The sequence below is a fragment of the Pangasianodon hypophthalmus genome, chromosome 17, assembly GCF_027358585.1.
Source record: "Pangasianodon hypophthalmus isolate fPanHyp1 chromosome 17, fPanHyp1.pri, whole genome shotgun sequence".
Classification (NCBI taxonomy): domain Eukaryota; kingdom Metazoa; phylum Chordata; class Actinopteri; order Siluriformes; family Pangasiidae; genus Pangasianodon; species Pangasianodon hypophthalmus.
In genome coordinates, this window is record NC_069726.1 from 23,325,734 (window position 1) to 23,397,822 (window position 72,089).

Genomic DNA, 72,089 nt, shown 5'->3' on the forward strand with positions numbered 1-72,089 from the left:
AGATGCAGAAATGACTTCTTCCTGACAGAGAATACTCTATAATCACGCTCCTGTGTGCTTTCTGAGTAGCTCCCTGTACTTGAGAGTCATTTTGAGATTTAGCGTGTACTGACTGCTCGCTGTTCGCTGCTCTCTCCGTGCAGGAAGTGGCCTCACGCTGGAAGGAGCCGTGCCGTCGGAGCAGGACAGTCAGCCCAAACCGGCTAAACGCGCTCGCACCTCCTTCACCGCTGAGCAGCTGCAGGTACGAAGCCCTGACGCTGATAACATGAGAATCTTTTATTAATCTTAATGAGTAATTAGTGTTTGAAAGGAGTGCTTTGAGTTTGTAATTGTTGTGCGACGCTTCCTGTGCAGGTGATGCAGGCTCAGTTTGCGCAGGATAACAACCCTGACGCTCAGACGCTGCAGAAGCTCGCAGACATGACGGGGCTGAGCAGACGAGTCATACAGGTGAGAGATGCTAAAATGTGATCTCTCTTTCACTTACGATCTCTTCATTTCTCTCATTTATTCTATTTTGCTCTGAATGAGTCTTCTCATTCTTGAATGAATAAAACATTGTAATCCTTAGCAAATTGCTGTGGTTTAAGAGGAATAAAACACTCCGTGTCATGCTGTTATGGGAAAATGATCAACTTTGGTGTGCTAACAGTTACTCTGCTTCATCACACCATGCTGTTGTTGATTATTTTCCTTTAGCATGTCATGGAGTGTTTTTATTTCCTGCACGAGAGCCTGTTTGCTTCTGTAAAGACAGTATGGTGGAGTAGGAGGTGAGGTAGCTGTAACTCCTGTCCTGTTTTTGTTTGCAGGTTTGGTTTCAGAACTGTCGAGCGAGACACAAAAAGCACACGCCACAGCACGGCGGCCCTCCGCAGGCCCACCCGCAGGCGCGCATGCCCCCCTCGTTGCCTGACGAGCTGCATTACTCGCCCTTCGGCAGCCCGGAGAGAGCGCGCATGGTGGCTCTGCGTGGCTACATTGACAGTGAGTGACGCAATCCTGTGTCCTGTGAAAGCTAACATGAATAAAATCACAAGCATTGAATTTGTGTAAGTGTGTGTCTGTGTGTGTGTATTAATCCGCCATTTTTTTGCATTTGCAGGTCATCCGTTCTCGGTGCTGACCACACAGAGTCTCCCCCACCAGGCCATGTCCCTGCCACAGCTGCCCCTCAGCCGCTAACGACCCCACCACATTGACCCCTGACCCCTCAACCCTGACCTCCCGCTCCTGACTTCCGTCTGCTCTTCAGAGGTCGCCTCTGGCTGAAGGACAGGGTCACCGTCCCCGCATGCTCTTGACCTCCGACCTCACGAGGAGAGGGGGCGTTTCCTCCTGCCTTTCAGTGGACAGGATTTTCCTCACCTGCAGGCGAGTCTCACACACCTGTGAGCCGTTAGCGTCGGCCCGGAACCTCGTTATCAAGAACCGAGACCAGGATTTGGACCTCTAATGCGCACACTGAAGAGTGGTTTGAGTTTGACTGCTCAAAACATTCGGAGAACATTCATGGTCCTTACTGCAGGATTAAAACACAGTAAAGACGTGAGACCTGTGGAGTGAGACGAGGAACGTAGCAAGAAGTTTCATCTCTCGCTCTGAGAAAAAATTGTAAAAAAAAAAAAAAACAATAATAAAAAAAAAAAACAATCAGTGATTATTTGTCAAGTATCGCGCTGGATCTGTGCGTTTGTTCCCAAGTGTTTACATGGATCTATAGCACAGACTGCATGTGCCATCTCTCTCTCTCTCTCTCTCTCTCTCTCTCTCTCTGCTTCGGATGGATTTATCATCGAAAAGCCACTTTCATCGCCTGCTAACATCTGCGTCTTCGCTCCATCAGGCGTTTAAAAACCCACAGAGGCTGATTACTGCCCGGAGGCGGCGGCTGAGCTGAACAACTTCACAAAATACACATTTGATGATATTACAATACTGACCAAGGATGGGCGATACGATATGGAGAAAACAAATATCTCGATACTTGAAGATGCTTTTCAGAGTAAACAATATGTATCATCATATTTAGAGGTCGAAGTGAACTGCAGTGCCATAAGATGAAAAACTAGAAGTCTAATTATTTTTTAAAAATGGTATTAAATTGGTATAGAATAGCAATCTACTTGTTACTGTAAGTAATAATGGAGTTAGTCAGTGTTATTAAAAAGTCACGATACTCACGATATCTCAGAAAAAAAACATACTGCCCTCATTTCAACATGCATTGGCCGGGTCTGGATAAGAGATTAAAAGGCTAAAACCTTTTTTAAAAAGTGATAAAATGATGTGATTGAACAGTATAAATCTGCAAAAGTGAGAATCTGCAAAAACAGGATGTTTATCTGAAATGGCTTTTTTTTAATCAAATTGTGAATGTTGTACCCAGAGAGTAGGAAGAGATGAACAGAAACCTGAGTACATGTAAAGAAAATTAAAAATGTACACATATTTTTTATTTAAGTCGTGTCCTGTCGTGAAATGGGAGCAGAATATGTGTGTGTGTTTCTCTGTTTTTTCGCTGATTTTGTGTCTGCCATGTTAGCTTGTGCCTCAGTTCCTGCGGTGTAAAAGCGAGCGTGTGGCTCGGCCCGGACTCTGACGTACCACAGAACTGATTTGGGCAAAAAATAAAAGCTGTAGCTGTCACTAAACTGTATATTTGTATTGCGGAGTACGCTTGTGTGTTCTGAGCTCGGTCATGGGGGGGTAAGGATGAGGATGAGGATGAAGATGAGGCCTCGACGTTCTTGTATTTATTGAAACCGATATTAGCCTGTAAAGCACTTTTTCCCCTTGTCCCGTTGTCTGTTTTGTAAAATTGAAATAAATAAAATGAATAAATGACATTAAACATGGTCTTCAAGTGTTGCTTGAGTGTAAATTGTATCGATACGGAGTGCACACTAAAAGACGAATGATCAAACAGAGAGAGATGGACGATCCGGAGCTCATCAAGCTCTCAGACACTGATTTACTACGAGCTAAATTAAAACCAGCTTCGCTCGCTCAGTGGAGAAAAAAAATAAATAAATCGCTGAATATATATGTTTATCAGTCGATATGTTTATGTGAGAATGTACTGTCAAATACTAAAGGGAGAAAATGGAGTGTATCTTTCCATACTGTATCATTTAGTTCTGTGTGTGTGTGTGTGTGTGTGTGTGTGTGTGTACGGCGTAAAGCAGGAAGCAATCACAGGCCGATGGCGGAGCTGCCAGGCCCTTCACGGGTCAGCGTGTGCAGTAATGACTCACTCACTGATTCCAGCACCATCACACACAGGAAGTCACTGTCAGGCTGCATCACGGGGCTGATCTCCTGTCCCGGGTACTGTTTCAAAGGATACACACACATACACACACACACACACACACACACACACTTAAATCTAAAGGAGAGTTTAGGTCTATTTTCCCAAAAGGATCATTTGTTGGATGGAAAATTTGGAGAAGTATCTGCAATAGGTGGGCATGAATTACACACACACACACACACACACACACACTTATTCCTCAGTAGCTGCTCTCTATGTGTGTGTGTGTGCGTGATTATCTTTCTATCCATCACTCAAAGCACTGCGCTTTAAAATATAAAACTCCACAATGTTTCATTGTTGATATGGTTGTGTACCATTTATGGAAGGAGTCTCCAGTGTCAGCGCTTTGTAACAGTCAGAGGTAAAGCTGTAACTTTAAGTTTTCTTAAGGATTAGAGGAGTTTACACTTTGAGGTTTTTTTGTCTTATTAACTTCAAGAGAGAGAGAAAAGAGAGGCTGGTGAGGGAACGGCTGTTTATAGCTGCTATAATGCAAGTGACAACAGAAACTAACTTGTTCACAAACATTAAATGTAACTATAAATGGATAAAAAGTATGACATGTTCATTAATAAATGAAAAATTGCTGTAGTATAATAGGAGTAAACCATGACGAGGTGTCACCTCTGCTTTGGGTCAGGCCGTATTACACCATCTTGGATTATTTTCCTATAACAGCACACCGAGCTGTGTTTTATTCCTTACATAAATATATATTCTTGTTGCCTCATTTACAGAAAGTCTAAAAGTTTGCACACCCTCGTAAAAAAAGAAGAAGATGCGGAAATGCAATTTATAGCAAAGAGACATTTAGTTGTATTTGTTTATATAGATGTTCCTTCATTATCACATGTAGCAAAATAGCACAAATTGTGTAAGTTAAGACATTTATAATGACAAAAATTCTAAAGTTTGCCATCGCTTTGCCTTGTATAATTCCCTCCAAGCTTTAATAAAGACAGAAAAGCTTTGAAATATCTGTTGTGACTCTTCAAATTTGATTCTTCAAATCAGGCCAGAAGACAGAAAGACTCAGGATAAAATTAATTACTGAACTATTTTACTTTCGAGTCACATTTCATTTTAGCCTTGCTTCATTTCTCTTTGTTCCACTTAAAACACGTGAGGGAGTGCAAACTTTTGCACTCAACTCCAAATTCAGCCTGAACAAAGCAGATCTGTGTGTTCAGTGTGGCAAAGATGGAGTCAGCTTTGTGCTGGACTTTTCCAGGAAGAAGCGAATCCTCATGAAACTGAGCGCTCACCGCTGAGACGTTCACGAAATGTAAAAAAGTAGTTTAAACTAAAACTTTCCTCCAGACCCGAGAAGTGGCTCAGCGTTATACTGCTGTAAAAACATAAATCATCTCCGCTTCTTTTTTTTTCTTCTTTACACACAATTTCTTTATCTTTTATATTGCAGTTCTGCATTTAAGAAATATTGAGTTAAAATTAGAGATGGCACAATACCAATACTGCTACTGATATCAGACTGCATCGATTCCCATCCAGTATTTTTTCTTTAAAAAGCTTTTAGATCTTTTTTTTTTTAACTGAAGCACTTTAAAAAGTTCACAACTTCCTGCAGCTTTCACACAAAAATCTATTGCACTGCAAATATGATAAAGTCTAAATATAATAAAAATCAATCCTAACAATTTACAAAACAATCCTCTCCAAACCCAAATCCAATCTTTTCCCTTTCTTACAGGATCAGATCAATTTAATTCTTTTTTTTTTTTTTACTCCGATATCCACCATTTCTTTGCTCGTATCAGTCCAATAACTGACAGACTGACGTGAAGTGACTTTGGATTTTGTTCTTTTATTGCATTTTTCTAAAAGTAAATATAAATTGTATTATTTGAACCCATTTGTCAGCCTATATTTCCCAACATATGACTAAATATTAATAGAACAAATCTGTATTGTAGAGAAGCATGAGACTGAAACAACTACACAAAGTGTGCACTCTGAACAAAGCTGTATTTTTGAAGACGTAAAGTTGTTTTTTTTCTTTTATTTCTTTCTGGTTTCAGTTTCATATTTTCAATCAGGAATTATTATTATTAATAATATCATTATTAATAAATTATTTCTACAGATTCCATTCTACTACGATTTCATTCATTACCAAACGGATCTGCAATTTTCTCCTTGAAGTACAGCTCAGCCTGGAGCACACACACACACACACACACATTTGTTTTATTCTCCTTGTGAGGACGTTCTGTTTACATTTGGGCTTTTTTTAAAAAAAAATCTGCAGTGTATGTAAAATTAAATGTCTCCACAAGGTATTGTCAGATATGCCTACCCTTGTGGGATATTTGGTTCTTACAAACATATTAAAACATGCCCGCACATACACACACACACACACACACACACACACATGTTTTAACCCACTAATTTAACCCATGGTTTCTCAAACTTGTTGCATCTTATAGTTTAAAAAATAAATAAAATTATCCATCACCAACCTCTGAATAATCACACCACAGATTTATTTTATGATCGGAATCCAATCATTTAGGTTTTAAGCAGATTTTAAGCAGATTTTGCAGATCGCGCATCTTATTTATTAATCTGAGCTATTAGAGATTTTTTAAATGTATTTCTTTACTTTCCACCTACTGTGCTAAAATGCAGAGCTAAAATATTCTGTATCATAAACTGCACTATTGAGTTTTATTAAAAGTTGTATTTAAAAAAACAAAAAAAGTCACCAGTCAAATTTGATTGTGGTTTATTTTGATCTCCACCATCGTAAAGCCATTAAAATGTAAATAAATAAAAATTAGATCCAAAACGTGGATCAGGCTTCCCCAGGACTCCGCTTGGAAACCTGTAGATTTAGAATAGATAAAAAAATATATATATATATAAAATAATAAATGCAGCAGTTTAGTCACTAACTCCTTGTATATTGCGATGGTTCTTAAATTCTAGAGAATCAATTATCTAGCCTATTTATTCAAACGTACGTTAACGTTGACTCACTTTATTCAAATTCACATTGTGCCGTTCCCGGGAATACATCCCACAAACTCATCCCAGGCTTTCCGGCACGTCCGTGTGATCCACTGGTGCTCGTGATCATCTGCGAAAGCAAATCAGATACAGATCTCACATTTACAATCGCATATAACATTCTAACGTTAAAGCAGCCCGAGCATGTCATTATAAACCACTCAGACTGATCTCTACACAACAAACTGCTTGTTTTTTAACCCAAGAACTATTTAAAGCAGCACAGGAACCTCTCTAGACTTTTACGCCAAACAGAAATGCCATAAACACACACGTCCTCACACACGTCCTCACACACGTCCTCACACACGTCCTCACACCATCACAGATAATCTCCAATCACATCCTCAGTTCATCACTGATTTACTAAACACCAGCTAAAACACGTCCAAATTAATAAAACACACCTCTGAATGCTGGAATCTGTTCGATCAGAAGGTGTTGGTTAATTTTCTACAACAGCACGGCTATGATGGTACGGTAACACGTCATCGTTTCTATAGTAACAGCTCGATGACGGCGGATGCGCCACATAAACGGATTACGAACCTGTGTGATTGTTGATACGGTGAAGATTTCTGTAAGGAGAATAAATGTTATTAAACCTTTGTGGAAGGAGTCTCCAGCGTCAGAGCTTTGTAACAGTCGGAGGTAAAGCTGTTACTTTCATTTTTCCGACATCTTCAGGACTTTACGCTTACGTGATTTCTCAGTAACACGACACGCTGCGATTTTCTTGTCTTCGAGAGAGAGAATAAAGAGAGTCTGGTGAGGGAACAAGCTGCTATAACGTAAGCGAGAACGTGAACTCACTTGTCTCATGGATGTTCCAAACATGTAATGTAACTATAAACGGATAAAAGTACGGCATGTTATTTGTTAATCAATAAAAAATGGTACAAGAGGAATCAAACACTTTGTGGCATTCTGCTATAGGAAAATAATAACACCATGGCCCTTTGTGTTTTATTCTTTACATAATTTACATATCCTACGTGATTGGTTGATAGCGTGTATAGTGACATCACATACTGACCTCCAGACACACCCCAGCTCTGAAATCAGTTTTACACATGATAAGAAAGAAAGTCTCTGTAATCTTTACAGTCAGAAATATTGGACAATCCAGGAAATGTTAATAATTTACATATTGGAAAGTTTGTTCAAAGCTACAACACAGGCTTATTCGTGGAAAGTATAAAGCACCAAACATCTAAATAAAGATCCTCACTTTGCGACTTTTAGCTAGAGATATTGTTAGTGATGCAGGTCTCGGTCAGAAATTAAAGCTCCCCCCTAACAAAAAAAAAAAAAAAAAAAAAACAAGAGGCCATGTGTCAATCTCATCATTCACGCGCAGTTAAGGCAATTTCCATTTTTTAAGCGAAGGATTAAGAGCACCATTATGAAAATACGCTCTTCACGAGCCACTCGAGGCAACAATCAATCGCTGCTTTTCTCGCAGAGATGATTCCGCGGGGAGAAAACAGTGGCGCTGCTGCGGGGTTTTTCTCTCCTTCTCCTCCTCCTCCTCCTCTTTTCCTTTAAATAGAGGAGGAGAAAAAAAAAAGAAAAGTGAAAGGAGTTGCTAATTGCGGCGCGAGAGGTGGCCGCCGTTGCCGGAGCTGAATCGCGCTCGCGCAGCTGCACGCACTTGAGCGCCACACCCCCACCCCAACACCCCCATCCCTCCATCCCTCTCTCAGCACCCCGCAAAAAACACGGAGCGCACCGGGCCCCATTGTGGAGAGCGCGGGGTCTCGAGCCCTCCTCTGATTGTCCGTAATTGCGCGCGACGGCCCCTAAAAACTGCCTCTCCAACGCGCCCCGCGCGCCACTTCTACCTGCCTATAGGCCTACGTGATGCTTATGCCGGTGCTGCCGAGCAGCGCGCGTGCAAACGGCGCGTCATTTCATTACTATTTTAACGCAATTAATAGGCTCCCGCGCGGCTGAATGTGCGCCGGGGGTCGCGCCGCAATTACACCCCGGCGCTCGAGCGCGCCTGTACGTTAATGGGTCCAGAAATTTGCGCATTTTCATATTTGCGGCCAAATTGCCCTCTTGAGGCTGATCGTTTCCCAGGCGTTTACCGACGCGCTATAATTCACAGGCTAATCTGGCTCTGTTTCCGAGCACAGGTGGCCTCGCGCTTCTCACGTTGAAGCCGAAAAGGAGCCCCGGATGGACTTCATGGTTGTTGGGCTGTTGTTTTTTTTTTTTTTTTATCCGCCGCATTTAACGGCCCGCAAATAGTCACCTTGTGACATGCAATTTCAATATCAATAGTGCTTTGTGAATGCGGAGGAGTTAACAAGCGCAGTGTTTCTACAGCAGGTTAAAGAAAGAAAGAAAGAAAGAAGGAAAGAAAGAAAGAAAGCGGAAAGAATGCAAAGCAACACATTCAGTGCATGTTGCTGCAGAAGCGTCAGTGCACTGCATAAACAATAATAAAATATAATAATGTATAAATTAAGAAATATAGAGTGTTTATAGGATTTTTAAACACGTCACATTTCTCACATGCAGTGGACGTGTTTTTATTTTCTCACATTAATGTTTACACAAGCGGAGCACGTGGTTTTGTAATCACACGCCGTTCACGTGAAATCAAACGTGAAGTTTTTGTAAACACACACTGTCCACGTGACGCTCACTTCACGAATTCGCACGTGCAGTTGTCTTGTGACACGTGAACATGGTGCATTTCACCATTTCCACGTGTCATAAGAAACTCCTTAAACATTATAAAGTGAATGCACGTGATGACACAGAGGAGAGGGTCAAGCTTTATCCGTGTTCACTTCATCAATATTTACAGTAATAAGTGAATTTGCATCTTTCCTGGTTTCTGGTTAAAAATGCAAATAAAAACATGCCTCCATTTTATAATTTAACGAATAATCCCATGCTTATTTACTGCTGCAGCTGAGTCTAAATATTACAATAAACTGAGTCTCTTTACTGAGCTCAAAAGTTTGCATCCCTTTTTACATGCTCTAGTTAATTTATCTGAATGCTGCTTTAAACCCGTCCCACACACTCTCAGAACAAAAAGATACTACACTGGACTTCTCCTTTAGCTTGTATCCTTAACCTGGAAAGGTGTGTATATTCTGTGTGTACATTTTTTTTAAATTATGTACCTTAAATCTTTTTTTTAATGTCACTATATCCAGGTATTTCCAGATGAAAGAAACATATTAAAGGTTAGGGTACAGTCTTCTAACATATGAAAACTCTCACATAATCAAAAAAATAAACTCCCACATGCCCTTCGACAGAACATATCGATCTTTCCTGGAGCTGGAGAAGATGAAATGAGCGTTTAGGGAGGAAGTTAAAGTAAAAACAGTACAAACTCATTCAGAAATGGAAGAAACACAGAAACACACAGACATGAGCAAAGAATCGCCGAGCAGTACAAGTGGAAAAAAACACAACCTGCCAGGTCTTTTCTCTTCCAGAGTCCGTAAAGGCAAACAGAACAACAGGACACATTCAGATCCCATTCAGAAAAATCATTTCGGTTGTTTCACTCTTAATATCTTGACCATCGTTGTGTCTGTGAAACCAAACTCACATTAAATGTCTTGTAGGTTTCATTATTTTGAAGTAAGAGAATGCAAACCTTTGCACTCCAGCCTTAACAGGCCCACTGAAACATTTCCTTTTTCAAGTATCAAACACACACATTTCTGGTTCAAGTCCGTTAAAATCCATAAAATCTCAGAAAGTCTTCCTAAAACACTGAAACAGAAGCGTGGTGTGCTGCACTGATCCAGTACTGAGAATCGTTATCCGAATATCGGTTTGAAATTCTGGCTTCATGTTGGCTTTTCCTCTCTGATCCACTGATGCCTTTTTATACACAACATCACGTAAAAAATACTGTGTGTTCTCACAGCAACACTCTTTAAAACAACTTTTATAAAGATATTAGAATCGCTACAAGGATGGGTATCGGATATTGCCTGGTACTCTGAGCTCTGATACCCATATTGGATCAAAGATTTTAGGGACATTTGTGCTTTCTAAACTATACACAGGGATTTGATGACCATGTACGACTGCAATGAATGATTCCTTAAGGGTTGTTTGAATGGCTAATACTTTCTGGGATGCTATTTTCTGCTTCCTATAAACCTTTAACCTTTAACTTGTGTTAACTTTATTTCTAAACCTGCAGAGAAACAAGACCCGCAATTTGACAGCCCCTGAAAACGTGCCTGCGCTGTTATTTTATTTTCAGCCCATGTTTCAGTGATTAGACGAAGCAGGGCTCGCTGTCCTCCAGCGTCTCTCCTTTCTCTGCTTAATGCTGGTAATAATTCGTCACTCAGTCTCTGCGCTGAAGCCCTCCAGCGAGACGGGAAGCTCTAATGGCACCTTGTTAAAAGGTGTTTATCTTAATCCCTAAAATACACTCAGAAGGAAAAGTGTTTCCTTCCAAACAGAGCTGCACTTGCATTAATGGCCTGGAGATCACAGCGAGCTCGTAGTGGAAGAAGCGAGAGATCCTCACGCTAGCAAGCCACAAAGCGGTCCTTCATTTTCTACGTGTGTTAGTGACAAGGAGCTGCAATTTCAGAGACAAAGCAACAACGCAAAATCGAGATTTTCTCAATTCTATGCAAATCAGCTTTGATTGCAGTAAAGCGACAAATCCAAACGATCGGGCCAGTCCTGTGGTGTGTGTGTGTGTGTGTGTGTGTGTGTGTTCCGACGTTTCTCTGGTTCCCCCCTCGCACAACTTTAGTTCCTACCTGCAATTAGTTCTCATTTACTCTTTCACTCACAACAATGGCAGAAAAACCTATAACCTCATTATGGTTTCATCTTCTCCTGTCATATACGAGCGTGTATAACTGTCATATAAATTTGTATAGAGACATTAGGAAGATATAGGAAGAAAAAAAAGTTTGGAAGGAAGTCGCAGAGATCGCTGATGCCTCTGGTGAGTGTACCTAGCTAATATATCTCGCTTTGCTAAGCTAATCTGATAACGAAGCTAGTACGAAGCCTAACATGTAAATCTAATTAGTACAATATTTAGCTTGTGCCAAACTAAAAAAAAAAAAAAAAAGGTGCTTCACAAGCCACGCCCACAAGAGACAAACTGGAGACAAGCATCACAAGCGACTTTCTAGTGTGAACGCAGGGGAAGAAAGCCTGTTTCTATTCTGCAGGTTGTTGAGAAGGAGCTCGGGCTTGTCCTGTTTTCACTGGCAGCGAGGGCGAGCGGGAACCTTTCGCTTGTTTCACAGGAAAAATTACTTTACAAGCAGGAAACCTGGACAAAAAGTTCAGCAACAGAGCATTGGGAAGAGAGCCAGAGACTCTAAACATGGTTTCATAATACATCAATCAATCCCATTATTACTACAAAGTCCATGAAAATATTACCTTCTTACACTAACATTAACTAGCCTAGCAACACCACACACACACACACACACACACACACACACACACACACACCAATCTTCTAACGTGCTTTTTACAGACGACTTTCACCATCCTGTTTTTTTAACTGAAAGTAGTAAACTAAAACTTTTCCGAATAAAATATAGGACGATCTGTTTACAGGGATCTGTTTTTCTCTTTTATATGCTGATGAATCCACTCGTACTGCCACAGATGTCACAACAATCTGAGAATGAACAGAATAGATTTATAAAAAAAATTTTTTTTTTTTTAAAAAAAACATCTTCACACAATTTTCATTCAACCCAAAGACGTGCTTGGTGTCTAAAGTTTGCGTCTTTGGACCTATGAGAGTAAAGTAGCTCAAAAATATTTAAAGTTTGTAACTTTTTTTTATCATCCATCATTTAATAAATCCCAGTTGATGAAGGCCAGATTTTCTAATCGTGATCATTCCAAACGGGACAATTCAGTTCTTCGATGCACCTCAGAACGTTTTTGCCTGGAAAGAACTGATATATGTGTACTCGAAACCTGATCAGCGAGTCACAGGTTAGCTAATGCGTATGGTACGCACACCTGGAAAGGCCATTAAAAGTTTTCTTTTCTCTCTTGCACGCAATTTAGTGGCTATGGAATAATAAATCAGAATCAGGACTCATGATCGATTTACAGACTGATCACTTCAGATCACTTTTGCCCTTTTAACACACTGAAAGCACAAACTGAATTAATCTGAGGACTCGCAATAGCAAGTGCAAGAACCTCCAGTTATAAGATAATCAGATAATCTTGTTCATGTTAAATAAGCTGCTCTTGAGCAGGTTTGTGCTTATGGACTTGTGGTCTTGGTAACAAATCCGAGAACAGCTTCAGCAAATGGATAAATCCGTGTTAGGATCATGTCGAATCAACAACAATCCAGCTAACTCAGTAATCCACGTACGGAACAACGGACCACAGCTTTCTGCACAGGTTTCAAACTTTGGGGGCGGGGCCTAGGGGATATAATAATACCACACTAAAAACATTCAGTCTCTTAAGATTATTACTCATCGTGCTACACTGGATAATCTCAATAAAATCGTGGCCGAATACATGACCAAAGAATTCTTTTAGGATGTACGGCAAAGGCAAGCTCAAAATAATAAAAGGTAAACCTGGCTTAAGATGGCCGCCCCTATAGATAACATTCCAGAGCTCAGCTACACAGTTTTAGTTTATATTTATAGGTTTAGTTCAAATTTATAGGTTCCACTGCATCTTAAACCACATCAGCACATCTGTATGACTGAATCATGTGGTTTGAGGAAGAAATTTAAAACTAAAAATTATGGGTGTCCTAGGCTGCTATTACTTACTTAATTAGATTTAAAACTAAAGAAACAAATGTTAGACATCGAACATGTTTCATGTAAAGGGCTTTATTTGGTGTAGAAGGAAAATTCTGCACATTGTATTTTTCAGAAGAACCAGCGACGTGAACCTCCTACACACTTTGGTTTGCTTTATCACACCCTCGCGCTCTAATGACGGGATCTTGGCAACGATCTTCACGTTACAGAGCGTCTCTGCTCAGGGAGGAACCGCAGTAATCATCTGTCCTTCCTCTAAACGCCTCCCTGGCATGCGGAAAACACCTCTCATTTCAGAGGAACATCCAAAAACCTGAAGAGCAGTGCCAGGGCGTGCGTGTGTGTGTGTGTGTGTGTGTGTGTGTGAGTGAGTGCGTGGGGCTGTGCACCATAACAAGGCCTTGTTTGTTGACGGACCGTTCACACACACTATGATGCTGTTATTCAGAATCGCGTGTTTCGAAGTTCTCAAGCACAAACAGGTAATTGGCTTGCTGTGGTGCGAGCAGGTTATATTTAACACTGCAGTGATCATGAAGACACAGACATCAGACTGAAATCACTGTCGTTAATGTGCGCTGCAGTGGATAAAACTAGTGATTCTACATTCATTTATTAAGTAGTCGTTCTATTTAAAGTGAAGAAGAAGCCTGTGTAAATTGAATCCAATCTCATTTTTTAGTTTTGATGGTAAACAGTATATCTTCTAAAGCTAACTAGTTGAACATAAATTAAATAGCGAATAAACAATCGAATCAATCTCTAAACGATCTCTGCTACTTCCTTCCGAGATTTATTTTTCTTTATGACGTCTCTATACACATTCAATGAGAAGTTGTATATGACAGGAAAAGAGGAAACCACGGTTAGAAGTTTTTATTTTATTTTTGCGTGTCAAATGGGAACTGATTGCAGGTAGGAACTAAAGTAGTGAGTGGGGAACTGAAGAAAGGTCGGACCACACGCCCCATGGGTTTGGTCCAAGGAATTTGTCGAGCCAGTTGTTTGGATCTGACTCTTTACTCCTGCTATTCCTGATTTGTGTAGAATTGAAAAGAATCTCAATTCAAATGATGCACGTCACGCTGTCGCTGTTGCTGAAATCGCAGCTCTGTGTCGCACACGTGTGTACAAAATGAATGGTGTCAATGTGAACGTAGGGATGCTGAGCTGAAAAAAACTACATAACATAAATAACTTATTAAACAATAGCTTTAGCTGAGAAAGTTTCTGTGAAAGCGTTTCTAAAGGATGGCTCTCAGCTGGCAGTCCTGGGGTTTGACCTCACAACCTTCTGGTCATGCTGTTGAAGTATCGCTAATGGACGAGGAGATCTGGCAGCGTGACAGGGAATCTGTACGTGTGGCAGCAGCAGGTATGCGGGTGACTCATATTCCCATACAAAAAAAACACATTCTTCTCCGTCCATCCAATGCTCGGCTCTGTGTGGAGATCCCTCAGGGTTTCCTCCGTCCTGCTCCTGCGTTTGGCCCCGAGCCGGGGCATTTCCTCGAGGCTTCCTGCCCCGGTTCGGGCCGCTGCTCCCTGTGCCGGCTGCCTCCTGTCATCCCTGAGTTTGTCCGTCTTTCCTGTCCTTCCCTGATGGTTTCCCCCGCTGGGAGAGGGGTTCCTCTTCAGCGGTGGCTCGGTGTGTGTGTGTGTGTGTGTTGACCAGCCCTCATCCTGGAGGGAAGCCACTGGCAATAAATTCCGTCTTCACACCCATTTTGACAAATAGACCTTCACCTCTGAGTGATAAAAATATCGCCTCACTGTGCTGTGCTTTCTCGCACAAAGACTAAACACCAGTGGAGAGACATACGACAAAAATACATTTAGAAAATAGTACAAAAGGTCTTTGATAAAAAAAAAAGTCATCTTACTGAGAGTGATCTCAGTTCATTGTCATTATCATTTTATTGCATGTGAGATTTCTGATTTTTGGGAATTTTCAGCTCTTTCTTTTTTCAGCTTAATAAAATGTCTCTGGGAAAAAAAAAAAAACTGCTCCTACTTTTCCACCTAATACAAAAGTTTAGTGTTTGTTGTTTGTTTCTTTACAATGCTACTGTAGCTAACAAGTAGTGAAAGTCCATTTCACTTGAAAAGTATTTTTGTAAATACACAAATCTCCACAAATCTCCATATATTTGGTTCGAATGTCACGGTTAAGTTCCGTAATATTGTTATAAAGTTGTTCAATGGGAGGGAGGGTTTTCATTTACAAGTTTAAATTTTAAAATGAAACTCATTCACATGATTTTCATTTTAAAACTCATTCACCTTCTCATTCTTGCAGTGTTCCTGTATAACTTCAGTCCCACTGTTAGTGCTATGAACGGGACTGTGCTTTTTAATCTCGCTCCTGCCCACTCCCAGAGGAATACTGACCAATCCTAACTGCTCCTGAAGAAATTCTCACCAGTCTCACCCATCCTGGAGGAATACTGGCCATTCCTATTTGCTCACCAAGTGAGTTTGGCCAATCCCATCCTCTTCCGAAGGAATTCTGACCAATCACACCCACTCCTGAGGAATTCTGACCAATCCCACACTCTCCTGAGGAATTCTGACCAATCCCACACTCTCCTGAGGAATTCTGACCAATCCTACATGCTTGCCGAGGAATTCTGACCCAGAGAAATACTGACCAATCCTATTTGTTCAGCGAGGGATTCTGGCTAATCCCATCCACTTCCGAAGGAATTCTGACCAATCCCACACTCTCCTGAAGGAGTTCTGATTAATCATTCTTGCTTACCAAGGAATTCTGGTGGCCAATAGCCCCCACTTCTGGGGGAATACTGACCAATCTTGCCTGCTTCTGTAGGAATTCTGACTAATCCTCCCACTTCCAAAGGAATTTTAACCAACTCCACCAACTCTTGAATGAATTCTGGCCAATCCTGTCCATTCCCAAATGAATTTTGTCCAATACCCCCCAGTCCAGGTGGAATACTGTCCAATCCCACCTCCTCCTACAAGAATTCTGACCAAATTCTCCTTGCTCGCCAAAGAGTTCGGACCGATCCCACCTGCTTCTGAAGGAATTCTGACCAACTCCTGCAGTTATTATTTTGTTTGCACATGCCTGCAATACTTTCTAACAAACCACATTGGTTCTGTTTCCCAAAATATAAACACATCAGTAATTTGTCCGCGGCTAACAGCTACATGTGTCTTACTGCTGAACTGAGGCATTTCCTGACGAAAACCTGCTGGAAACCTCTGCAACCTTTACAACTGACAGATCAACACAGCTCCAACGATCGTCCACAATGGCTCCAACATGGCGTGGGGATTTCTGTACGCATGTGCTCGAGATGTGCTCGTGTGTCTGCGATAAAATAACCGTACGCATGTGAGTGAGTGAGTGAGCTCTAAACGCTGTGAGTCAGCCTGAGATCATCAGGTAATCCATCTCGAGTTACATGTAGTTACTTCAGACAGGGTTTACCAAACTACAGTGGAAAACACAGCTAAGTGCCAAGGGGCTGCAAATGGAAAGTCAGAACCATCCACACACACACACACACACACACACCTGAATACACACTGATCAAAGTATCATATTATCTTTTACTGAGGTAGTCTATAAAACTCTGACATATTCTGTCAGTGTAATTCGAACTAATATCTCAGATACGCTTTATTAAAAGCACATGTTGGCTTCATATATACAAAAGCATCTAACCACAGACACATACAGTATACACAGGCCCAGACTGTGTGTGTGTGTGTGTGTGTGTGTGTGTGTGTGTATCATATTTAATTCCCAACGTTTCCCTAATCCACGACGTTGCCTGGTGGTGTGCCGATCTGAAACTCTGGCACAGGGAGCGGAGTTGCTATCTGCGATCCTGACATCCCAAATTCTCTTCAAATCACAAACCGGGCATCGTGCATGGTGAAAAAAAAATGTGTTTTACATTTGGCTTTTTTGGAGGCACGGCTCAAATGACTGCTATGGAGAAGCATGTCAGCATGTCAGGCAGAGAGAAAGGACCTACCCCGGAGTTATCGTGTGATCGCAATCTTCCTGCCCGCGCTTTCACTCTGAATTGAGTCGGTGAGACAGCGGTGGCTCTGCGGTTACGCTCCTGCGCTGCTCGCGAGTTTAAATCCCAACTCTGACAGCGTTATTGCGTAATCACATGAAACACACTGGCTCTGTTTACACCTGGTCATTGAATAAGGTCCTGGATCTGGATTTGTATGCAAACGAGATTTCCAATTACTATTACTCCTCATTTTTTGCTGTTTTATAAATAAGAATCATCAATTAGGGATAAATTCACATATTTACAATATATTTTTTGTGAATCCATTTATTTCTGTAAAGCTGCTTTATGACAATGTCCATTGTTAAACGTGCTATACAAATAAAATTGAACTGAATTGAATCAATTATGATATTTTTGTGCTGTTTTTAATCTCGTTAACATTTTTAATCCGAAGAGAATGCACTGGGAGGGGTTTGGGATTTTAGAGAGACGGATAAATTTGCACTTTATTAACATATAACGTGGCTAAAATGCGTCTCACTTCCTCTTGAAGTGGCTGAAAAAACCCTAAAATATGAAGAGTTAGGGATTTGATGGAGCAAAGTGCTTCTGGGGTTATAGAAGTACAACATGTAGTGTATATACATCTGTTATTTTGATATATTAAATTTTTAGGAAAAAAAGACTTTTTTAAAGTGTTCTTGGACTGGTTAACTAAACAGTTTGTACCTCTTTGGAAAGGAAAGCCCTTAGAAAATCTATTTAGGATGCTAAATGGAACATTTTTCTGTAAGGATGTAAAAAAAAAAGTTAATTATGGGTGAGGCATGTCTGGAACAGTTAATTGGTAAGTTTAAAACTACTTTAAAAGTGTTTTCTTGTACCTTTTGACATTTCCATATCCTGTATAAGTGTATGTTGTGTGCACAGGCATTCAGTCTCACATGCTAACACACAATTCTGTCATTAATCCTGTTACCAGCGTTCCTGAGAAAGCTGCCTGCGTAATCCGTGACGACTCTGGTGTTGGGATCGTAGAATCCGTCTCCGCAGTCGTAGCAGCCATCGGGGATGACAGGAGGAGGATGGCTGTTAGTCAGCTGAGATTCTCCTGATATCACAAAACAGTGGCTGATTATAAAAAAAAGCAACTTTGTGAAGAACAGAAGTGCATTCCTATAAAGAAAAGTTAACTTAGGATGAATTTTTTTTGTCTTTATTGTAACTTAGAGCTGAAACTAAGTATTAGCAGAGAAACGACAGATCGGGTGGGTTATTTACCTGCAGGTTTGAGTCCGTAACATCTCTCGGTGTAGAAACGTCGATCATAGCCATCACAGTAATCCCAGTCTTTCTCCTCATACTCCAGTCCATCAGAGAAGGTGTAGCGACCCTGTAAGTGCATCTATCATTTAGTATATTACTGAATTCTGGATCCTGATTGGTAGGAAGGTGTTGATTAATTAATCTATAACACCTGATTCAACACAAGAAGGGTTGTTAATGAGCTGATTAATTGAATCAGGTGTGTGGGAGCAGGAAAACTTTAAAATGTGTAGGACAGGAGGATCTCCAGGACCAGGGTTAGGAACCTACAGAGTACTTAAAAGACATTTAAACCTTGTTTATGATATGTCTGACAAGTTGGACTAAATGTTACTGTGTTATTCAGCGACTAATGGAGAAAAGAAACACACAGGAACCTGTTTGCATATCCCATTTTCCCAGAGTCCCTCATATTTCCCTCCATTAGGAAAGTGCAAGACTCCTTTTCCATGAAACATGCCATCCTTCATCTCCCCTTCATATCTGGTGTGTGTGGGGAGTGTGTACTCTCCTCTGCCCTCCATCCTAAAACACACAAGATAACATTATGACTTTAAAAATCATTTTTAAAAAGACTACAAAAGGCTTAAAATCATGGTTTGAAGACTATAATAACAAAAGCAGGGAGGAATGACTTGAGCTGCAATAAACAAGAATAGACCCAAATATTTTGTCTCTATATCTTTTTTTAAACGTATAACCGTGTAACAGCTTTAAATCAATAAGCCATATCCTTTATTAATTTCTCAAAAAACGATAAAGTGCTTTAGACGTCTAAAAATACGTTTTAAATACCTTACCTGCCATTTTCATAGGTTCCACTGTAACTGCTACCTGTAAACTCCATTGAGCCGACACAAACATACTGCCGTTTCCATGGAAACACTTGGCCAATCAGGAGCGTTGTTTAGTCTTTAAAGGCGTGAGAGAATTTCTACAAATTAACTCGCTAAGAAGAAGGAGCTTTAATGTTCACCTAAACTGAAAAAATTTATCTGGAAAAAAAATTAACTGAAAATAAAATAGTATTTTTTGTTTCAAGCCCTGAAAAGCACATCGTCGCATAATATCTGCGTCATGCACCAGCGCCTGGAAAGAAAAAAAAAAAAACTCGCGCATGCGCATTTTACTGACCTTCCATTGAGTCCCACCGTCCTCCTGTAGCGGAGTTGTTTTCCCGCCTGTATTCAGACAACTCACGCCGCTAGGTAGCAGTTCACGCGCACGTGAAACCTTTGACGTGATTGGCTGAATCCTTGTCACTGTGCCCTATTAGCCAATCCTAGTGCAGGAGGCGGGATTTCTTTAGGAATACGGGTAGGGGGAAAGATAACGTCGCTGACCGGGACGTTAAAACGGTTAGCAGCGAGTGGGCTGTTAGCCTTATTTTGATTAGGTTTGGCGTCTTTGTAAATCAAAATAATGCCCGATCAGGTTGATATTCCGACGTTGTCGGATTTGAACGTTGAAGAGGTATGTTTTTAACAGCTGAAACCATCTTTAACTTTAAACTTGAAAGCGAACTTATGCTAGCTAGTTGCCTAGAGACGAAGTTTGAGCTAAGATAGCTAGCTAGCTGGCTTATAAATCTAATATAGTATAATATAATTTATAATATATTACATAATTTATTTAACCTGTGCTCCTTTTATAAGCTGAGTGGATAAATGTCTTGTTGTACCTTTGCTAGCCAGTTGTTATTAGCAGCTAGCTCACTAGCTGAGATAAATATAGTCACTAGCCATTTATATAAATCATCATATACAACATTTTCTTAATTAGTCATAATTATTAATTATTCATAAACACTCTTAAGCCCAGGCAGCGCCTTCTAAAAGGTATATCTTTGTCTTTGACTCATATTAGGAAAGAAACTTAAGCTGGAGAAAGTATACATCACAGTTTTTTGTGAATTGTTGAAATGAATATGCAAATGAGGCGATGAATATTAAACACGCTGTAATTTGCATATCTCAGCTAATGCATTTCATTCACAATGACACCTCTGATTACTGACTGTATAAAATACAGCGCTCTGATTGGTCAGAAGGTGCTGGTGTTGATTAGTTTTCTATAACAGCAGCTCTGGCAGTAGTGCAGCGTGTTTGATTCACTTAGTTCAGTGAGTCGATTCAGAGTCGAATCACTTTTGAACTAGAGTTCACCTGGAAGCAGATGGAGACCCTCTCGCTCTCAGACGACTGAAGTTCTCGTGTGACTGAAGACCCGAGAACGCACCAGGGTTCTGTTCAAACGCACTAAACACTGTATAAAGGGATTATTAATTAATGTTTCTGTCTTTTTTTTTTTTTGTTTGTTTAAAAGGTAAACGTCTCGTCAGCCGTCCTGAAGGCCGCCGCGCATCACTACGGCTCGCAGTGCGACAAACCCAACAAGGAGTTCATGCTGTGCAGGTGGGAGGAGAAGGACCCCAGGAAGTGTCTGAACGAAGGGAGGAAAGTCAACGAGTGCGCACTTAATTTCTTCAGGTACGTCACGTGATCACGAGACGTCATTTTACACCTTTTTTTACACCTGAAGGCTGCGTATTTCACAGAAAATGTAACACAATTCCACTCTCACTGCACGTTAGTGTGTGCAAAGCTGCCATTCAGATTATTATTATTATTATTATTATTATTATTATTGTGATTGTACCTCATCATCCAGGTGTTTCTGTAGCTTGTGAGTAAAAGTCATAAGATCTCAGGGTAAGTAGAGGTCTCGACTGGAGCCGTATCGTCTGTCGTGGTTTTTAAAATTTGTGTAAAACTCTCATTTGCTGAGCAAAAGTGTTAAATTGCTTTCTCTGAGAAACGTATCGAGATGCTCTTTCAGATTTTTTCCCCAAAACAGATGCTTTTTATGCACCGTTCTGTAAGAAGTCCTAATCTTACCATCAATAAATAAAACAAATAAATACATTATTTTTATTCGTTTTATTCATATCCAACATCCTGAACAGTCAAGTAGTAAAATCATCAAATGAATAAAAAAGTAATAAAATAAAAAGAAATAAAATTTACGTTATAATATTATATTTATAAGAATACACATACGTGGAAAAAATGCACATTATAAAATAAAAAAAAATAATAAAATAATAATAGAAATACATGAAAAAATATTACTTGTAACTAAATGCCAAGTTTTGGTGAAGCTGCTTTGTGACCATGTTAAAAAGAATGTTAAATAAAATTGAATTGAAGTTAAAGATCTTTTTTTTTTTTTTAAATTAACTTAACTGATTGATTTTTTTTTTTTAATTAATTTTGAAGCACGGTAACAAAAGAAGGCCAGAACTGTAGCTAGATTTTTTTTCTATATTGCATAGCTGATTATCAGCACAATCCTGTAAAATTAATTAGAAATAATTTACGAAGTTATTCGAAAAGAAAGTAATAAAAAAAAAATGAACAGTTTTCTGATTTAACGTCACACACACAAGCTGAATTCTTGCATAAATTTTTTTGTTGTTGTTGTTGTTGTTTATTGTAGATATAAAGAGACAGAAAGCGTCTGTTGTGATACGGCGAGTAAAGGTAATTAAAAGTTGCCGTATTAAGCCCACGCCGTCCTCAGCCGTGGCCTTGTGACATTTTCACGACGCATGACTAAATCCCGTAATTACGTGTCGAGTCTTCAGCGTCTGGCGGCTGTGCGTACATCCTGAGTGGAGCGGAGAGCTTTGCCCCCTGCTCGATTATGTGTAGGAAGTGGTCTGCTTCGTCTCAGTCTGGCTAATGGCAGGCGCTCGGCTCTAATAACACAGCGACGCCTCTGCACCGTGACTGGTGTCTGTCATTAAAACACAAAACAGCTTTTTTTTGAGGGGGAAGCGTACAGATCTAACCGCTGGCTGAGGAGGGTGGAATAAACCATTCTGTCCGCAGTGTAAACAAGCAGGACTAAGCGCAACCGGAGCGGAAAGGAACCTGCGTGAGTCGAGCAACGGGAACAAAAAAAAAAAGAGCCATGGATCTGATTATTAACTGGCGGACGATCAAAACCAAATCCAGTTAATCTGCAGCTAAAGTGGTTCTCGCCAGGTGGAAAAAAACATGGAGTTTTAATCCCACTATCTTCCCTGTTCACACTCTGAAAGCTCACATGGCTGGTTTGATCGATTCCTCATTGGCTGGTTACTAATCTGGAAGCGTTCCTTGTTTTTTCCATCGCAAAACTTTTAACCCATTACACTGTTCCTCAGACTCGTTTATAATGGGGCAGTTTCTTCTTTTCTTCCTCTTAGAGAAGCCCAGGCTTTTAGTGCATTTAAATCTTCTCTCAAAACTTATTTCTTCAGGATAGCTTTTACTCAGTAACTTTTTTTTTTTTTTTTTTTTTAAATTATTACTATTATTGCTATTATTATTGAAGTGTTTTTGATATATGCTTATATACTTTGTTTGTTTTATGCTACATACTTCTGTTTCTATTTACTTTTCCTACATAAAGTGCTTTGAGAGACCTTTTTAAAGGCGCTATATAAAATAAAGTTTTATTATTATTAAATATTTGGTTCTTGTGCACAAAAATGCACAGTTCTGCGAGTCGGGAACCAAGAATTATTTTTATGTCGCAGGTTTGCAGACTTCAGGAACGTGATTTTGGGAAAAAGATTTGAAGCGTGTGATGGAGGTTTGATGATCATTGTCCAAAAAAAGAAAAAAAAAAATGTAGAGAAAAAGACCCCGGGTCTGCACAGCGTTTTAAAACCGTCTCAGCCGGCTGGTCTCGTAAACCTGCGTAAACAGCAGGCAAATTAAATAATGTCCGTCTATGATGCAGGATTAAACGGTGAAGAAATTGTGTATCTGTTATTGATTTGGAAAAATCCTCGGCTCTCGCTGAACCCTTTCTGTTTTGCGGCAAAATGGTAATCGCATCCATTTTATAAAAACGTTAGACTCATTTTTATAAATATGCTCGTCTGATCGTGAAACTCCATATTCCACCCAGTATGTGTATAACATTTAATAGTAGACGAAGTTTAAATTAAAAGTACCAAACTGAAGATAATCTGCCTCAAAGAGCATTCTGAGTCAGTAGAATTTTATCTAAGCATCCATATCACACGCACTCACTTGCTGTAATAAACGTAGCTGATGTATAAGCAGTGCGACGCCGAGATCGAGATCGCAACAAGGGGAGCGCGACTGCCCCAAGCGGGGAGAGAGATCGCAACAAGGGGAGCGCGACTGCCCCAAGCGGGGAGCGAGATCGCAACAAGGGGAGCGCGACTGCCCCAAGCGGGGAGCGAGATCGCAACAAGGGGAGCGCGACTGCCCCAAGCGGGGAGCGAGATCGCAACGAGGGGAGCGCGACTGCCCCAAGCGGGGAGCGAGATCGCAACGAGGGGAGCGAGATCGCAACGAGGGGAGCGAGATCGCAACGAGGGGAGCGAGATCGCAACGAGAGGGAGCGCGACTGCCCCGAGAGGCGAGCGTGATCGCCCCTTTTCTCCCACCCCTTTGATACAGCTCTGGATACACTGCTCATAAAGCGTTTACATAAATAACTTTAGGACGACTGCAAACTCCGATAAAATAGCTAAAATTGAATAAAACATGTTTGTGATGTATAAAGTAAATGTACAAGGATATAAAATGTTCTCAATAACGTTCTCTTCTCCAACACACACACACACACACAGGCAGATTAAGGGGAACTGTGCCGAGTCGTTCACCGAGTACTGGACCTGTCTGGACTATTCCAACCTGGCCGAGCTCCGTCACTGCCGTAAGCAGCAGAAGCAGTTTGATAACTGTGTGTTGGAGAAGCTCGGCTGGGAGAGACCGGAACTGGGAGACCTGTCCAAGGTCAGACACGCAAACACACACACACACGCTGTACACGTTCCTCACACTCATAACACATCTGTCCGTTTCATACTAACAACTTAGTAGAAATTCCTGCTCGTGTTGTTGTTTTCGTTTGTGTGTTATTAATTTAAAAAGTTACGATGTGGTTCTCGTGTGTGTTCTCTTACGAATCTCTTTTTTTTCCGAGTATCGTGCATTGAGTCCTCATCTTTCCCGCCCGTTAACCTTCTCCACATCGTTAAAACTCCTTTTTCACATGATGGTAATTGCCTTGTTAAACAGGAGTCAACACTCGGTGTCATGCTGTTGGAGGAAAATAATCAGCGACAGGGAGGAGCGATGAAGCGGAGTCACTGTTACCACCCTGAAGTTGATTATTTTCCTGTAACTGCGTCTTGGAGGAAAGCGAAAACTCTTCTGTCCTGAAGATGTCAGAAAACTTAAAGTTGCAGCTTTACCGCTGACACTGGAGACTCCTTCCAAAAATGTTAGCGTCTGCCATACAATTCCCTGTGAATGAGTTGTTGCCATAGAAACATATTAGAACGTATTAGAGCGCAGCATTAATATTAACCTGTGTTTAGCAGCTAGTTAGCTAGCTAAAGTTGTGATGCCTTGTCCAGGCGCTGATTCAAGCATTCTGTCTTAAATTTTTAGGATGTTAGCAAGTTCTCAAGGACTTCTTTGCTATCTGGAGTGAGGACACAATCATGAAGTTATCTATAGCTCTGGTCCTACGTCCGATCCGAACTGAAATTTAGGATGTTTCAGCACCAGTTTAGGAACCACGTACAGCTTTGTGTCATTTTCTGTCCTCAATAAACCATCAATCTCTCTCTGTGTTGTGTCAGGTGACCAAGGTGGCGACCTCTCGGCCCCTTCCCGAGAACCCGTACCACTCGAGACCGAGACCCGAGCCCAACCCTGTGATCGACGCGCCGCTCGAGCCCGCCAAGCACGGCAGCCGTCTGTTTTTCTGGAACTGGTGAAGAGAGACGTTTCATTTTTCCCCACTGAACCCGCCGACGCTGCCCTCAGACATTTCCAGAACCCGACAGACGGACAGTAGCGGAACCGGTGCTTCAACCACAGCACCAGTCTGCTATCCTACTTGTAGAAATGTATTAAATAAACACAGTTATTCATGTGTTGTGGATTAAATAAGTTTCATTCAAACTGGGCTTTTGGTTTTATTTTGTGTCTCGTCATCCAGGCAAACAATCTTTACCGTAGATCTTTAGGGGTTGGCTTGTTTATTTATTTATTTATTTCATAATTTTTTTTATTTTATTTATTTATTTTATTTTATTATTGCTTTTAGAATTTATTTATTTGTTTATTTTTACTTATTTATTTTATAATGTAATATTCTATTAATATATTTGAGCATCCATTAATTTTTTTTTATTTATATATATTTTTGTTCTGCAGAAAATGTCTCTTTTTTTAGTTTAAAATTTTTTATTTCTTTATTCTTGTTTATCATTGAAGTTTGGTCAAACTGGTGGCAAAGCTGATTTCTTAATGTTCTCGGAAACTCTATATCCTGAAAAAGCTGCATACAGAAGCGTAATTATTAACATATACAATAAGTGTTCATAATGTCATAAAGTCATTATTGCGATAAATATTTTAATGGCTACATTCTGTAGACGTATTTGGGCCACTTTTATATAGTGACCAGCCTCCATTTTTTTGTTTTATAGCCTATTAAATAATTGGGTTATACTTGTGTGGGTACGAGGTACTGATACTAAGCGTTCATAACACCTTCATAAGCAGTGCTTAGAACCTTGATCAAGCAATTGTGGAGAATTTAGAACATCCAGAAGTAAGAAGAACCTATTATTATTATTATCATTATTATCAGTATTATCATTATCATTATTATGGATTGAATGTTGAATCGTTTCTATAACAACAGCTCATTCACAGGCACTTGTATGGCGGACGCTCCACATAAATGGATTAAAAAACGAAGACGTTTATGTAACTTTTAGGGAAGGAGTCTCCAGTGTCAGCGCTTTGTAACAATCAGAGATAAAGCTGTAACTTGAAGTTTTCCTCCATCTTCAGAGGAATTTACGCTTTGTGGTTTCTCAGTAACATGACAAGCTGAGTTTTTCTTATTAACAGAAAGGGAGGCTGGAGAGGGAACGACTGTTTATAGCTGCTATAACGTAAGTGAGAACACGAACGTACTTAAATACTTGAACTATAAATGGATAAAAAGAATGATGTGTCATTGTTTAATAAATAAAAAATATGCAAATTGCTGTGGTATAAAATCATTTGCAAATTGCTGTGGTATAAGAGGAACAAACAATTGTGCACGTATATATTAAAAAAGAGACCTTGCTTCATTACAGTTTTTTATAATTGTTTATTTCATTATGTCATGATTTCTCAGGATCACATGATCAGCTTTAGTTTTTTTGCAGATTAAAAAAAGTATATATTATATAATATATCTAAAATATATATTGGTTAGCTGGCATCCATCATGAGTTTTTTGTTCCACAATTAGCCAAGAATTGGATGAATTATAATTTTTTATCTCAATGTTCTCTATAATCAAAGAATTATTCAGAGGCTGTGACATCCGCGTCCTACATCACATCACATCTCTCTAAAACTGTTCTGTCCATTGTCTCAATAAAAAGAAATAAAGAACATTTTTGAGAATGTGTTTTTATTGAGATCTCAAGATAAACGACAAAAAATGTAAGTTAGTTAAAAGAACAAGCTGGCTCATAAGTTTTTTTAAATAATGATTTTTTTTTTTTGAAGTCACAAGATAGAAAATCAAGTTTTAAAGATGGAACAGAACAAACAATTTGGAAAAAATGATAATGCGCGGTCTCTCTGGGGTTGTGTATGAAACAATGCAGTTAAGAATTACTGCAATCAACCGGACACACCGTGAAAACCTCAAGAACAAAGGACATAATAAGCCTTTATAAGCCTTTGTGAAATTATACTGTATGAGTGTTTGAGGAGTGTGTGTTTCAGAGAATACACCGATTCATTCGGCATTGTGCCTCTGGAGTAAATGGCTTCATTCAGCTACAAATCAAGTGCAAATTTCCCCCTTCTCTAAGCTCTGAGTAGTAGATATGTGTGTGTGTGTGTGTGTTTGTGAGCGCAAAACCAGACTGAGGCTGTGTAATGTCAGGGACCTCGAGGTTGGAGGTTCGGTCCCTTTGGGCCGAGGCCAATTTCCTCCAGTGCTCAGGTCTGACTTCCTGTTTCGAGCTCAGCAGCAGGAGTGTCTGTGCAACACAACTCCAGTTCAAAGCGCGAGAGCAGGAGAGCAGATCTGCAGTGCCCTTCTGTTCAACTGCACCTCTCCAGACCACCTCGGGTCAACCGGCCCCACAGGCAACGCACGGCTCGGCCCAATATAAATAAAACTAATGGGCAAAGCTCTGTTTTTCACCACTCTTGATTAATATATAGAAAATAGGCAAGGACCTTTCGGCTTTTTTTTTTTTTTTTTTTTTTTTTTAGAAAGCAGGTTGTGGTGGATCGAGTTTCACTGTTAATAGGGATTCAGGGATTCTCCAGCAGCTCTAGAAGGTGAATTAAGAGTATAGGAAAAGATCTTATCATGCAAACCTGTGTTTATTTTGTAGGAGATGATAATCTGAAAGTAATTCTGTGTGTGTGTGTGTGTGTGTGTGTGCAAGTAGCATTTGGCTCAACATCACCTAAACGTACCACATCTGGTCATCTGAATGTTTACAAAAATTTTTAATGAAGCACAGTCATTGTTGTTTTGGACCATTTTTCTTACCATTAGACCACTTTTGATCCAAAATACACTCGCCATGCCCAAGCTCAACCAGATTTCTTTGCTGTTACCAGTAATGTATCTTTTAAAATTTAATTATATTTGATAAATTCATCCAGATCCTTCTTCTGCTTGGAGCTTCTGCACATCTGACTCACGTTCTGCTCCTGTGGATAGCTCAGTGTTGACAGAAAATACTCTCAAAAACAGTTTATGTCCAAGTCTCACCCATGCTTTAGTGTTTGATCTCATCTGGATACTGTAGATTTGAAGCTAAGAACTGCTGCTGGAATCATAAAGACTGTCCTGTTGCTCATCTCAGGACTCTTATTCACAACCTGCTCATACTGAAGATCCAGTAAACACACTCAGTATTATTACTCTTTACTCTCTGACTCCTGTATACTGTAATGATTTATAATCACGCTATCCAGGTTCCATTTTGAGTCTCGATGTTTCTTCCTCATGTCCTCTCTCAGAGTTTTTCCTCGCCACTCTCACCTCTGGTTTGTTTGAAGTGGATCTAAAACTACATCCGGATATTTCGAAAGCTGCTTTGTCAACATGTCTATTATTATTATTGCTGTGCAAATGAAATTGAACTGAATTTTTTATTTAGATAACAGGGTCAGAAACTGACCCTGAGGAAGGACGACGGAAGCTGTAACGCTAGCTTTAAGTTGTCGTCCAGGGGAAAGTCTTCAGGACATCAAGAGTCAGAAAAGAGACGCTGGTGATGGAACGACTGTTTATAGCTGCTGTAACGTAACTGAGAACAGGAACTAACTTGTTTCACGGATGTTCCACAACATTAAATGTAACTATAAACTGATAAAAAGTACGATGTGTCATTCATTAATGCTGGCAAATTGTTGTGGTATAAGAGGAATAAAACAATTTAAATGTGGTAGTAACAGTAGCTTCGCTTCATCACATCCCACATCACCACTTACACATCCATCACTGTGTATATCTAACATACACAGATATGGTCTACAGGTTATGTAGCTGTTAAGACAGTTCCAGACACATTTTCATTTTATTAAAAAAAAATAAATAAATTCTAGCGCCTTGACAAATTAAACATACCCCATGACACTGTTCTTCCTTTAGGTTATGTTACATAGCCTGTATTGTTAGCCAGTATTGTTTTTTCCACAGGTATCGCCTTGCTCTGATCTGCTCTCCTGTTTACACAAGAAGCTTCTTATGAAAACTCCTAGAGTTGTTATTGACCCTGATGTGTGTATCTGAAATCCCCCTCACACACACACACACACACACACACACACACACGCACTACATTTCCCTGAATTCCCAAGGTGTGGTGCAGGCTAGCGGCTCGTGCAGGAAGCCGCTGACAGCTCTGGCTGTGACCTCGACCACACCGTGACAGCACGGGTGGAGTTTTCTTTTTTTTTTTTTTTGGGATTGAGGTCTGGAGGCTGTGGGCAGGGCCTGAGGGCTCGTGGCAGCCCCTCAGCTCAGACCCTAACACAGGAAAGTGGGGTCAGAACGGGCTGACACTGCCCCAGCGCAGGAAGCCGAGTCTGGCAGCGGAAAGAAATACAATACAGTCTCAAAGTCTCAAAATAAAAAGCGGTGCTGAAATACTCAAATGCGCCGCCTCATTCGCAGAACTATACTGTCAATTTTCCTATTGTTCGCTCCCACTATTGAGAGGTTTAAGATAAATATTTGAACGCAAAACATCGCGTGGACCAGCGCTCGGCCCTGCAGGTCGCGATGTCATGAGTGCTGTATGTTCAGAGACCTCTGTGAGATGCAGGAAGAGCGACGTGTTTTTCCCCACACACCGGTACTCCGAGTGGAGGTGTGGAGAGCTCTCTTCACACAAACGAAACCCGAACGTTCCTGAAGGTTCCGTCACCGTGGTCATCGCAGCTGAAAGAGAAGCTGCGAGTGTTTACCTTCTCACTTCCCCTTCGCTCTGATCCACAGCTTCAAGAGGTGCTTTCATGTTTCCTTTTAAAACGTCCTCTCACAAGAGCGACTTTGAACTTTCATGCAGGTCGAGCTCGGAACCCTAACCGCCCAGATGGTTCTCCTCGCATCGGAACAATGCACGGAACGTTCTGGGATCCTGCAACGTCTGATCCACACCATATGTGTAATGACACTTGCATTTTTAATGAGATTAGTGTCAGGTGTTTGACAGAAGGGAATGACTGAATCCACACACACACACACACACACACACACCAAACCACAGATTTCCAGGCAATCAGAAGAATCAAGCTCCAAGCAGAACGAGTGTGAATAAGTGGGATGTTTGCTCCTAATATTCACAGATCTTGAAAAGTTGTGTAATATTTTAAAATTAAGACTATAATTATCCATATGGAAAATCAATATATTTCAAAATAATTGAAACTAACAAAAAAAATTCCTACATTTAAGAACATACTGAAAAATAAATTCAGTATGTCATGTCATGCATTTCATACATATAATATACAAGCAGCTAAGTTTGCTAGTAAGCTAATAAACAATGGGCTAACCCTTACATTGTTCGCTAGCTAGCAAGCTAGCTATATTACAGTCAAGATTACAAGTTTGCTAGTAAGCTAGCTGACACTTGGCCACATTAGGCTAACTATCATGTTTGGTTATTAAAACATCGCTAACAAGCTAGCTACGTTATGTTGTCTATGTTAATAAGCGAGTCTGTGTTATTAAAAACATTATATATCCTTACTAGCAAGCTAGCAAACAACAGGCTAACATTTACAGGTGCAAGTGAATGAACAATTTAGTAGCCAAGTTCGCTAGCTAACAAGCTAGCAAGGATTAAACCTATTAGCCAAGTTCGCTAGCTAACAAGCTAGCAAGATTAAACCTATTAGCCAAGTTCGCTAGCAGGCTAGCTGATATTAGGCTAAGATTCAAGATTCAAGGTTTTTATTTGTCACATACTTAGTTATATACAGTATATAACTTGCATTGAAATGAGAACCTGCTCCTCTTTAGACTGTGCATAAAAAATCAGAAATAAATAAGAAATAATGGAAATTAGAAATATGAAATATATGCATAATAGATTAGCATATTTTTAGCTGGCGTGTTAGCGAAGTGTTTATGACCAAATATTATAGTTTTATACATCTATTTTTAGCACATTCCTGTACATATATTTAATATATTTCATATTTTAATATCTTTAATATTTAATATTTAATTTATGAAATATATTAAATATATGCATAGAAATGTGCAAAAAATGGATGTACAAAACTATAATATTTTGTCATAAACACTTCGCTAACATTATGCTAAGCTATTATGCTATTATGTGTATCATTAAAACCCCTGATTACAAGCTAACAAACAACAGGGTAACTTTTTTATTGTGCAATTAAAATTGGTAGCCAAGTTGTAGCTATCACTAAAACTTGTTTGCTAGCAAGGTAGTATAAAATATTGTTATTGTTGTTGCTGTTAATATTTGTTAGCAAGCTAGCTAAACCTTTAAGGTTACGGTTTGTTATTAGAAATATTTCACAACTTTGCTAGCTAGTTAGCTAGCTACTATTAGGCTAACTATTACAGTGAGATCTAACTAGCAAGTTGAATTTTGGTAATTAACAACTAAACTGAAATGAGATTTCATCGTTATTATTTAACTCAACTTTATGAAGAATTTGAAGGTATGTATTTATGGAAAAGATTTTTAAGTGACATAAATTTTATTTATTTGTTAGCTAGCATCGTGGCTCCGGTGCAGAAGTGCGGAAGCAAACCATGCCGCTGGCTGATTGACTACATCTGGTGTAAGCGGATGATTTAAAATGATTTTAAAGTGGCCCTGAAATAAAAATGGGTGTTTCCGAGTTTTTTGTATCCGTCACTCCTTGTGTTATGGGCGATATTATATCTAGAAAAAAAGAAGTAAAAATAGAATTGGTGATATTCAAGTTTTAATTTTATAGTTCATCACTTCAGGGAAAATGATTAATTTTTTTTTTTTTTTTTTTTTGATGACTCATCATGTACTAGTCCTGTGTTCATCCAATTAAATGCTCTCTAGAGGATCCAGGGGCATGTCTTGATCTACAGTAGCAGCTCGTTAGCAGTAAGTGTGGTTTGTTGATATGTTTTTGACTGTTTTTCCAACATTTCTACATTAAAAAGAGTGTTGACTTTGTGTGAGTCTGTGGTTGTATGACCTTTCGAGGAGTGTTTTACCAACGTGGGGATGTTAAATGCCGGAATGTCACCCACATTCCCCTGTTTTACGCTGTTCTGCTCCTCACTGAAGAGGGAATGTGGAGCATCTGGCAGCTGACGGCTACTACACGTCCAGCTGTTTGCATTCCCACAGAACACGCCGTGTAAAGCTCTTTGTGCTTGAGGAGGTGTGTGAAAGGTTCGCTGTGTGGCCGGTATGTTTTGGAGTGAAGTGTTAACGCCGGGGCGTCGAGAGCAGCGCTCTGAAACACCTGAGTGACTCTGAGTGGTGTGATCTTAGCGCTCGCTGGGGAACACGGTACCGCATGTGTCCAAGCTTGCCGAGTGTTTGTGTTCTTTGGCTGCGGAGCCAGAAAAGGCTTTGTCCTGCTTTTCAAATATCATTTGTAAAAATTGCAAAACTGAGCTTAAAAAAAAAGCAGCCGCACCAGCAGTCTGCGCAAACCGCCGTGCGCTCGTGTGTTATGACATGAGCCGTCTAAACAGTGTGTGAGCGACCGCGGGGGTCGTCATGCCACTGAATATGCGCTGACGGATCCCCGAGCCTTAAACACCGTGCTAGCTCTGAGGTCATTTCGCAATATTAAAGACATCGACGTAACATTTACCACAAATGCAGTCCATCAGACAAGACGTGTTTGGTGCTTACAATGCTAATGGTACTAATCTTTTAAAACCAGTGGCCAATTTTCTTAGCAAGCGAGCTAACATTAAACCAACTATCATATTTTTTTAAATTAAAAACATGGCTAACAAGCTAGTTAAAATAATACTGCTGTGTTTTTTGTAGTTAATCTGTGTTATTAAAATTGGTAGCCAACTAGCTACCGCTAAAACCAATGGCCAAGTTTGCTAGCAAGCATGCTAATGTTAAACCAATTATTATACTAGGTTATTAAAATGGTTGCCAAAATGTGCTAGCAACTGACATACTACATGAAGTTGTTAGGCTAAGTTTGGTCATTACAATTATCGTCAAACATTGCTAGGCAACATAGCAAGCTAGCTAGCTAATATGAGGCTAACTATTAGCTTGAGATCTATGAAACTAATTGTGGATATTGTGGTTAATTATTAAATGTATCTAAATGTAGGGAGGCATGGCCTAGTGGGCGTGGTCTGACATTAGCTTACAAAAAATTGAAGTCTATTTCACCCAAAATGTTTTCCATAAATACTTAACACTTGATACAATATAATGTATGTCAAGCAACATAATGGCTTTTTTTTTTTAAAAAAAAAAGTGAAATATTAAGGATATTTTATTCACTAATTTAAGCTCAAAGTAGAAATTGATTATCATTTGGATCACTTACAACTTTCAAGCCAATGTGACGCCAAATTGCGCTAAAGATTTCAGCAGGATTTTACGATTATTATTCGTCATACTGTACAAGATCGCAATAAAACTTGATCTAAGTTCTATAACAGATGGTGCTATAGATAAAGTGAGATGAAAATCTTCTAAAGATAGATCTGTGAATAAAGAAAATTACTACACTCACGTCATCCATCAGCGTGATCCGGAAATCAGCTCGTGCGAAAAACAGCCTTGCATGAACACAAACATTCTTCAAAGTGAGCTGACGGTAATAAGGAGATTCTTTCTGTCCATTAGCATGTTTCCGTTATCATTATTCCGACACTGCCAGAACTTTGACGTCGACTTTCTTAGTTTGCAGTGAAACTAAATCAGCTTCCGATAACCTTTAATTCTTGTGCAGTTTTTTTCTGCGACAGCAAAACACGGCTGAAAAAATTCCTGCAGCGTAAACCAGAAGAAAAGGGATTTCGATGATCTAAGATGGCTGCCCTCATAAATAATGTTGCAGTGTTGAGCTACATGGTGAACTTTAGTTCCTGTTTGTAGATTACACTGTGTGCTTAATTGACACTAAAATCCCTGAAGAACATTTACAGAAATGAATTGGGCGAGAAAGACTTTATTAGCTTTTAACTCTGGAGCGAATCAGAAGTGAGATGCTCAACATGTCGTTGATGAAGTCCATTTAGACTAAGTGATTAAATCATGTAGAATTGATTTGTCACCACATCACTGCTTTAATGTGAGTCCTATGTGAGGTTTTGTGCTAAATAGGTTCTATTGTTTGCTGATATGTTTGTACCGTGTTTATTTTCCTGAACGCTTGGCGACGTGTTTTGTTGTCTCGCACGCAGCTCTGGCTGGAGGCCGATACGGCTGGCCGAGCCGGGGTTCACTTCATACCGTACTGTAGATAGACACGTAAACAAACAGAGAGAGTGATTGATTGCTGGTACAAAGAGGTTGCAGTGAGTGACAGGTCCAGCTGCTGACAGCTGGAAGGGGGGATGCAGATGACGGAGAGAACAAGGGTGTGGGTTTGAAAAGGAGGAAAGAGGGTGCACAGCCGGCTCTGTTTGTCTTGGCTCGTACCCAGGCCTTCATTACTCCTCCTGAGATACAGAGCAAAACACTATTTACACACTCGGCCTACGGTATTCGTGCGAGCTGCAAATCTTTTTCTCTGTCTTTCTTTCTCTCACTCTATCTTTTCCTCTGTTTGTCTCAGAGGCAGTGTCTCATATACATGGTGTTTGTTGAAATTTTAGCTCTGATGGATCACTTTGCTTTGCGGAAAAGAAAGAAGTCTACGCAACCTTCCTCTCCGTCTCTCTACACCTCCTTTCCTCTTTCGTCTTTTCTTTCCTCCCAGGCTTTCTTTCTTCCTAAATATAATGATGTAAGATATGCATCACCATTTTTATTCTCACTTACAGTGGGCCTCGAAACAGTAAAGTTGTGTGTAAATGATTTCATAGCCAAACCAAACAAAAACTTACCAAGCGCATTTAGCCACGCCCACAAAACTCCATAAAAGGCAAAGCTCACAGAGATCTAAAAGAAAAAAACTGGTAAACCGAGCGTCTCCTAAGCGGAGGAAATCACTCCAAAGTTTCCAGTAATGCAGCTTAGCCATTGCAGCGTAAACAAAGGCACCTTCGCAAGCATACAAGCTCACATACTTTCTGCCGGTTTGTTTTGGCTGTCACATATGAGCTCTCCTATTATGCTCCTGTAGCTGAGAGTCAGGAAGCAAGTGCGTTTGATCAGAATGTTTATTAAGGGCCAACCAATAATCATGGTCAAATCACAGGCAGGCAGAAACACACAAGGATGAACCATAATCGGTAACCAGGAAACAGGAAACAGGTCAAAACAGGGAAGTAACTAGAATTTTCAAACCAAGGAACAAGGAAACACGGCTAAGAAACATACTTATACATGGACGAGACTTCGCGCCAAAACAATCAAACCCCAGGGCTGGAATAGGAAAACAAATCAAGTGAGGAACTGAAAACAGGTGAGTACAATTGGGATAAATACCAATCACATGACAGAGGCAGGGACAAGACACAAATCAAAACATAACTCACACGACAATGTAAACTGTGCCACAGCTTGAATTCTGGTTGCTATGTCATGTGCGTTAATATTCAAATCTGTACGCTGAAGCTAGCTGTTCTGAAACAAAGCCACACCTCCAAAACTGGAAAAATGCCTGAATGCCAGTGCAGGAGGTGGAGCTTTCTGAATTAACATGTATCATGATTGTTAATTCTGATTGGTTGGTGTTGGTGGTCCACTTCATAAATTGTTTCTTGCTGTTTACTGAGCTTGAGGTGCCACAGAAACCTGAGTGTGTTCTCTAAAGACATTTTATTGGCCAAGACGCAAACTTACGCAAAAAAAGGTTCTGAGTTGAAAATTGCTGATGGCACCTTTAAAGCTCCTGTTCTGATTTTGATCTAAAATGTCTTTTTACACAGTGAGCTTTCCATCATCTCTCTAGCCGGGTCTCTGCTTACAGCCGCTTTAAGTTCTCTTGCGTTTTTTTCTGCTGAGTGTCAGGCTTATGTGTGTAAATTTGGGATGGAAGATGAAGGGCACCACAATTTAGACAGACAGAGTGAAAGAGGAGGAGAAGGAGGAGGAGGAGAAGGAGGAAGAGGAGAAGGAGAAGGAGGAGGTGTGTGATGAAGACATTCCTCCCCCCTATGCTCATCTAAACACAGCGAGTTTAAAAGTGGTTCCGTGCGGTGTGTTTGGTGGCGAGCGGATCTCACCGAGCTCAGCATCGTGCTGCAGTTTCCTGAACATGTCAAGGTGTGTTAGTCTTTTCCTGCAGCTCAGGTTTCCGAGACTGCGGTGGGTTTATCAGTCACTGTGGGCCAGGACCCCACTTTCACCCTGAGTGCCCCCCCCAAACACACACACACACACACACACACACACACACACACACACGCACACACACACACGCACACACACACGCACACTGCCTGACTACTTTCCTGTTTAAACATACTTGTAATCCACCTTCCACAAAGACACTGGGCTGTTTATGTGATTGAGTGCAAAAGTTTGTGCCCTCTCATTACCACTATTTTACAGTTTATCTGAAGTTTTTTTTTATTTTTTTATTGCTGTTTTCTGGGTGAAAGTTCTTGTTATTCACAAGTTAGTTCATTTATTTGAACGTTGCCTTATTGAAGTGTTAAACAGGTTCAAACTGTCGACCAGTCGATTTAAGAGTAAATGGGAATCACGAAAAAACGATTCTCAAACACCTGAACCTGACATTATCAACTTTTCACAGAGCTAGAGAAGAAGGAGCAAAGATTTTTGAGTGTTTACAGTGAAAATGGAAGAATCACAAAAAAAAAAAAAAAAAAAAAAACACAGACATAAACAAAGAGGCAGGAAAAAAAATAACATAAAAACTGCTAAAATGTTAAAAAAGTAGAAGACATGAAAACATTCTCAGAGAAATAAAAAGTGGGTCCAAAATCACATTGTTTCACTATTAATATTTTAACAGATACTTTTTGTCCATTTTTTGTTGCTTGCAGTAAAATATCTGTAAAAATATTATAAAAAATAAAATATCTGTAAAATCAATCTCAATCAGGGTGCACAAACTTATGCACTCAACTCTGTTTACTGAAAAACTGTTGACGGTGTATCAGAGAGTGCAGCATTTTCTGATAACAGAGGCACTTGTGATGTTTCTGCAATGGTTTTATTTAATTAATTAGATTTGTTTTTTATCCTTTAAAGTGGTTGAAACATGTTAATGTGATAAGAACAATCCTGTTTACTCCTCATCACCCGCCCGGAGCACCTGCAGGGTCAAAACAGCAGCTCGAACAGCTCGTCTGAGGAAGTGAAGAGAGCTTAGTCACTGATCACTCTCTGTGTTGTGTGGAAATTCTGAATTCTTCTGCTGATGCCGGTTTTCCTGGAAGTTCCAAGGAGGATGTGTGGATTTTATCATTCAGGCCAGTTTAATGTGCTAAAGGCTACCAACTTAGTTTGATTCTGCCATTGTATTTAAGGATTGTGAGCTTACTTCGTCACTAATCACCTCTTTGAATGTAGAAATATTAAAAACTTCGCAGTACTACAATTTACTATAAAACACAAGTTGCGAAATTGTAACGCAAACATCAACGACAAATTAAATTACCATCAAAAAGTAGCAATGTAATGTGACAGAATTAATTGACTGAAATATTTGTTGAACATCATTTTATACCACAATGATATCCCACAGAATTCTGGATTGTGATTGATCAGAAATGGTTGATTAATTTTCTATTACAGCAGCTCTGACAGTAGTGCAGCTGCAAATCACAGGTTTATTGTTTATATTAATGCACTCGTTCTAATATATTATCATTCACAGGGACTTGTACAGCAGACGCTCTACATAAACCGATCTTTAAAAAATTGCTGGTATGGTGAAGTTTTCTGTAAGGAGACGTTTATTTAGCATTTATGGAAGGAGTCTCCAGTGTCAGCCCTTTGTAACAGTCAGAGGTAAAGCTGTAACTTTAAGTTTTCCGCCATCTTCAGGACAGAGGAGATTACGCTTCTTTGCGGTTTCTTGGTTTTTTGGTTTCTACGGGTTTTTTTGTCTTATTAACTTTGAGAGAGAAAAAGGAGAGGCTGGTGAGGGAACGTAAGTGAGAACAAGAACTAACTTTAACATTAAATGTAACTATAAATGGATAAAACGTATGTGTCATACGTTGGGCTGCAGTTTAAGACATTATTAAGTAATTATTAAGAAATATTACCATGGATATGAATACATGTTAATATTACACAAAGTAAAAAATGAACATTTCACAATAAAATGGTATCTATTATACCAAATCTACAGGAAGTTTATAGTAAGATTTTTTTTTTTTTACTTTTTTGCCCCACTGCTATCCCCGTATCTCAGTGCCAGAGAAACGTAGCAATATATTGTACAATAGCATCAAGGACAACCAACCCAAACTAGTTTATATAATTTAAAATCTCAGGAGAAACTCTGGGCGAAGGATTTAAAATGAAGAAATTCATCTATACTTGAGAATCTCAGAGTTAACGTCCCTTATGGAAACTTCCCAATGGATTCTTGAGAAAATTACTAACAGGTATTTAATTGGGATGCTGTAAATCTGCACTGAATATAAGATTTTATTTTTGAGGGATTTGGCCTCCATTTTTTTCACAATTTGTTGACCTGCCAATTCCCACCAACCAGCCAGCTCATGTCTGCCATTTAATGCCCAAAAGCAGAAGAAGCTGCTAGCTGAAGAAGGAAGTGACCGCTAGCTAGATTTACAAACAGAATCAAACAGAACATTATACTTACAGTCTATTTACACTATTCACAAATGACAAAGATAAAAATAACAAGATATACTAGTGGATTAGCCTACTCAACTAACCACTACTGCAGTACCAAGCAATTCTGACTGGTGCTGATAAGTTTGAGGTGTCAGCCATGTTCATTACCATGTCAGTGATTGGCAGTGGGTTATGAGGTTCCGCCCCTTTGAGAGATCTCCCAATCATCATAAAGAGAAGCCATGCATCCAGGTGGGACAAGTGAAGAGCACACTGTCCAATAAGCATGGCGTCCAGGCTGAAAATGGCGTGGTAAAAGCCATTTCTTTCCATTATAACACAGTGTACTTGAATCTGACACAGAACTCGAGAGAAATGGCATCTCAGAGCGTCTGTCAGCACTGTGTCAGGGGCTTCAAATAATTTTTTTACGCAGGCTGCACTGTCCATCGGTAACTGTTTGAATTAAATGAACAAACAGTGTGATATTGCAGTGAGATATTTGATCACGTGATTCACTAAAATATTGAATTCCGCCAAGAGCGATGAATAATACTGACACTTTGGTAAACATTTCATTGCCACATTTTAATGAAATTTGACAGGAAGCCGGGTTTCACATGTAGTCTTAAAGCAATCGCATATGATCGTAACACGTTCAGAGGAAAGAGCTATCTACCCTCTTCCGCATACATGAGCTCACAGATGCTTACGATTGGCTGGTGCTGCTGTGACTGACAGGAGAGAGATTATGCCCCTCCCACCCAGAGAGCACGGCCAGTTTAGCCTCCAGCCACAGGCGGCTGTGGCATCATCCTGATTCAAACACGATCTCCGGACGATAGGGCGAATAAGGTTTTTCTTTATAGCCCCTCGGGAGCCGTTATGCTTTTTCAATGGTGATCAGAGTGAATTATTGTTATTTCACAATTTAACTGTATTTTTATTGAAATTTGATTTCTCTGGGATTGGTCAATAATAACTTCTCCTGGATGCATGAGTTTGCATGGAGTTTGTATGAGTTTGCATTTATTCTAATTGGTAAGCTAATGAAGTTTTCTATAAGGGTTAGCAAATATAATAAGATCTTTATTATCAGAGCATGTTTTTCAGGACAGGGAACATTTTGACTGACGCACTCTGAAGCTTTCAGAGCACTTCCAGAGGAAACATTAGTTAGCCGGTGAGTGGAGCGGAGTGTCATGGGCGGTAGCTGGAGGTTAGGAACAGAGCTGCACCTTGTCAGGAGGTCTGCGGTGGCCAGCAGCTGGCTGAACACCGAGATATGAAGTGATGTGTGGACTCATTGAGAGAAGGAACCCAGCCGAGCTGTCCGGCTCCCCGAGCACAAATAAACAGCTCACTTCCACGTTTGCCTTGCCTGTTAATGTCAGACGCTGCACAGCCTCGGTACAAATCCCCACCCACCCCAGACCCACCATCCACCATCCACCTCCCTCCAGCTCCTTTTGTCCTTTTAATTGTGAACGTGGCGAGTTTTTTTTTTTTTTTAAGTCAAAACTAAGATAACTTTTTGGGGGCATAGGAAAATAAACAGCGGAGGATTTTTCCTGCGAGGAAACCTTCAGTTTACCATATAACATGTTTCTTAATAGTGCTAAAGTGTTCTGTGTTCTTTAAATAAACAACAGGGAGTTTTGCATAGAAGGGCATGAAAGAATGCAGGATTTCACCAGGCTCTCGCACACATGTCAGCAATTTGGCTGCCTTGTGTATTTTGGATGTTGGGGAGAGAAAAAAAAAAGAAAGCATTTCAAAGTAAACGAAAGAGTGAGAGTCTTATCCGCCTGGCAGCTGTGCTGCTCCGGAGCCAAATTGCTTTCAGCTGATGCTGCGCAGCTCCAGCTTGCTTGGGTAATGTCAAGTGATGCATTGCGATACTGAGAAAACAACGCAGCGAAAAATAAATAAGTACGAGAGGAAATGGCTGAAAGTCCCTCTGCTGGTGCTCGGCCTTCACCTCTCAGACCCCTGGAGCACAGCCCCGGCTCACGCACACAATCATGATGTCATGCACAAGTGTCCAGCATTTCAGGGTTTTTTTTCTAATTCTGCTCATTAATTCAAAATAGTAAATTAAAAGCACGATAAAATAACTTCCATCCTACGCACACATTGCAATTTCATGACATCAGTTTAGTGTCTCATGGCTTCATCAAGTTTTATGCATGGATTAAATATAGGTGAAAAATATATATAGAAAAAATTACAGTGCACAATAAAAGGATGTGCTGGATCAAGTGCTATTCTATAAGTTGGTGAATCATCATACATCATCGTATTGGTCTTTATTAATTTTCATTTTTAAATTGTCTCCTGCTTTCATGTTACATCTAAGTACATTTGACAACAAAAACAAAAAAAAACACTATATCCTTCTCCAGTCCGCATTTTCTATCCCTGTTTTTTTCAGGTTTAAATCCAAGTGCTTGTGTTTAAAGGTGGTGGTCTAGAAGCTCTTGAAAAATACAGTATATATGCTGTTTATATGACGTAATTCTATACGCGTTCTATGAAACGTGCATATTTCCCTGTAGCCTGTTGATGGTTCTAAAGCTTTTTCTTTAAGGCAAAAACTTAATATTTTTGTTTCCAGTAAAAAATGCTTTAGTTTCTTTAATTTAAGGTTCAGTAATAAACAATTATTAAGCATGTACTTTATAATTTACTAACTAAATATTGCTCCTAAATTTTTATTCGTGCATTATTAAATATATGACTTAAGCAGTGTTTATTCAATAGCAACTTTCATACATGAAATGCAGCTCACATTAAAATAACAATAAAAGACATAATAATATCAAGTAAGGACATAATATGAGCAGCAATAATAATCATTAATAAATAATAATTGCTGCTCATATTATGTCCTTAAATCGTTTAAAACATAAATCATTAAGAACCAACATGAGAAAAACAAAAATGAAAATAAAAACAGAAGAAATTCTATAAAAATTGATATCAGTTTTTATCAGAAAGCAAGAATGACGAAAAATAGAACCACAAAAAAATCATATAAAATAGAGTTGTCAAAGTAAAGCAAAAATGAAAGAAATAAAAGAAGAAATCAATTTAAAAAAACAGTAAAAAAAATTAACAAAAAAAATGTGTGTCTAGCTGCTTTTTAAAATTATGTATTGTCATTTTTGTTATTTTCATGAAGGGTGCTAATACTTCTGGAGTTGACTGTATACAGACTGGACACTGTGACACTCTTTAACAGTATTTACAATATATATGCATTAATACGCAGTGTAGGACTCAGATCGTCAGTCAGAGTCTTCGTATGCTGAAACCGTCTCTGCTACGTGTTAATTCTCCATTTTTTCACCCGAAACACAGTTTTAAAAAAAAAACCTTTTCTTGACATTGAGTTGTGCAAGCGGTGTGTCTGCTGTGTTCTGACACGCTTCCATCCATCACCATCGCAGACCTGTTAGAAAAAACACAACAGCCATATCCTCTGTTAGACCTGACCTGATTTTATCCATCCATCCATCCATTTCACTCGTTTATTTCAGCCATTTGTTTTAATTATGCCTATAATCTGAAATGTGTGAAAGCGGTGTTTATTTTAGCATCGCACTTGGAATAACTGCACTAGGGTCTGAATAAAACCATTGAACAGAAGCATAAGAATAAATAGAGCGTCAAAATGCAATAATGAAACACTCGCTGAGGAAAAACAGCGTTAATAAAGTAATAATCTGGAACGTCTAGATAATCTGGAACTTTTCAGAAAAGTGCCAAGTGATATCAAGGGCTTTTTTACTTCCTGGTTGCAAGTTAGATGACAAAAAAAAAAAAACAAGGAGGATAAAGGTGCAGGTGAAATATTAGCCTTGTTATTGAGTGAATATTAGGAGATTTACGACATGACGACCTCCTCGTTATCAGACTTACACAACACTCAATCTATAGAGCAAAGCTAGGCTAGGTAGTTAGCCAATACTCGCTAGGATTGTTAAGAGTGTTGTCATGGTTACAGTGCGCCCGACTTTCATATCAGCACAAAAACACTCCAGCTAGTGCTTTTTCTGAAAACAAGACAAAATATTGTGTGAAAGCAGTCTTAGGCACAGGGTTCCTCATTGGTTCTTTGGGTTCCTGTGTACTGAATAGGAAGCCGTCATCTGAAATTTGCTATTAATTAGTGTGCAAGGAATTGTGGGATAGCGAGAAACATGGCAAAAAAAAAAAAACTTTGGTTCACTTTCTACTTTATGCAAATTAAGAAAAGGCAGCAGTGTAACGTGGACCAATCAGGACTGATTTCTGTTGTCCAATCATGAATAGAATAAGTTTCAATAAAAATAAATTACATGAAAAATTAGTTATAGCAAGAACCAAGGTTCTTCGTCTTGGTTCTATGTCACTGCCCAAGTATAAAAATTAAAAATAAAAGACATGTTCTCTAAAAAGTTCTCCGATGTTCCCGGTGAGCTGAAAACCAGCAACCGACTGAACTACAGAAGTTTTAACATTAAAGTTATTAACTACACTGATTAGATAGCTAGCTGCTATACATAATATGCACGTATTGTTCGTAAGGTTAATTGTTCCAGCTTCCTAAAGGGGTTCTACTTAGAACCTTTTCTTAAAAAGGGGAATGCTTTATTTCAGGGTTTTAACCTTATTACTGAAGACTGTTTTCCAAATGTATCATGTAAAAAACCTTTACATAAAATGGTTCCTCTAGGGTTCTTTGGATAGTCAAGGGTTCGTAGCTTCCAGTTGTGGTTCTACTCTGTGGTTGAACTCTCTCTGAAAGGGAAACCCTCTCTTGCAGTGTTCTACATAGAACCTGTAAGCATTTCCCCAGAGATTGCTTGTTTTCCAGATGTGTACACTTTTACACTCTTAGAAAAAAATTGTTCCTCTCAGGTTCTTTAGATAGTCAAGGGTTCTCAGCTCTGTTGCAGAGTTCTACATAGAAGCTTACATTTTTTTTAAAGTATACTCTTTAAGGGTTCTAAAGGGTTCTTCAGACTGTTATGGTTCTAGCTTTCTAAAGGGGTTCTCCTTGGAATCTTTTCTAAATGGAAACCCTTCTGTTGCCAAGTTCTACATAGAACCTTTTTCTTAAAGAACCTATTAGGCTTTTAGATTTAACATGGTTTTCTAATAGTGTACACTCTTTGACTCTTAGAAAAAAAATGGTTTCTCTCAGTTTCTTTAGATAGTTAAGGGTCCTTTATTTCCCAAAGGGGGAAAAAGATTTTCTTAAGGGTTTTTTTTTGTTTGTTTGTTTGTTTGTTTGTTTGTTTTTGTAAGTCATGGTTCTAGCTTTTTTTTAAAGGGGTTTAATTTGAAACCTTTTCTAAAAGGGAACACCCTCTCATCCAGGGTTCTAGGATTTTTAAATTCTTAAAAAAAATGTTTTAGAAAATCTTTTTAGATTTTAAGGATTTTCTTAAAGAACCCAGAACTTTGTTTTCTAATAATATATACTTTTACGCTCTTGGGAAAAAGGGTTCCACTAGGGTTCTTTGGATAGTTCTTAGCTTCCTAAGAAGGTAAGGTTCTACATGGAACTCTATGTAAAAGAGATCTGTTTTAGAGTTCTTTAATGAAGCTTTATTGGTTCCTCAGGAAGGACAAACCAAAGAAACCTTCATGGTTCCAGATTTTTCACAAATATTGTACACTTTTGCACTCACAGAAAAACGTTTTCCTTACGGGTTCTTAGTTATGGTTCTACTTGGAACTATTTCTGAAAGGGAAACCCTCTTTTGCAGAGTTCTACACAGAACCTTAAAGGACCCACTAGGAAATTATATTTTAACCTTGTTCTCCAATAGTGTTCACTCTTACACTGTTAGACAAATCAGTTCCTCTAGGGTTCTTTGGATGGTTAATAGTTCATAAGTTCCCAAAAGGGTTCTTATTGGAACCCACTCTGAAAGAGAAACCCTCTTGTTCTTCATAGGGTTCTTCTTAGATGCTGTATGAGCCGAAGAAACCTTACATTCTTAGGTAAAAGGCTTCACTAAGGATTCTTCAGATAGTTAATGGTTCTGGATTTTCTGAGAAGGAAACCATTTGTTGTAGGATTCTACACAGAACCTTTTAAATAGGATAAGCTGAAGATTTGACCTTTTTTTTAAAGAGTGTAGAATCAGTGTTCCTTAATGGTTCTTTAATAGTTCCAGCTGTGCAAAGAGGTTCTATTTAGAATTATTTTTAGAGGAAAACAATCAGTTGTAGGGTTCTACACCCAAGGATGCTAGATGAAAACTTTTTTTCTATGAGTGTAGGATGTGTGTGTGTGTGCGCGCGCGTGTGTATGTGTGTGTGTGTGTGTGTGTGTAGGGTCTGTGATGTCTTGGCCTGAACCACAGTAATGTGTCTTAATAGCATTAAGAACATTTTTCATTTGCTCCAAACCGGCCACGGTGGAACGCTCTGATTCTTTTGGCCTCGGCACACGGCTAACACTCTTCCCAAACCCCGAACACATCTGCTCTGGCTGGCGTGCTCTGAAAAACCCACTTTCATCCCTCTCTTGCGGCCAAGGCCGTGTTTTGGGCTGAGGCACCGCCTCTGAGTTCCGTGCACATTTGGAGCCGATCACTGTGTTGGCTTCAGATCTTGAGATGGATTTTTGTTCTGTTTTCCGTGGAGTTCTGGGACTCGGTGAGCCGCAGGTGAGGCGGCTGGTTTGTGCTATCACCGAGCTGGAGTCGGAGCAGGTTCACGGCACGCACGAAAAATCCAGTTCCCACTATGGCCTTGTTTACATTGCCGGCGGTGGGGAGTCTGGAAGCGTTTGGCAGCTTTGCACGCTGGGAAATATCAGCCCAGTTCTTTTTACACTGTGTTGATATGGGCTCTGAGGAGAGCTGGCCTGTGCCTGAGAAACAAGCTCCTCTGGGCTCCAGAGTCTGGCTGCACTGCAACAAGAATAAACACAACGACAGACTCGGCCCACAGCGGCCCGAGAACCGACACGTCACCCAGCGCACAGTCACACAGCAGTAATGCTATCTTTATCTGGCTTTTCCATTGTACTGTACGTAATGATATACCAATATACACAGCGGTCCATTTGTTAAAAAAAAGAAGAAGAGGGGTGGTGTTGGGTTGGAGTTATAACCACATTTAAATACTTATTTTTGGCATAGCTAGCAAGGCTTTTCCCAAATGTCATTAAATTGCTCTGGAAAATGCCCTAAAACCCATTTCACAGGAGAAGAATGTTAATCTGACAGGCACGAAAAAAAAAGTTGTGCATCTGCCCTGAAATGCAGTCCAGACTATACATGTTTTTGGAAGCCGATTATATCCCTATAACCACACCGAAGTGTTTTATTCCTCTTACACCACAGCAATTTTTAACAATTACATTTTCTCATTATTTAAAGAGACACATCATACTTTTTTATCTGTTTATAGTTACATTTAATGTTGTCAAATGTCCACAAGACAAGTTCTTACTTGAGTTATAGTCATTCCCTCTCTCGTGAAGTCAATAAGGGAAAAAACGCAGTCTTTCATGTTACCGAGAAACCGCAGAGCCTAAACTCCTTTGTCCTGAACAAGTCGGAAAAGTTAATGTTACAGCTTTACCTCTGACACTGTAGACTCCTTCCATAAATGTTAATAAACATCTCCTTACAGAAAACAATTACACCCGTTTATGTGGCGCGTCCGCAGTACAAGTCGCTGTGAATGAGCTGTTACTATAGAAACGATAACGATAACAAATGCATTGATATAAACCTGTGATATGCAGCTACACTACTGTCAGAGCTGCTGTTATAGAGAAATAATCAACAACTTCTGACCAGTCACAATCTAGAATTCTGACGGATTATTTAATAACATTATATCTAATAAATGTATATATTTAATTAATCATAACTAAATAATTGTATTAATGTTTAACTGTTTTATTAACTACGGACGTTTCCTTAATAATTATTGTGTCAGCGTCATTAAAGTAAATCTTAAGTATAGAGTTATCCCAATAAAACCTCGTAAATCAAAAATAATGGAAAAAAACGATGGAATTTTTACAAATTGGATCATTTTTGTCATTTTTTAAAAATAAGTGTATCCTCGCAAGATCTCTCAAATGAAACATTTAAACAAGAGTTGGTTGGCCAAAAGACACACACAAACACACCATTCTCCTGTTTTCCCACATATCTAAGCTAGGTTGATTCTCCTTGCATTTGCACTTTGTCTTCTTTGGCACGTCCTGGATTGGCAAAACTTCTCCAAAGATTTCGGGAAGCAGGAGAAGCCAGAAAACAAGGTCAAGGGTCATGGGATTATTGGAAATGGTGCAATTAGTACTGCTTAAACTCTCACTCTGCCACACGATCGGAGGTCCAGCAGACTGAAAAGAGCGATCTCCTGCGCGGCAGGCTTGTTCCCTGTGACCTACTGCTTAAATGTGTTTGTTCTGGGAGCCACCATTACCCTGGATATGATCCCACCATGCAGCTAATGGCCGAAATTCCCCCCGTGCACATGTTTTTTTTTTCTTTAAGAAATAATTGATTGCATGTGGACACGGCCAGTGTGCTTTCCTCTATTATGGGAGGTGATATCACGCAGTCAAGAGTGTTCCTCTGATACGGTGATTGCTTCCGCCAGCCGCGGCCGGGCGAGGAGAAGGAGGAGGGCACGGTGTTGGAGATTTGCGATTCTCGATCTCATCAAGCAAGTGCCGTAATCACCAGCTGGAACTACGCTGGACTCTGGTTCTGTTCTTAGCGAGACATGGACTGGAAATTTGGCTTCTGTCACACTTGAGAAGATTTTTTAAGATTAATCCATGAAGGTTGAAGACGACTTTGGTTTAGGTCGAGGTAATAATAGGTGTTCAGAAAGCCTTGCAGGGTCGACATGATGAAATAGCACCTTCATTTTGAGCAGAAGAGTTTCTGAGTTTTCAGTTTCGTCAGCATCTAAACAGTTACTTGAATAAGAACCTGCCCATCCCCCACCATCATCGTGAGGTTTCCTTAGGAAGAACAAGCTGTCCACATTAACTTAACTTTTCGTATTTTGACAAATTTGCGTTTCCAGGAAGCAGCTGAGGTCAGCTCGGCATCTGTTGCTACTTATGTCCAAGATGCAAGCGCTGCTTTGTGTGTGTTGCCATGGCGAACAAGACCTCGCAATCAGATCTGAAAGACAGCATCTTCAAAGGCCTCACAAAACATGAGTGTGTACGTACGTGCGTGTGTGCGTGCATGCCTGTGTGTGTGTGTGTGTGTGTGTGTGTAATTCCTATGACCTTTTGGTTTGAGCCATGTACGTACGCAACACTGAAACTGTCTTGCTCTGTGCCAGATATCATCCTTTATGCTCGATAATTAAATATGAGTATCAGTCAGAATCAACACACCAAATATCTGACCAAATAAGGAGATCACTGGCTTCACAAAACTCTTATAAAACTTCAAATACCTGGGGATTTATAGATATCAGGATAAACAAAGGTACAAAAAGAGTACCTTTAAAACACATTTAATGTACATGATTAAATTCTGAAATTCTTATAGTTGTACCGTTAGTAGACTAACACTCTTTGTGTCGTGCTGTTTTAGGAAAATAATCAGCAACATGATGGTGTGATGAAGCAGCGTTCCTCTTACTACCCCAAAGTGGATTATTTTCTATATATAACAAATATATCTATTTATAACAGCACATCCTCGAGTGTTTTATTCCTCTTATACCACAAGGATTCACCAACAATTACAATTTGTTATTTATTAACAAACGACACGTCATACTTTTTATCCATTTATAGTTACATTTAATGGTGTGGAATGTTGGCAAAACAAGTCAGTTCTTAAGTTAATAAGACAAAAAAAAACGCAGCTTGCCATGTTACCAAGAAACTGCAAAACGTGAACTCCTCTGATTCTGATTGTTACAAAGTGCTAATACTGGAGACTCCTTCCATAAATGTTAAATAAATGTCTCTTTACAGAAAGCTTCACCATATCAACGATTGTTGATAGACTATAGAAACGATAATGTATTAGAACTAGTGCATTAATATAAACCTGTGAATTGCTGCTGTTATAGAAAACTAATCAGGACCTTCAGAATACAGAATTCAGCAGCGCTGTGGTATACATCGCGAAGGACAACAGCAGCAACACTCTTCCCGAATCGAGTGATACGGTTTATGGGACAAACGTTTGGCCGGATTTTGATTTTGCATTGAAACGTTGTGAGTCACTGTTTACTCATTGATACGGAGCCATCTGAAGATACTTCTCTCAGAAGTGAAGATAAAAAAGAAGCCATTTCTCAGGCTACCAAATAAGAAGTCTCCGCTCGACGTGCGCCATTCTGCAGTTGCCGATTTGAGCAGCCGTAATTTTGCTTGATGTTTAACTCCAGCGACAGCACTCCCCTCCCTGCTCTTTTATCTCAGCTCTTGAGCATGAGTACACATTTATGCACTTCCACTGAGGAAAGCCTTCTGGCCTCTGCCAACGCTGTCACCAAGGGAGCTTCCCGGCCCGAGAGATCGGTTTTGGCAGCCGAGCCCGTCTCGAGGACGCACATCTGCGCTCCCCTTCTTGGCCCGAGCCCCTCGCTGTATCCTGTTGACGGCTAATGAACCAATTAATCAATTTGACAGGCACACAGTCGAGTCCAAAGATGCCTCCTTTGAACTAGCTTTCGCTGATCAATAATTGGAGCAGGACCAATGGCTATCGCTAACGCGTGGACCTGCATGAAAGAAATATTCACGTTTTTTTTCAGGGGGCCAGAGTGCGTTGCATTAAAAGGACATTCTGCTTGCGGTGAGAGGACCACCCTAGCACCAAGTTCTCCCCCAAAACTTAACCAGATGTGTAATGAGGCCGGTAGTAGTAGTAATTATTTTCACCTGTCTCGTGACAGGCTACATGTAAATGCTAATGCGTGCAGCCCTAACGTAGACCTCAGCTGTCCTACAGAGACCCCACAGACCTTCCCGGCTCGCCTCTCATTTCCGTGTTGCTTATTGGCCCTGAGCTACGCCTCCATTACGAGGCAGCCAAGTCAACTCTGTCACTCACACCACCTCTTTTTTTCCTGTTCCTTTCCTTTTCTTTATCCTTCTTTATTCTACATTAGTGTTCCTTTGCATTTCTGTTGACATCAGGATTTAATTTCACTCCCGCCTCCCCTCAGACACGCACATGCACAGACAGACACGCACACTCTCTCCTGCATTTCAGCCGTTGTTTTGGATTAGCGCAATAGCTGCTGTCAAATGAAATCATCCTTCTCACACGCCACCCACTGAGCCTCAGGAACAGACAAGCATGTGTCAGGGTGTTGAGTCAGTGAGATGTCGATGGGTTGCTCCAGTGGCTGATTCCCGAAGAGTCCCAAAGGCCAGAGCAGTGCTCACGTGTTCTTATTTCTTCCATATCCGTCAAATCTCAAGTCTCCTTATGCGCTTTGCCTTCTTTGGAACGAGAGAGTGGAACCGAGACAGTGAGATCTTGACAGCTCCAGTTCCCTGCTACTTTGTGCCAACATTAAATGCATTTTGAAATCTGCATGTTGACCGCATGCTTCTCCACTTAATGCGTTCAAATCAATTAGCAGAGAAAAGAAAGAAACCAAAATTTATAAAGATGTGACATGGTTCAAGCATCCACACATCAGAGGATCAGAGGAAGCAATAAATTACTGAGCGTTTTCACTTTTTTTTCACAAGTTTACGCCACTTACTAAATTGAACCAAACAGCAGCCACACAGTCAATTGAGTTGAATTTCATGTCACGCACATTAACCTCACACAGATTATAAAATAAACAGCAGAGTCAAAAAATAGAAGGATAGAAATAGCTCTTTAATCATGTGGTTTTAATTCAAGAATACACACAATGAAGCTAAGCTTTAGTTTTCGACAAAATTTCCCAACGTTTAAATTGTTACAAACCAAAACCACCTCAACATCATTAAGAAGTGTATTTAATATTCACTTTGACTTCCTAAACCCTACAAAAGAATGGGTTCTTCATGGATTTTTTGGTGTCCTGAGCTTCCAAGTTTGTGAAATCTTACGACAGAGTGCTTCCCTATCAGAAAGGTACCAGGTAGAACCCATGAAGAACTCTTAGTTATCCAGTGACTCCTTAAGGAACTCTTGAAGAACCCATTTGTCTTTATTTTGCACTTAGTGAATCTTTAAGAATAACTTTAGTAAACTTATTTGTTTAAAGCTGAATAAAACTGCGATCATGCCTGTAGTTTTGATAAGAAGTAATAAAGCTCTGTCTTAATCTTAAGAGAATACGGAAGCCTCCGTGTTATGATCAGTAAAATCCCGTCCTTCACTCACTTGAACTTGAGGAAGCATGGCTGCTGTTTACCTAACCGAGAGTTCTCCACTCCAGTCCACTCTCTCCTGCTGCCCTCCTGCCCTCTCACAGAACCAAAGACACACACCGCTCTCCTCCTCGCTGAGGTTTCCTGTGAGAGACAATGGAAGGGGCAGCGCGGGGAGGATCCTACCCCCTGACGGGGCAGATTTATTGCTGAGGAAACTGCAGTCGGTGTCAAAGTAAACAATGGAGGATCCACGGAGCGCTGGTCTTCCCGGTACAGACGCTCTCTCTTCCCCAGACCCCCTTTTTCCTACCACTGGGAAGTCCCTTCCTGAAGCGCACACAACGAGGACAGATACCTCTTAAGAGAGTGAAAATGTGTTATGGAAGAAGAAAGTGAAGCAGTGGAACCAGTGTGGTGCCGTGATAGTGACCTGAAGTGTTAGTTCAAATCCCAGAACATTTAGAGAACCATTCTGGGTGCTAAAATAAATCCTTAATCATCAAATCAGAAAATGATTAAACTACTATATAATTGTTTATACATGTTCAAAATTGTTTTCTGTTGGAAACCTTAAAAGTTCTATGGAAAATTCTGTAAAAGGTGTTGTCCTATTAGAAAAGGTTCCAAGTAGAACCATTCTTTGGAAGCAAAGAACCCTTAATGATCCAATTAACTCTTAAAGACCTCATAAGAACCCTTTCTCGGAGTGTGTGTCATGAACTCCCCCTCTTAGTACACGTTGAGATTCTCAGTGCGACGAGCTCTGTTTTTTTTTTTTATGTTTTGTTTTTGTTTCTGTCTTAGGCTCCGCCCCTGTCCTCTCATTGGTGGTTTATCTGATTATGTTCCCTTGTTCAGGTCTGTGTTTCACTGTTGATTAGTTTTCCGTGTCACAGTACTTTTGCAAACTCTTATTGTGAATTTATTGTCTTGTTAATTCCAGGCCTTGTTTCAAGTTTTGCATATCATTGTTTTTCCTGGTTTTGTCTTTAACCTGTTTTCTCTGTCTTATGATTATGCAATATCTTACTTTTAAAATTAGCTAACCTGTCTTGGTTCTTGATACACGCTTTGAAAATAAAAGTGTTCTTTAAGAGCTCTTTAAGGGTTTATTGGATAAATAAAGGTCCTTGGCCTCTTAAAATAGTTTTACTTGGAACCCTTTCTGATAAGGAAATAAAAAACATTCAAAACCATCCATTTAAAGAACTTGTAAGGAAACCTTATTTTGAGATATACACTCTTAGAAAAAAAGTTCATTCTTGGTTTGTCCCTCTGGGAGAACCTTTGAAGGTTCTAGGTATAACCTTACAACAGAGTGTTTCCCTTTTAGGTTCCAAATATAACCTCCTTAGGAATCTAGAGTCATTTGTCATTCAGAAAGCCTCATGGAACCCTTTTTCTCAGAGTGTAGCCTATGCATTATTAGAAAACAACTTTAATCTAGGACCTTACATGGTTATTTGGTGTGTTCCTCTGGGGAACCCTTAAATATTCTATCTAGAATTTAACCACTTTTAACAGTGTAATCTAGACTTTTTCTTTAAAATTAAAGATTTTGTTTGTCCCTCTGGGAGAACCCTTGAGAGATCTATGTAGAACCCTATTACAGGGTGTTTTGCTATCAGAAACGTTCCAAATAGAACCTCTTTAGGAAGCTAGAACTCTTAGATAAAAGAAACCTTCATAAGTTTTTCTAGGGTTCTTTGAATATTTAATGGTCTGTAGCTTTTTTTAAAGGTTTATTTGGAAAACTCCTTTGTAGGGTTCTACTCAGAACGCATTTAAGGCTTCCCCAGAGAGACAAATTAAAGACCCAAGAAGAGTTCTAGATTCCACCTTTTGTGTCTATGATGGGATTGGAAAGATGGTCTTCCACTACAAATCCATAACCCTCCAAGCTACCCTCAAGCCCTATTCTTCTGGGAGTGTAGTCTATAAAGCTGGAGCATTCTTTGGTTTGTCTCTCTGAGGGGAACGGTTAAGGATTTAGAGTTTCAGAATCCAAAAAATATGCCAGTTAGAAGTCCTTTAGGAAGTTAAAATCCATTCTCACCAAAAGAACCCTTGAAGAACCTGTTTTTCTCAGATCAGCACCAGTTTGAGAAGAAGTGGGGGCTTCATATATCCCTGAGGGAGCAAATGTGAATCTTTGCGTTCTCAGGTTGCTGTCTGTCATGTGAGGAAGAAAACTAGCTGGTGAGTGGAAATTAGCAACAACTTCTGGAAACTGAATGAATTCCTTTAACTATATTTTCAAGAGATCATTTTCAAAAAAAAAAAAACATTGAATAAATACACGTTATAGCATACACTCTACATCGACACATGGGTAAAAGTTCAGGTAAAACTTGACAAAAACTTTATTAAGTAAATAAAACCTCAACAGAAATGCAAAGTTTTAGATTTAACACACGTATTAACATCATTACAAAGATAAAGTTTAGAAACTTTAGCTTTAAAACCATTAAATGTGGTGAAATGATGATGTTTCAGAGACTGTTCCATTTCAAAGGAGCGTTAAGTCTAATATATGATTACCAAGGTCTATGTTAACATGGGGAGAATTTAAAAGTAGGTCATCCTGAGGCCTAGTATTAACAGAACTGTGTTTAAAAGTGATTATAAAGGAGAGATAAGAGGGTAAAATACCTCAAATTGCCTTACAATTAAATAAAAGAAAATACAGCACCGTTCCTTTCTGGTAGTTAACTACGCTCAGTCGACATCTTCACATAGAGCACAGTGGTTCTTTATCAGTTCTGAATTTATTATTCGCAATAAAACGTAAGGCGCTGCGGTAGAACATCTAACGATAACATCTCCATAACCCAGCACAGGTAGCAGAACCCTCGGGTCTGAGGTTTTGGTGGAATTTGAACACAGATTTCTGTGATACGTGAGAAGGAACGAGGTTTGCAGTCATGCAAATCCCTGAGATGGCGAGCTAGTCGTGAGCTAAAACAACTGGACTTGTGGTTTAATCCTGAAGACATTTTTTTCATCCAAAAGAGATGGAGAGACGGAGAGTTCGGCTGAATCAGCTCGTGTCTGATCGACCGGTAGCGCTCTGCGTGTGTGTAGATTTGCAAAGCTAAACACGCTGCAAAACCCAAACATGTTGGGTGTAACTGAAAATCGAAAGCCATTACCGATGACATCATGAGGATATATTTACGGAGTTTGATGATTCGCTGGAAAATGGACAGCTGTACTTGTGGAATCTGTATGGAAACAAACATAAACAGTGAAGAATGCGGCAGGCGGCGAGCGGGCGGAGAGAGGATGAGAGGTTTCACTGAGAGCCATGTGGAGCCGGATGGGTTCTGGTCCTAAGCCATGTGTTCCACCCAAACCTCCAAACCTGAACAACTGCAACAGCGCCCCTACTGTCAGAGAGAAGAACTGCAGCCTGTACAGACCGTTACACAGAAATCTGTCTGAATTAACCACTCTGTGTCATGCTGTTATAGGAAATTAATCAGTGTGATGAAGTGGAGTTACTGTTACCACACTGAAGTTGATTATTTTCCTATAACAACATGTCCTGAAGTGTTTTACTACTCTTATTCCACAGAAATGTGCCAACGATTACAATTTTATTTATTAAAAATTACCTCATACTTTTTTAAAATCCATTTATAGTTACATAATGTTGTGGAATGTCCATGAAACAAGTTCTGACTTATGTTAAACAGTCGTTCCCTCACGAGCCTCTCTTTTTTCTCTCTCTTGAAGTTAACAAGACAAAAAAACACAGCTTGTCATGCTACAGAGAAACCTCAAAGCGTAAACTCCTCTGTCCTGGAGATGTCGGAAAACTTAAAGTTACAGCTTTACCTGTGATTGGTACTCTCAGTGTTAAGAACGCCCCGCCTCTAGACACTAAATCTACTTCAAAAACACACCTTTCACTCTTGCTTTTGAGTCGGGCTGCTACGTGCATCCCTTTTTTTTTCCTCTGTTAAGCTATCTTTTATTTTGCCCTTTTCTTAATCTCTTCAATTTTATGCATTGTTTAATCATTTCTATTTTTATTAGTAGGATTTAGTATTAGCATTACTCAGAGTTAAACTCGTTCATCACTTCCATTGTAAATATTATAAATATAATAAAATCAATTCTAACAACAGAAGAAAAAAAAAAACAGTCAAGCATCTATTATATGTAAACATTTCCAGTTCCAAAAATAAATACCATTTGTTACAGGAGCCGATATCCGATATATTTTCTTACTATATTAATAAGAAATGAATTAATTCTTATTTGTATGTTTTCTCGGCGTATCGGATCAGTGCCGTCTCTAATTATTATCTCTACTGTATATTTCTTTGCTTCATTTGGCTTGTATTTTATTTATTAGCTTTTAAACTCCTAGTATCTTTAGACTACTGAAAGCTATTTTTAAATATGTTGTTTAAATCATTTTGACGTGTTACAACACGCTGACACTGGAGACTCCTTCCATAAGTGTTGAATAAATGCCTCCTTAAAGAAAACATCACCATATCAAAGATTACACGCATGTCGAAAATGTAGATTACACACACATTACACTGTATTTGTATAGTTAAGGGTTCTAAGTTCCTAAAAGGGTTCTACCTTGAAATAGAAGTACACACACACACACACACACACACACACTATCTTTATTTGAATAATTAAGGGTTCTTAGTGCCCTAAATGGGTTCTACTTCAAACACTTCTCTGATAAGAAGACACTCTTTTGTAGGGTTCTAATTTTAAATGTTCTCATAGACATACTCAAAAAAAAAAAAAACATCAAGGGTTCTAGATTTGACCTTTTTCTCCTACGTGTGTGTGTTATATATGCACATATTACACTATATCTATTTCTGAATAGTTAAGAGTTCTTAATGCCCTAAAAGGGTTCTAGTTTTAACCTTCTCTGATAAGGGAACAGTCCGTTGTAGGGTTCTACACAGAATCTTTATATGGTTCCCCTGAGGGACTCCAAACAACTGTTCTAGATTATACTTTTGTTTTCATTAAGAGTGTTTATTATATAATGTACAAACACACACACACACACACATTATACTATATCTGCATTTGAATAGTTAAGGGTTCTAAGCTTCCTTACAGGGTTCTCCATGGAACGTTCTCTGATACAGTTCCCCCAGAGCGACTTTAAAAACCATTAATGGTTCTAGATTTGACTTTTTTTTCCTGTGGATCTGTGTTATATATATACACACACACACACACACACACACATATATATATATATATATATAATAATATATCTGTATTTGCATAGTTAAGGGTTCTTTAGTGTCCTAAAAGGGTTCTACACACGCATTAGATGCCTATAAGTACATCATGTGAGAATAATTTAATCACTGAAAAAAAAAACAAAACGCACATATCTAAAAATGATTCAGATGTGAAGTGTGTGATTTTCCTGAAAGGGCCTCAGTGTGTGTGTGTGTGTGTGAGAGAGAGAGAGAGAGAATAAAGAGCAGTGAATAAAGTTCAGTGTTTTAAAAGCTACACGTTTCTCTTAAACGCTGATATTATTAATAGAAGTGTTAAATCGCAGTCGGAACATAAAGCCGTCCTTCTGAGTGTGTGACGCTTTTTATAAAACAAAAGAAAAGTGTCTGATTGCCTGGGACAAAGACGCCACAAGAGCCTCGCGCGCGCGTTACTCCATTGGACATTTAATTTTTGTCCACATTATTCCTTTTGTGTTTGGAGGTAATTGTTGCTCTCCACTGAAACAAGCATCTAACGAGCGCGAGCTCACACCACTGCCAAGCACCCGGGCCAACAACCTCGCGCGGGGCAAAAAAGGTGACACGAGCACGTGAAATGATGCAGTTTCGTTAAGTTTTGCCTTTTGTTCCCCCTGCAGTGTGTTAACGGGCCATTCATGGCTTCAAAGGCTCCGTAAATACGGTGTTTAGCGTCGTTAACACCACGCCACGCGCCCCTGGCTCGTGCTGCTAATTGAAACTATTTCCACGTCGCTTTCTGCACGCGGCGACTTGCATGCGTGTGTGTGTGCAGTGTGTGTGTGTGTGTGTGTGTGTGTGCAGGGTGGTGGTGGTGGGGGGGTGTTGGGGTGATTGGCAGACTCGAGTGGCCGCGTGATGAAATGGCTCCGGTGTTAATGAATAGAGCGCTGATTGCAGGATCCCCGAGCCGCCGAAATTACCGCGCGCCGCCGCGCTGACGTGCAATTACCGGCGCCCGCTCATGCATATTCATCACGCTGATTTGCATATCGATCAGCAACTCCGCCGCTCGTGCCGAGGAGACTTTTAAAAAAGTCTTTGTGGGAAGTCGAAGGTGTTCCTCCCGGGGTGCAGAAATGTCAGAATCCAGGCTGTGTATTTATTTTTACATTTCTTTTAAAGAATCGATGCACGACAACATCTGTACATCTGTATATAACATCTGTATATAGGCTAACATCTGTACATAACATCTGTACAGAGCATCTGAACATAACATCTATATATAGGCTAACATCTGTACAGAGCATCTGAACATAACATCTGTATATAGGCTAACATCCGTACATAGCATCTCTATATAACATCTGTATATAGCATCTGTATATAGGCTAACATCCGTACATAGCATCTGTACATAACATCTGTATATAGCATCTGTATATAGGCTAACATCCGTACATAGCATCTGTACATAACATCTGTATATAGCATCTGTATATAGGCTAACATCCGTACATAGCATCTGTACATAACATCTGTATTAGGCTAACATCAGTACATAGCATCTCTATATAACATCTGTATATAGCATCTGTATATAGGCTAACATCCGTACATAGCATCTGTACATAACATCTGTATATAGCATCTGTATATAGGCTAACATCCGTACATAGCATCTGTACATAACATCTGTATATAGCATCTGTATATAGGCTAACATCCGTACATAGCATCTGTACATAACATCTGTATTAGGCTAACATCTGTACATAACATCTGTATATAGGCTAGCCTCTGTATATAGCATCTGTATATAAGCTAACATCCGTACATAGCATCTGTACATAACATCTGTATATAGGCTAACATCTGTACATAACATCTGTACATAACGTCTGTATATAGGCTAACATCTGTACATAGCATCTGTATATAGGCTAACAAGTGTGTTATTTACACTTCCCTCACAAAGTACTGGAAGCCAGTTCTTTTGTTTTTGATACGCAGAAGACATTTGGATGTTTGAGATCAAAAGTTGAATATGAGAAGATAGATCAGAATTCATTTCCTGATATATTTACATCTAGACATGTTAAACAACTGAAAACATGGCTCCTTTTGTTTGAACCCACCCATTTTTTTCACAAATATTGGAACAGATTAGATTGATTGTCTAAACAATTAATAGCTCTGAACATCTACTCTTGGTCTGAGCCTGAGGTTTCGCCTGTGAAGGCTGCATTTGTTATTAAAAAGGATAAACCAACATGAAGACCAGAGAGCTGTCTATGGGAGAAAAGCAAGCCATTTTGAAGTTGCGAAAAGAAAGAAGCTGGGAAAATAACTAAGAGCCATTGCACAAGCATTGGGAATAGCCAATACAACAATTTGGAATGTCCTGAAAAAGAAAGAAACCACTGGTGTACTAACAACCAGACATGGAACAGGTCAGCCTGTTCAGCCAAGGAAAAGTACAGCAGTTCATGACAAAAACATTGTGAGAGCTATGAAGAAAAACCCAAAAAACAACAGTTAATGACATCACCAACATCCTCCACAGGGCAGGGGTCACACCACAAGATGCAAAGCACTCACGAGTGAATCAGATGCCAGATTGGAATTTGCAAAGAAATACAGAGATGAGCCACAAAAGTTCTGGAACCAAAATAAACCTCTACCAAAGTGATGCAAAGGTTAAAGTATGGACAAAGAAAGATCTGCTCATGAGCCAAAACATACAAGCTCATTGGTCAAGCATGGTGGAGGTAGCGTCATGGCTTGGGCTTGCATGGCTGCTTCTGGAACAGGCTCACTATCTTTACTGATGATGGAGCTCATGATGGTAGCAGCAGAATGAATTCAGAAATCTACAGAGACATTCTGTCTGAGAAATTTACAGAGAAATGCATCCAGTCTAATTGGAAGGAACTTCATCATGCAGCAAGACAATGATCCAAAACACACTGCAACACAACAAGGACTTCATCAGGGGGAAAAAGCGGAAGGTTTTATAGACTGGCCAAGTCAATCAACAGACCTTAAACCACATGAGCAGCGTTTCACCTCCTGAAGAGGAGACTGAAGGGAGAAACCCCCCAAAACAAGCAACAACTGAAAGAAGCTGCGCTACAAATCTGGAAAAGCAGCACAAAAGAAGAATGTAACAGTTTGGTGATGTCAGTGGATCACTGGCTTGATGCAGTTACTGCAAGCTAGAGACATGCAACCAAATTTTAAGTGTTAGTTACTTTAAGACTATTTGTTCCAATACTTTTGCTCATCTAAAGATTGGGTGGTCTGCCACCAAAGGTGCCATGTTCTGAACTCTTTAACACGATTAGATGTAAATATCAGGAACTGAAAGCTGAAATTCTGATCTATCTTCTTATATTCATTGATTGATCTCAAACCGAAATGTCTTCCGTGTATAAAATAATTGGCCTTGCTGTTCCAATACTTTCAGAGAAACTTTCTAAAACGGCTCTACTTCAAACCCACTCTGATAGGGAAAGACTCTGTTGTAAAGTTCTACACAGAAGCGACTCAAAGTCCATCAAGGGTTCTAGATTTGACCTTTTTTTTCTTCTCTGATAAGAATACACTCTGCTGTAGGGTTCTACACAGAACATTAATGTTCCCCGCACAAAGACTTTAAAAAACATTGAGTACTTTTTTGTCCTTTATTATACAGGTTACACACATTACACTATCTGAATAGTTAAGAGTTCTACTTACAATCTTCTCTGATATGAGAACGCTCTGTCGTAGAACCGTTAAGTGTTCCCATAGAGACACACCTAAAAACCATTAAACCCATTTTACCCTTAAGAGCGTCTATTATATACACGCATATAGCACTATATCTGGATTTGAATAGATAAGGGTTCTTAGCTTTATAAAAGGGTTCTACTTTGAACCTTCTTTGGTAAGAACACACACTGCTGTAGGGTTCTAGCTAGAACTGATAAATGATGGACTAAAAATACTTCAAGTATTCTCTAGCCTTTGACATTATATCAATATAATCTTCAGTTTCATTCTCTGAGTGGTATTTTAAAAAAAAAAAGCATTACAGATTCAACCTTTTTCCCTAAGAGTGTGTGTTATACAGACACACACACACACACACACACACATACACACACACAACATACTACATACTATCTGTATTTTACCATTTCTGTAGTTTGTATATAATAAACACGTGTTGTATTCTATTCTTTAGCCTTGATTTGGCTTTCGAGTTCATAGTATATGATGATGATGGTGATTATTATTATTATTATTATTATTATTATTATTATTATTATTATTATTATTATAAATCAATAGCATCATGTGACTATTTATTCACTGTAAATGTTGTAAATGAGTCTATTTATTCAGATTATGATTCACATTCGCATCAGAAACATGCTTTTACAATCATATCAGCAGCAAGTTTATGAAATCACACGCTTCTAAGATTTAAGAAATATTTCCCAATTGTTTGATTACAACAACATGTATTGTATAATTATAATACTGTAATTCAACAAGCATCTGTTGTAATTAATATAATTATGAATTTGTATCTAATTTGTATTTATTTTTAAAGAAGTATAATATAAAGCATACTATGGTATAAAACAGCAACAACAGCAATAATAATAATACTGCATTTTATGTACAACATTTAAACAAAAAAACATGGTGTGTGTGTGTGTGTGTGTGTGTGTGTGTGTGTTTTTATTAGGAGGACGTTCTCTAAATACACATCCTATACCGAATGCAGACGATTTAAGAAAAAAAATCTACATCCTGCACAAGGCTTTGCAAAAGTGCAGGAATAAACAATCCCTCTAGTTTCCGAGTAAACTCCTTCTTCAAAACAAGACATGCATAATGGAGCTCGTCTCAAAGCTCACACACACACACACACACACACAAACGCACACACACGCACACACACACACACACACAAACGCACACACACGCACACACACGAATGCACATATTTCACATGCTGTCTACACAAACAAGAGATTTTTCCCATTCTTCTAGTCTCTCTCTTTTTTCCCGTCTCTCTCTCTCTCTCTCTCTCTCTCTCTCTCTCTCACACACACACACACACACACACACACACACAGTGATCCACTCATTTAGTCATCACCTTAAAGAGCTCAGCTAAAGACGCATCAAATCAAGCAATTAAGCGCAGCCATTCATCCCATGATTACATTATTCTGCTTGCTTTATGAAGCTGAGCTCTATCTCTCTCTCTCACACACACACACACACACTTACGGTGTGTGTTCAACTCGAAAACAAGGCCATGCAGGAATATGAGTAACAATGAAAATTCTGTAACAAAAAAGGGAAAAAAATAACTCCATTCGCTGACGTTTTGCGTAATCAAGGCCCGGCGGTGTAAAGTGTGCTCGTAGCAGCTCTGGATTTAAAAGAATATGATTATAATTAGTGTTCTCTCACACACTTATCATTAGATTAGTTTTTGTGTTTCTGTTTCTGTCACTCAGTCACTCTCTCGGCTCCATTCAGGAAAGAGCTCGTGGTTTTATTTCCTTCTTTATTTTAATATAATCTTCAATTTCACTGTGTTTTTCCTCATCTTCTGTAATTGCTGTATTTTCTGTGTGAAAAAAAATCACTACTTCAGCAGCCATAAATCTGTATTTTCTTGTTATGTAATAGAATTTATAAATGGTCAGGCTGCATAAGGTAATATTAAAAATCATTTTTAAGGCATGTTCTCTTTTTGTGTAAAACAAAGCCAAAATTCTGAGAGAAGTATTGTGTTAATGAGATGTTCATAAAACTGAAACCTTTATATAAATGTTACATTAAGGAGAAAATTAATTTTCTGTCAGTATAAATGAGTTAACACTTACAGCATGCACATCATATATTATACAGTAATATTAATGTTATTTCATTTGGTAATATTAATATATATTAATGTTACTGACAGGCCCAGCTATGTTACAGGCCCAGCACATGACCATCAGGTGAAAAATATAAACAAATAAATAAAAACATACAAACAATAAAAACAATAAATCAATCAATAAAAACATTACATACAGGCTACATATTACAGGCCCATCACATGACCACTGGATGAAAGAGGAAGAAAGAAAGAAAGAAAGAAATACAAAATACAGCCACTAGATGATAGTTAGATAGTTAGATAGATAGATAGATAGATAGATAGATAAAAAGCTCTATATTACAGGCACACCAAATGGCCACTATGGGTGACAAATAATTTAAAAAAGAGTCTAAATAAATAGGGAAATAAATAAATAAATACATAAATAAATACATGAATAAAACAATGAAGGAAAATATAAATAATAAATAAAATATATACATTATATACAAGCTACATATTACATGACCACTAAATAAATAAATGGTGAAAAATAACAAATAAATATAAGGGAACATAAATAAATACATTAATAAATACCTGGAAATGAATAAACTAACAATTAATAAATTAATAACTAACATTAATTTACTAAAGAAAGAAAGAAAGACAGTCAGACATTAAGAGCTCCATATTACAGGTCCGTCACATGGCCACAAGGTGGAAAATAGCAAAATAAAAAGATACATAAATAAATAACTGAATAAATAATGAAAAGAATAAATATATTCAAGTAAATAATATCAGTAACTCAATACAGACATTACATACAAGCTAGATATTACAGGCTAACTACATGATGCTAGATGTTAGATAAAATAAATCAGTGAATCAATAAATCAATAAATTAATAATCCTTCAATATCAATGAATTTTCCGAAAGTTAAAAATAGGAAGCAGAGGCGACTAAAACGTTTACGTCTCAGTCAAAGTGTCTTTTGATTTCTTTACTGTCTGATAATTCTGTATTTTTCAGTGAAATGTAGTTTTACAGTTTAATGTTCTTTTAAAAGTATATGTCACATGTTCAGATTTGGCTCTTTAACTCCATAAATCTACAACTTTATAACTCTATAACTCTATAACTCTATAACTCTACAACTTTATAACTCTATAATGGTTGCTAATAAACTTCTCAGTGTAATCGAGCTCATGCCTCACACTCAACCTCTGACCATTTACATCTTTATCCATTAGCTTTTTAATTCATTATTTATGACTTTGGGTTTAAGAATTTATCCTGCTCTGAGTTTGTGAAGTGAGAAGATTAGGAGAAGTGTGTGTGTGTGTGTGTGTGTGTGTTCATGTGTGTGTGTGTGTGTGTGTATTTCTGCATCATCCTCTTTCCTCTATAACCCTCCTGCTTTGTTTCTGAGAAGTGTTTATAGGAACATTCACCACAGGAATGCTGTCTTCTGGAAGATGCACTGGATTCTCTATTTATATCTCTATCTCTATTCACCACATGGATTTTATTTTCCACCCAATGCCAAAAAATTGTTGTTTTTGGATATTTTTTTTCCCCACTGTAAAATATTTGCCACCCATCATCATCTTGCGTTCTGGCAACAATCCTGGCTGTGGACTTTTTCTCAGTTTTTTCTTTTCTTCATGGTTGTAATGATGTTTTCGCATCGGCAAATGAGCCATTGTTGGACATGAAGTGGCTCTTTTTGAGGCTGCCACTGGATTCTGGCAGGCGATTAGCCTCATCCTGGAACACACACACACACACACACACGCACACACACACACACACACACACACACACACACACACACACACAGTTTCCCACAAAGTATTCTTCATGCCACATTTCCTTTTACAAAGCTCTCACAGATTTCTTTCTTAATTGATTGCATTATTTATCTACATCTATAATTTTATCTTTATTGAAACTCTCTAATTAGAGCTCTAAACTCTGCACAGTTTCCTGTTTTACTTCAAACACAACTGATCAGCCAAAACAGGTTTGGTGTCCAACGTTTGCTTCTTTATTTCTGTACTCAAGCAACACTAATATTGTAATACAATTCTATGTAATGCAAAATCTTTTCTATAAATCCCTGTGTGAAATTTTATATACTTGTTTACGCATATTTCAATTTATTTGTCTTCGAAGTTAATAAATTCTTTCTAATTTCTAATTTCTAATTTCTTTCTAAATTAATTGCATTATTGATCCCAGTTTAGATCTGTAAACATATTTATTAATCATTAATAGTTTCTAATGATTATTTTTTAATTAATAATCTTTTTTAATGTTTTTTTTTGTTTGTTTTGTGCTAAAACAAAGCAGCTTGACAAAAAAACGCAGCTTTTCACGTCCCAAGGAACCACAAAAAAAAGTAAACTCCTCTGTCCTGAAGATGAAAACATTAGAGCTTTACCTCTGATTGTTACAAAGCGCTGACACTGGAGACTCCTTCCATAAGTGTTAAATAAACATCTACAGAAAACATCAACATTTTTAATCTGTGTATTAATAGTCTTGGATTATGCAGAGTGTCTGCCGTACAAGTCCTTGTCAATGAGCTGTTACTATGGAAACGATAATATATTAGATTTGATTTAACATCACTCGCTGAACTCGGAGGAGTTGAGGAGATGAGGAGGAGATGTTGAGGAGATGAGGAGGAGATGTTGAGGAGATGAAGTTCTCGGGGAGGAATTCCAATCTGAGGGAGTGTTTTCTTTGGTTCTTCCTGGTCAGAGGTCAGAAATTATGAGTTACAGCTAGCTTTCTTGACCGATTAAAAGGTGCACTACTCTATAATCGGTTTGCTTTGATTTGAAAGTGTGTCATATTGAGATATTTTAGCCTTATCTCTAAATAAAACATTTTTCTCCAGTTCAGAGTAATCAGTAAAGATTGACATGCTGCAGAAAGTAATGGAGTTAAAGTAGGATATTTTGGTTTGAACTGTAGTGGAGTAAAATACTTCAATAAATTACCTGATACTTGAAAATTGTACTTAAGTACTGTAACAAATGCCATGAGCGTCGCTGAGGGAACAAAGTGATTCAAAACTGTTCCAAGATGGCCGCCATCATGCGTAACGCTCACGTTCGGTTCATGTTTATAGATGACAGCAGCTCAGCGTGATATCAGTGAAGAACCGGATGTGATCTGAAGAAGACGTTTACACAGAAGTTTTTTTTTTCTTTGAGTCAGACTTTCATTCCTTGCTAGCTATACAGTATTAGCCACATAGCTCCAGTGCTACACTAAACTAGCGAGGTTTAATCGTGTATTTATATCCTGATCTGTACCTTTCCCTAAGATGTCCGTTCAGTAAAACAGGCCTCCATTTAGCAGCTAAATATAATCCCAGCTCACGCATGAAGGCTAATTAGCTCACGGTGTCATTGTGAAGGCTGCTGTTTAACCGAGCTGGTGTACAATCACAGTTATTAAGGGATATATATATATATAAACGCACCCAATCAAAGGCTTTCTTTTCTTTTAATTGTCAGTCCTCCTGGCATTTGTTTGGCTTTTCCTGCGATGTTTTCTCTCTCTGTATGTGTTTAAAGCCAGACTGATCTGGAATGTGTTTAATTCAGGACTATAATATGACAGCACAACAGTGTTTTCAACCCAGACTGCTAAATTGAATGGTGGTTACAGAAGGTCCATTTTTTATGTGATTATGAGACAGACTCTATGATATGAGAACGCTCTAAAATGGAGGGAAGCATCTCAGTTTAAATCAGAGACGATTCAAACATAAATATATTCAGCTTGGATTTTTAAGGCATCAGAGAGAAATAATATGACCTGCGCTTCAGTCCTGTGTTAATAGGGGGCGCTATAAATTACGCAAAGCTACAAAGAACATATTACAAACTCTTTTATTCCATAACTGAGTTCTTTAATGAACATTTCCTTTGGCATTTTAATTGGTGTTTTATATTATGTCATTTGATGAAACCATTGTGTGCAATAAATAAGAAATAAAACACTTCAGGATGTGCTGTTATAGAAAAATAATCAACTACAGGGTGGCGTGATGGAGCAGAGTTACTGTTACCATGCTGAAGTTGATTATTTTCCTATAACAGCACATCCTGAAGTGTTTTATTCGTCTTTTTCTCTGCCAGCGATTACATTTTTCATTTGTTAAAGAACATCACATCATACTTTTTTATCCATTTTACGTTACAGTTATTCTCTGTGAAACATGTTTGTTCGTGTTCTCACTTATGTTATAGCAGCTATAAACAGTTGTTCCCTCTCCAGCCTCTCTTTTCTCTCTCTCTTGAAGTTAGTAAGACAAAAAAAAAGGCAGCTGGTCATTTGTTTTGTTACCAAGAAACCGTGAAGCGTAAACTCCTCTGTCCTGAAGATGTCAGAAAACTTACAGTTACAGCTTCACCTCTGACTGTTACAAAGCGCTGACACTGGAGACTCCTTCACTCCTTCACTCCTTCACTCATTTCTTAATCTTCTTATGATTAAGATGCTTATGATGTCCTGGATTATGTGGAATGAATGCATTAATATAAACCTATGATTTGCAGCTGTACTAATGTCAGAGCTGCTGTTACAGAAAACTAATCAACGTCTTCTGACCAATCAGAATCCAGCATTCAACAACCATTCAGTAGTGTGGCCTTTGTGCATTTAAATATCATATAGACCTATAGGTATGCAGTATTTGTTTTATTGTTTTGGTGTCCAGGACAACTTTTGAGGAAAATAGTAAAAGTATAAAATCCTCTAAAATGATATTTAAGTAGAAGAATACTTAAGTGTCATTACTGATTTACTTTTCGTCCTGCTCTGTGTGTTTGGTGATGTGATGGAAGTCTAAGTACGTGGCCCTTGTTGGACCTGTTAACGTTTCCCCTATGTGTAAAGATCTCGTGATTTCCATATTGCGCCAAAATGAAAACACCTTCTGATTTCAGGTTATATTTAGAGCTTGCTGTGGCTCAAATGTGCATTAGCTACATATTTCCCTCGTGTCTAAGCTGATTGTGAATTGTAGAATAGCTCTGTTTAATGCGATGGAAAATGATTTGAGCAGAAAAGACACACACACACACACACACACTTGCCACTCCACATGTGGTACCAGAACCTGCGATACAGATCTCTTACTCACCACTCAAACACATTTACTCGTGTTCCAGCAAGTGGCCTTGTTGGATTTTTGAGGCTCAAGGAACCTGCGCTCTGGGGGGGAGAGGAAACCATAAACTCTTTCACCAAAAAAAAAAAAAGATGGGGGAGGTGGGGGAGAGAAATGCAAATGCAGGTGCTGACCTCCTCCAGCAAATAACACACACACACACACACACACACACATCTGTCTGTATTTGCTTGCAGTTCCACCAGATCCTTATCATCCATCTGATCTGCACAGGACTGAGGTCTTTGCAGACTGGCTGTGATTCAAAGTGCGCACTAGTGCACTCCACTCGGGCCCTACGTGGCTGCCTATACGCTTCCTCTCTTAAGATAAGCCCTGTGCGTAATTGCGCAAAGTGGTCACTTTGGTGCGCAAACAGTAAACAGCCTGGCAGCATCTGGATGAAGCACAGCTGCTCAAACAGGAAAGAATGACTTTAGATAAAGGAGATTAGGGAATGCATTAAAACAATTTTTAAAAAAAGCTAAAGACTGAGACAAAAGCAGGAAGACACTCAGAGCGTGTTTATGGCTTCCGGTTCAGCAACGGTTTATGGAGATGAATTTTTAATCCAGAATGCACGTTTACTGCATCACTCCCTCTTCCTCATCCTCGTCCTCCTCCTCCTCTCTAACGCAAAGCAACACTTCATTTCGAGTTAGACTTTACGCCAAAGCCTGCATTTGCATCAGAATTGGATATGACATGTTTTGTAAACAATCAGAACACACAGTGAATTGATAGAGATCTCTGAACTCTGAGGAGGATGAAGAGGAGGAGGAGGAGGAGGAGGAGGAAGAGGAGTGTGCATGCAGGCCCAGGCCAGGGGGAGGAAACAGTGTGTGAGGGTGAACACAGGGGTGTGTTAGGGCTAATCAGACATGACAGGGGTCAGAAATGGTCAAGTGGGGTCGCAGGCTGCGTCCGGGCACCGCACCGAGCTGAACGGACTCACTATCAAATTAACTCACCTTAAATATCCATTTGTCCAGATGTCTGGATTCCTTTCTTTCTTTTCTTTTCTTTTCTTTTTGAGATTTAAGGTGAAGTTAATATCAGCTGGACCTCCAGTGCCTGTGAATGGTTTTTGTTTTAATGCACATGGTGCCTGGTACGAGCCCGTGTCCTGCCACATGTGTCCTGTGTGTTCCCTCTGCCACATGTTTGAAATTTCACTACAAATTTGTGGTTTATTTTCTCCATCTGTCACACAGCTCCAGTCTTTCCTCCCTGTAGGATGATTTATGGTTAAATGCAGTCGTGTGGCACAGATAAATGATGCTCAAGTCGTGTCCTGGCACGCGCTCACCGGAAGCTCACCGATGCCCCCTGCAGGCGACATTACAGGAACTGCACTCGTCAAAAATAAAAAATAAATAAATAAATAAATAAAAATGACAAGAAAAATATTATCTATCTATCTATCTATCTATCTATCTAATTCTTGTCTACAGTAGTTTTTTTCTTTCGATTTCTTGTCATTTCCATCACAACAGCATCGAAATTGATTTGTGTCTGTTTTATTTGTTTATCAAATTATATATCTATATTTATTTTAATATATGACAATAGTGATGATATTTGTTTGTTTGTTTGTTTTGTTTATTTTATTTGTAGTTACTTTTGTTTTTTTTTCTTTTGAGTTCCATTACAACAGCAACGGAATAGATTTTTTGTTTGTTTGTTTGTTTGTTTGTTTACTTATCTATCTATTTGCTTATTTAAATATATGACAAGAATGACCATATTTATTTGTTGGTTTGTTTGCTTGTTCGTTTGTTTTTAATTCTAGTTTATAGTAATTTTTTTCTTTTGATTTCTTTCAATTTTTGTCACAACAAAATCTAACTAGAATTACATTATTTATTTATTTATTTATTTATTTGTTTGTTTGTTTGTTTAAATTCTAGTTTATAGTAGTTTTTTCTTCCAATTTCCTGTCATTTCCATCACACCAGCATATAAATGGATTAATTTATTTTTTTGTATTTGGTTATTTATGGTTCCATCACATTTATACATTCCATCATAACAGCATCTAAATAGATTTATTTATTCATTTGTTTCTTTGTTTGTTTGTTTGTTTGTTTAAATAAATAAAAGAAGAAGAATGTTGTTTGTTTGTTTGTTTGTCTTCTAATTCTAGTTTCAAATTCTTTTCAATTTCTTTCCATTTCTGTCACAACTGCATCTAAATAGATTTGTTTGTTTGTTTGTTTGTTTGTTTGTTTGTTTACAGCAGTTAGTTTTAATGAATCACAATAATATATTCTCCATTTCTGTATTTCTTGACCGTACATGTGTGTTCAGAGATACTGTACTTTAGTGCAGGATGTTAACAGCATGATTGAATTTTTCATAGTTTTTTTAAAACTAAAACCTGATTTTAGTTTTTTTTTAAATCATTACTAATTATATGTATATTTACACAATATGTATCATATAATTCTAATACTGTACCTCAATTAGACCTCAATTCTACTTCATTTTTGTTTACTTTTAAACGAGATTTGGATCATTTCCTGAGTATGATCGTATGTGGACATATCTCATAAAGAATCAGAGTTAATATGTTCGTATACTGTATGTACCTGCAGATTCAATTCACTGAGATGTGTAGATGAGTAATACAGTTATTCTTACTCCTTCTTGCTTATTAAATTATTATATTAAAAATATAAACAGTATTTGAGTACAGTAAATTGTTTTATAATTTTATTCAGATGATTGCAGAATTTTACTTCATCAATAATAATAATATAATAATAATAATAATAATAATAATAATAATAATAATAATAATTCATACTTCATATAAACTCATATTCTGCTTTATATTCATCAGAAATAATGTGTACAATATTTAAAGAACAGTTCATTTCAAATGTCATATAGCATATACGTAGGGATATACGTAGGGATACATAGGGTTTAATCTCTACATGTAGTGGAACTCTCTCTCTCTCTCTATCTATCTATCTATCTATGCAAAAAAAAAAAAAAAAAAACACTATATGGCCAAAAGCATGTGCTCCGCTGACCATCACACCCATTCTTGTTTCTTCCCCAAACAGTTGCCACAAAGCAGGAAGCACACAATTGTGTAGAATGTCTCTGTGTGCTGTAGCATTACAATTTCCCTTCACTGGAACTAAGAGACTCAAACCTGTTCCAGCATGACAATGCCCCTGTGCACAAAGCAAGCTCCATGACGACATGGTGTGTGAAGGTTGGAGTGGAAGAACTCGAGTGTCCTGCACAGAGCCCTGACCTCAACCCCACTGAACACCTTTGGGATGAACTGGAACACCGACTGAACCCCAGACCTCCTCACCAACATCAGCGCCTGATCTCACTAATGCTCTTGTAGCTGAATGAACACAAATCCCCACAGCCACGCTCCAACATCTAGTGGAAAGACTTCCCAGAAGAGTGGAGCTCATTATAACAGCAAACACAGGGGAATAAATCCTGAATGCAATGTTCAACAAGCACATGATCAGGTGTACACAAACTTGTACATCCTCTGTAAAATACAGACATGAAACAAGCCTCGTCTTTTTACTGTGATTCAAATCAGGAACTCAACACCACTTTACATTAAGCGTTCACACCCAGTACACTCATAGTACAAAGTATTGAATTTTTTTTTTCTTTTTAATTTGGCATTGAATTGAAAATACTTTTTCTGTTTTGTTATTTATAGGTGCATTTTATTTGTATTTCATGATGTGCTTTTTATCCTTTGAAAATGTTTTATTTTGTATTATTTGTTGAATAAAAATGTTTATTCATACATTTATTTAATGAATAAGTGGTTTCCTTAATACTTTTGTTTATTTATTTTTATTTTATATTTGTGCACCTTTTTTTTTTTTACCTCATTACATTTATTTTTGTACTTGTTTTGGGAAAGTTTTACATGTAATTCTATTATGCAATATTTTAACCATATATACAGTATGTTAGTATTTAGACTTTAACACCTCTCCGTTTTACTGCTGAAACTGAGCTGCTTGGGGTTGAAACAGGACATCAGGACATCCTGCAGTTCTCAGTCTCAGACACTAGGTGGCGATGTTGGAATGAAAATTACAGCTGTGCTGTTACTACATTAATGTATAGAACCCTATCATAGTGGTATCAAGTGTTCCAGGTAGAACCCATTTAGGATGTTGAAAGCCCTTTTATTTAAAGGGTTCTTTAAAAGTTCTTTAAGGGCTTTTAACATTCTATAATGGTTCCACCTGGAACCCTTTACAACAGGGATCTATATATAAGAAGGATATAATCAGCGATAATGTGGAGTTTTCAGGCCCTGACCTTAAACACTGATCTTCTGCAATACAGCTGTAATTTTTATTCCAACATCGCCACCTAGTGTCTGGGTTCTGATGATATGATGGGGTTCTGCGGTTAGGGCTTCTACTTAGTGACTTGAAGGGTTCCTCCAGAAGTCAGGGTTTTGTTCAACCTTTGTCATCATAATTTTATCTATCTATCTATCTATCTATCTATCTATCTAT

The 72,089-nt window shown here is 38.9% G+C and overlaps 3 protein-coding genes across 6 annotated transcripts in view; 2 read left to right on the forward strand and 1 right to left on the reverse strand.

Annotated features, from left to right (window-relative positions):
• The window catches only part of lhx6a (LIM homeobox 6a), a 21,569-nt gene extending 18,565 nt beyond the window's left edge, over nt 1–3,004 (forward strand). For all 3 annotated transcript variants that reach the window (XM_026942809.3, XM_026942812.3, XM_053241542.1), the window contains exons 5-8: nt 144–244; nt 358–453; nt 816–990; nt 1,109–3,004. In XM_026942809.3, the coding sequence (XP_026798610.1) occupies nt 144–244; nt 358–453; nt 816–990; nt 1,109–1,188 (452 nt within the window). In that variant the 3' untranslated portion in view covers nt 1,189–3,004. The remainder of the gene's footprint in view (nt 1–143; nt 245–357; nt 454–815; nt 991–1,108) is intronic.
• A 3,032-nt stretch (nt 3,005–6,036) lies between these two features.
• On the reverse strand, nt 6,037–19,528 carry morn5 (MORN repeat containing 5). Of its 2 annotated transcripts, none has more exons than XM_034312742.2 (6): nt 19,268–19,528; nt 18,839–18,992; nt 18,423–18,534; nt 18,121–18,252; nt 6,326–6,425; nt 6,037–6,170 (listed from the first exon to the last, which is right to left on the reverse strand). In XM_034312742.2, the coding sequence occupies exons 1-5, from the start codon at nt 19,312–19,314 to the stop codon at nt 6,337–6,339; spliced, it is 534 nt and encodes a 177-aa protein (XP_034168633.1). In that variant the 5' UTR covers nt 19,315–19,528; the 3' UTR covers nt 6,037–6,170; nt 6,326–6,336. The 2 variants fall into 2 exon arrangements, with proteins under 2 accessions (XP_034168633.1, XP_026798649.2); XM_026942848.3 differs by having other exon boundaries at nt 18,845–18,992; nt 19,268–19,523.
• Nucleotides 19,529–19,764: 236 nt separating this feature from the next.
• On the forward strand, nt 19,765–25,468 carry ndufa8 (NADH:ubiquinone oxidoreductase subunit A8). The gene is made up of 4 exons (XM_026942850.3): nt 19,765–19,940; nt 20,793–20,956; nt 24,124–24,289; nt 25,144–25,468. Exons 1-4 carry the CDS (start codon nt 19,890–19,892, stop codon nt 25,279–25,281), a joined length of 519 nt encoding a protein of 172 aa, XP_026798651.1. The 5' UTR covers nt 19,765–19,889; the 3' UTR covers nt 25,282–25,468.
• Nucleotides 25,469–72,089: the final 46,621 nt, after the last annotated feature.

What these genes read in the sequence shown, in the direction of transcription:
- ndufa8 (XM_026942850.3), top strand. Translation starts at nt 19,890, where the DNA reads ATGCCCGATCAGGTTGATATTCCGACGTTGTCGGATTTGAACGTTGAA. An exon ending in CGGATTTGAACGTTGAAGAG is followed by an intron (nt 19,941 to 20,792) that starts GTATGTTTTTAA and finishes TTTGTTTAAAAG; the next exon opens with GTAAACGTCTCGTCAGCCGT. An exon ending in AACTGGGAGACCTGTCCAAG is followed by an intron (nt 24,290 to 25,143) that starts GTCAGACACGCA and finishes GTGTTGTGTCAG; the next exon opens with GTGACCAAGGTGGCGACCTC.
- morn5 (XM_034312742.2), bottom strand. Translation starts at nt 19,314, where the DNA reads ATGGAGTTTACAGGTAGCAGTTACAGTGGAACCTATGAAAATGGCAG. An exon ending in GGAACCTATGAAAATGGCAG is followed by an intron (nt 18,993 to 19,267) that starts GTAAGGTATTTA and finishes TGTGTGTTTTAG; the next exon opens with GATGGAGGGCAGAGGAGAGT. An exon ending in CAGCTTTCTCAGGAACGCTG is followed by an intron (nt 6,426 to 18,120) that starts GTAACAGGATTA and finishes TTGCTTTCGCAG; the next exon opens with ATGATCACGAGCACCAGTGG.